At 59.2% G+C, this 68,905-nt stretch overlaps 1 protein-coding gene across 11 annotated transcripts; it reads left to right on the forward strand.

The window, feature by feature from the left end:
* The first annotated feature begins 4,885 nt into the window (after positions 1-4,885).
* Positions 4,886-31,138, forward strand: KIF26A (kinesin family member 26A). 11 transcript variants are annotated; one of them, XM_060181089.1, is made up of 19 exons: positions 4,886-5,071; positions 6,833-7,069; positions 12,161-12,496; positions 12,917-13,023; positions 14,005-14,080; positions 15,052-15,239; positions 17,372-17,561; positions 19,307-19,492; positions 19,796-19,889; positions 20,302-20,564; positions 20,777-20,933; positions 21,022-21,163; positions 21,281-21,443; positions 21,644-23,741; positions 24,098-24,303; positions 24,386-24,406; positions 24,554-24,683; positions 24,769-24,954; positions 31,128-31,138. In XM_060181089.1, exons 1-18 carry the CDS (start codon positions 4,901-4,903, stop codon positions 24,933-24,935), a joined length of 4,932 nt encoding a protein of 1,643 aa, XP_060037072.1. In that variant the 5' UTR covers positions 4,886-4,900; the 3' UTR covers positions 24,936-24,954; positions 31,128-31,138. The 11 variants fall into 11 exon arrangements, 10 of the variants coding, with proteins under 10 accessions (XP_060037072.1, XP_060037071.1, XP_060037075.1 ...); XM_060181090.1 differs by lacking the exons at positions 4,886-5,071; positions 31,128-31,138 and adding exons at positions 5,096-5,183; positions 5,214-5,400 and having other exon boundaries at positions 24,769-25,525; XM_060181093.1 differs by lacking the exons at positions 4,886-5,071; positions 31,128-31,138 and adding exons at positions 5,565-6,036; positions 11,744-11,807 and having other exon boundaries at positions 24,769-25,525.
* Positions 31,139-68,905: the final 37,767 nt, after the last annotated feature.

Consider the following 68,905-nt stretch of genomic DNA (forward strand, 5'->3'; position numbering starts at 1 on the left):
CCATGTCCCCATCCCAGTCTTGTCCCAGCCATGTCCCCTAGCCCAGCCCTGTCCCCATGTCCCCAGCCCAGTCTTGTCCTAGCCGTGTCCCCTAGCCCAGCCCTGTCCTCAGCCCACCATGTCCCCAGCCCAGACCAGCCCTGTCCCCAGCCTCGCTCCATCCCCAGCCCCATAGGGTGTCTAGAGTGGCCTGGCCAGTCTGGCCCAGGTGTGTGGACAGGGGTGGGGGCACCGGGCGGGGCAGCATGAGTCAGGACACCCCCGCGCAGGCAGGGTGCCCCGGGCAGACCTGCAGCCCCAGCCGTGGGCCCTGAGCCGCCCGGCCCGCCCGACCGGTCCAGCCAGCGACGGCATTCTGTGGCGGGGGCGGCGGCCTCTGGCTTAAAAGGCTCCGCTGCAGCACAGGGAGCATGGGCCGCAGGATGTGCTGTGCTGTCAGGCTGGCCCAGAAGGACAACACAGTGGGAGGACTCCCCAAATGGCTGCACTGGCGAGCGGTGGATGGCGCGTTGGGGCCAGTGGTTCTTAACAGTTCAACAGTTCTGTAGCGCAATTGTGAAATGTTTAGGACCACTAGCTCCGGCCCGCCCGGCGGCAGCGACGGTAACACACAGGGTCAGGCTGGGGACCTTGGGAGGCACCCCCCGGACATCTCCCTGCACCCCGAGGCCTGGGTGGGATCTGGGAACCCAGTGAGCACGGTGGGAGAGGTTTGGGGAGCTGAGAAGAAGCTGATGGCCGAAAGGCTGGGAGGCCAGGGATGTCTTCTGGGGACATTCAGCTGTCCTGGGCTGGCCCCAAGGGTGCCCACTCTCCTTCAATCTACCGGAGGGTCAGCAGGGAGGGGTGGGGCTGTGAGCACTGTCACTCTGGGGGCTTGAGTCTTGGTGGGGGGCTGCTGGGAACTGACAGTGTGCCCTTGTTTCAGAGACCCGGGGGCTCCAGTGGGTAATAGCTTGGCAGGGGGCAGGCCACCTTGTAGGTCACCTGGGACATGCCGCACTGGGACCTGGGGAGCACTGGCGGACAGGTCCTGCAGGGCAGGGGCAGCTGCATGGGAAACCCGAGGGGCTCAGCAAAGGGTGCACCCCCCAGGGCCTTTCTGCTGGGGCACATTGCCAGGTAAGCCACCTGCCCCCAGCCTGCTGGCCCATGGCCAGGCCTCACCCCGAGAATGAAGCCTTGCCCCTTTGGCCATGGTTAGGCCATGTTCAAGTACTGCCTGGTGGGGGCTCAACCCTGCTCCAGGGGGTAGACCGCGCTGTGTGAGGACAACAGGGCTGATGGCGACCCTGCCCAGAGACGGTCAGCCAAACCCATGCCCCTGGCTTCCCACATCCAGGGGAAGCCTGCACTGTGGGTTCAGGGTTCGGGATTCAGGCCAGAGTCCTGTCTGCCATGACTGCTTGGTGGTTTCATTCTGCACAGTTCTCCTGTGCCCTCTGCTGGCCTGGGGGCCTTGTGGTCCATGGGTGGGGCTCAGGCAGGGCCGGGCGGGCTCACAGCCTGTCCCTGTGTGGCTTTGCACCACAGGGACCACCTTGGCCTGAAAGTGAATAAAGGAACGTTTGCACACCCAGCTGTCCTTCATGGCCTATCTTGCACACAGCCTCTCTGTCCTCCAGGGCTACCTCTTGGCCCGCTGCCCCCCATGGCTATGCCCAGCAGGACTGTCCCTCCTCCCTGAGTCAGGGCCCCCATCCCTCAGCCCCCTTTCCACCCCAGACCCCAGTCTGGCACACTGCACCTCTTTCCTGTGACCTGGCCAGCCCACTGCCCACCAAGTTCTGACCCCATGGGGCTTATACTGGGGAGACTGTGCACCTCTGTGGAGGGTGCCCCCACCCCAGCAGCTGAGCAGGCCCGAGCTCTTGGGTGGCAGTGCTTCAAAGACTGGGACCTCTCCCCACCCACAGATAGGGGGACCAGCTGGTGTTCTTCTGCCCGGGGCTGCCATGCACACTAGCCCAAGAGATCCAGCATGGGCCTGGGAGGCTCCTCAGGTGCCTGCCGGCTGCTCCCTTCTCCGTCTCCCTTCCCTCCAGCTGTGTGCCCAAGTGGCCTCCTCCCCTTCCCCAGGTGTATTCCCATGTTGCCTCCCCCCTCCAGCTGTGTGCCCACATGGCTTCCTCCCACTCAGCTGTGTGTCCATGTGGCCTCCCCCCCAGCTGTGTGCTCATGTGGCCTCCTCCCTCCAGCTGTGTGCCCATGTGGCCTCCCCCACCCCCCTAGCTGTGTGCCCATGGGACTTCCCTCAGCTGTGTGCCCATGTGGGCTCCTCTTCCGGCAGCTATGGCTTCAGGCCACCAAGGGGAGTGGCACTGGGGACACTCATTTTCTTTGTAATCACTACTGAATTTTTCTCCAGGGCTTATTGGGAAGCAAATCTTGACTTTCATCTCCACTTCGGAACTTGTCAAGTAATTAAAAATTAAAAAAAAAAAATTAAAAATTTAAAAAAGGAAACAAATGGATGCAGTTAAAAAAGCAAATGGGCCCAGTGGTGGACCAAGTGGTCACATGGTCACATGGTCACATGGGCACACAGCTGGGGAGGGAGGAGGCCACAAGGGCACACAGCTGGGGAGGGAGAAGGCCACAAGGGCACACAGCTGGTGGGGGGGAGGAGGCCACATGGGCACATAGCTGGGGAGGGAGAAGGCCACAAGGGCACACAGCTGGCAGGAGGGAGGAGGTCACATGGACACACAGCTGGGGAGGAGGAGGAGGCCACATGGGCACACAGCTGGCAGGAGGGAGGAGGTCACATGGGCACACAACTGGGGAGGAAGCCACATGGGCACACAGCTGGTGGGGGGGAGGAAGCTACATGGGCACCCAGGTGGGGAGGGAGTGGAGGCCACATGGATGCACAGCTGGGGAGAGGGGAAGAGACCACATGGGTGCCCAGTTGGTGGGGGGGAGGAGGCCACATGGGCACACAGCTGGTGGGGGAGGAGGCCACATGGGCACACAGCTGGTGGGGGAGGAGGCCACATGGGCACACAGCTGGTGGGGGGGGTAGGAGGCCACATGGGCACACAGCTGGTGGGGGGGGTAGGAGGCCACATGGGCACACAGCTGGTGGGGGGGTAGGAGGCCACATAGACACACAGCTGGGGCCGGGGAGGCGGGAGCCAAGTGAGTAGCCAGCAGGTGGATGAGGAGCCGCCTAGGCCCTGGTTGAGTATACATATATACCAGTGCAGGGACCCAGGTTCGAGTCCCTGCTCCCCACCTGCAGGGAGGAAGATTTATGAGAAAAGAAACAAGTACTGCAGGTGTCTGTCAGTCTGTCTCTCTCCCTCTGTCTCCCCTTCCTTGTCAAATTCTCTGTCTTTTCAAATAATGGGAAAACAGCTGCCCGGATCAGTGAATTTCTTGTATAGGCATGGGAGCACTAGCAACAACCTTGGTGACAATAAAATAAAATAAAATAAAATAAGGCCAAGGCAACAGTGTCAGGTGCACATGTTGCCATGCTTGAGGACCCGGGTTCAAGCTCTGAGAGCACCTGCTGGGAGTTGATTCACAAGCAGGTGGGTGGATGCTGTGGTGTCTCTCCTCTCTCCATCTCTCTGTCTCGTTATCGCTCATCTTCTATCTAGAGGAAAGAAAGCTGTGAGGGTGGGACCCTCGCGTTGAGGACGATGCAGCCACCCAGGTCCCAATGGCCAGCCCAGACTCCACATGCCCCCCAAACTGGTCATTTCCTACCCTCAAGGCAGAGAAAGCCCCAGCTTGGGGGGAGGGAAAGGGAAGAAGGCTGGGGAGCTCTTGAAAGCGGACGGGTGGTGGTGGTGGTACTGGGGAAGACACGCAGCTGGCGGGGTTCTAGGCCAGCATAGCCACTCGCAGCCTCAGTTTCTCTATCTGCACATGCAGACCCACCGAGCCAGCTTTGCTTTTCCTGAGCAGACTGGCCAGGGGTGCCCTCTGCTGGTGGTGATTGGCAGTGCCTCCTTTCCACTGGTGCCAGCTTTGCCCACAACCCCAAGACTGTGGGGGACTTGGGGTGATAGGCCTACTTCTTGCCTGGCTACCTGTCCATCAGGGGTACCTGGCCTATTGTGGGCTCTGAAATCCAGGAGTGCCCAAGGCTGGCATTTGGAAAGCAGGGTCCTCAGGAGGGGACAGTGAGGAGGACACACAAGGGAGGGACAGCAGGAGGCCGACTGGGGAGCCAGGGGACCAAGGGTGGGCGATGGCTCCCTGCTGAGATGCAGCAGGTCCAGCATGGGTGGGGACAAGGGATGTCGTGTACGGGCTGTGCGACCCGCCCTCCCTCCTCGCCTCCAGCCCCGTAATTAATCCTGGATCGGAGCTCCATGGACCAGCTAGATTTCCCAGGGGAAGCGTCCGCAGCGCCTGGAAGATTAAATGTTAAAAACTCCCGTGATGACTTTAATCATCCCGCAGTGGCCTGGCTATGTGGCCCTGGTGTCCCGGGAGCCCGCTAGCCTGGCTGTGAGTGCTCCAACTTTTGGTGGGGGGCATCCTCCAGAGCATCTGCCTGGCCCAGGCTGGCCAGTGCCAGCCCTCTCCTTACTATGGCTCAGGCTAGTCCACAGAGAGAGCCCAGCCCCCTGTCATCCAGTCCCCCACCCCCCCACCCCTAGCAAGCTCCCCACGTTGAACAGCACAACCCCACCAGCACTCCCCAGTCCTGGCAGGTAGGTGGCCTGCCTATTGAGGTGGGCCTCGCTGAGTGTCCCCCCATGGGCCCCGGGGTTCCTGTTAGTGCAGGGAGGGACATTTACCCCACAGCACCCCCCCCCCCAGGACCCTCGGTGCTCCTGCAGTGAGGCTCCCTAGACCTTGGGGCCGGGTCAATGCGGAGGTTGTGGTATTAGTGGGGGCAGTGTCTGGGCTGCTCGGGACCTGGGGCAGAGTGGCGCTCATGCTCACTGTGCTGGCTATAAAGAGGCCGGGACCCCAGATCGCAGAGCCCCCGAAGGGACCGGGAACCAGGCTGCTCAAGCTCCTCCCCACCCCCCACGCCTCGCCTACCCTCGGGGATCCCAGGCACGTGGAGCGGCACGGGGGCGCGCATGGAGGGGCTCTGCTGCGGGTGAGCGCGAGGGGGACTCGGTGTCGGGGGCGCGCAGGGGAACGGCATGGGGTGCGCGCGGGGGAGGTTGTGTTGAGGGCGGACGGGAGGGAGGCGGCGGGGACGCGCGGGAGCGCGCGGGGAGAGCCGTGAGGCGACGGGCGCGCGCGGGGGCTGTGCGGCGGGTGCGCGCAGGGCGGGCGTGCGGCGGTGCCTGGCGGGCTGCCGGCTCCATGGCGCTGCCCCCCGAGCCCCGCAGGGCGTCCAGCCTGCTGGAGGTGGGAGCGCTCTGCCTGGACCCCGAGGCCGTCTTGGGCTTCACCAGCCATCTCCTGCGGCGCCGGGCTAAGGTGAGCGGCGCGTCCCGCCCTGCGCTCGGCGCGCCGGGGGCTGCGGGCCCCGCAACTGCGGGGTGGGGGCGGGGGCCGGGGCCGGGGTGCTGCCCACTTTCCCCGCCACCCAACGCTGCAGCTCCTAATAACTCGGCGGGCCGGCAGGACCCTCCACTTTCGGGGAGTGGGGAGTGAGCGGGGGCGCCCAAGCCGGGGGGTCAGCCTGAAGGAGGCTGCAGGGGCGCCCCGAGTCTCGCGGCGTGGACGGGGTGTGGTGGCGGGTCGGGCCGGCTGACTCCGGGTCCGGGGCGCCGGGTCCCCCTCTCTGTGCGCCGGCGCGCGGTGGCCGGCAGGGGGCGCCCGCGGCACGGGACACGCGACTCGGGAAGCGGGGTGCAGAGTGCGAGCTGTGGGGTACGGCTGCGGGCGGGACCGGGTTCTGGCGGGCCGGGCAGGGTCCCCCGCGGACCACTGCGGACCGCGGCCACTTCAGGCCCGGGAGGCTGCGAGAGCAACTGGTGCCCGTAGGGGGGGCGACCTCCGGCCGGCGACAAGCAGGCAATTAATTCCGGAGCCGCTCCATCTGGCGCCGCCAACAGGTCCGCGCCCTCCGGGCCTCACGCTCAGGGGACAGCCGCGGCTACACCCGCCACGGTGACGCGGACACGCGGGGACAGGCGGGGACAGCGGGCTTGGGCCGGGACTGGGGCTCGGGGGGACCCTGCGCCGCCGCACTCTGTGCAAGCATTTGGGGTGTTTCGGAGTCCCGGGGTGCACCCCGGAATCGGGCAGAGGACCCTGCACCTCCCCGCGGGCGGGATGGGGACCCTGGTGGGGCGGTGCGCGGGGGCTCCTCCCCTCCCCGCCCGGAGCCCCGCCCCGCCCCGGAGCCCCGCCCCGCCCCGCCCCCGGGCGCGCAGCCGCCGCGCGCTCCCCGCCACTCGCCTGCGCCCCAACTTGCGAGCCGCGACCGTGCCAGGGGGGCGCCCCGGCCGCACAGAGTAGCAGCCGCCCCAGAGCCGCGGGCCCCTCCTTATCCGCATGGGCGGCCGCAGGGGCCCCCGAAGCTGTCCGCTGCCCGCGGTGCGGGGGGCGGGGGAGCAGGGGTTGTGGGGGGCTGGCATCCCCGGACCGTGATGGGGCTGGGGCGGGGGGCTGCACTCCTGCTGGGGCACCCCTGAGTTGTGAGGGTTGCGGGGGGCTGCAGTCCTGCTGGGGCATCGCCGGACTGAGTGTGGGTGGAGGGCTAGGCTCCTGCTGGGAGCAAACCCGGGCCGTAGAGGTGCAGGGGGGCGGGGGGGGGGACAGGGCACCTGCTGGGGGGCACTCTCGGGCCGTGAGTGGGGGCGTCCCGGCACCAGCGGCCCTGCGCATAACTTTGTGCAGCGGCTCGAGGCGCGTAGGGGACACCTCGGTTCCAGGCTCACTGTCCCCTGGCGCCTGCCTGCAGGTGGCCGAGGGCGGCCCGGGCCGCCAGGTGCTGGAGGTGGCTCCCCGCAAGAGGCTGCCTGCCCGGTCCGAGCAGGACCCCCGTGGCCGCCGACCGGCCCCCGAGGGCGCGGGAGCGGGCGCTGAGCTGGGCCACTCGCCTGGAGGGGCCGGCTGGTGCGGACACTGCCACGCGAAGCTCACAGAGCTCAAGCGACAGGCCTGGAAGCTGGTCAGCGACCCAGGGACTCCGCTGAGGGTGAGTCACACTTTCTGTGCTGGGGGAGGGGGCAGAGGGGGGAGGGCCCCAACCTGGAAGACCCTGGGGCATGGGAGGTCTGGCTGCAGGGAGAGCTCTGGCCAGCATCCCCCTGCCAGGGCCTCAGTTTCCCAGCAGTGTGACTTGGAGACGTGCAGGGGGCTTGGGCGGCTGTCCTTGCATAGAGCCTGGCAGGGACCCCACCCCAGCACAGCTTTCCCTGCCCTGAGCGTGTCTGCCTTGTCCCTGCCCTGGGGCCTGTATCCCCTCCTGAACAGAGGAGCTCACAGGGAGGCAGCTGGAGCCAGGCCTCCTGAGGTTTGTCCCCAGCCAGGGCCACCTTGCTGGTCCCCAGGGTCCAGCCTCACAGTCTGCTGAGGTGTTGGCCAGGGGAGGGGCCCAGACTGGGCCTGGCGGCCTTGGGAGGAGGCCCATTGTCTCAGGAACAATGCACCCTGGAAGTTCTCTGGGTGGGGGGTCTCTAAGGAAGAAGTCTGACCTTCAGCCTTCTGAAAGCTGCCTGGGAAGTAGCTTCATTCCCAGCCAGTCTAAATATACTTTCCAGTCTGGGCCTGGAGGTGGGGGCAGAGTGGTCCTGTCCCCAGGGGAGGGGACTGGTGTGCAGTGTGCAGAGGCCAAGCCCTGTATGTGACTGTGGGAGGCTGCAGTGAGGGATGGGCCAGGGCCAGGGCACAGATGCAGGCCCCTTTAGGGGAAACTAAGGCCAGAGGAGAGGCTGCTGCGGAGAGGGGCCCCACCCAGTGCCACCCAGCTCTGCTGCTGAGGGTCATCCTCGAGCCAAGGGTGTCTTCCCGCAGCTGGCTTGGAGAGGTGCATCCCTTGCCCCTCTCGCCACCCTGGGCACCCAGAGGCCTGGACCCAGCAGTTGACCGCCCTGGACTTTGCTCTTGTGAGGGGCTCCTCCCCTATTTCCAACCTTCTTTGTCACCTGGGGAATCTTCAGGCTGGTCTGGGGTGCTGTTCGCCAGAGGGGACCACCAGACAGTGTAGGATGGAAATGGGGCCCCGGGGCTCTGAGCCTTGGGGCTGGGGTCTGTATGGATGGCACCTGTGGGTATGAGGGTCGTGGGTGGGGGAATCTGGGGCTCCCATAGGGGAGGGGGACCACTGGACAGTCCAAGGGCAAGATCTTCCTGGCATCTGCCTCAGTTTCCCCATCACAGCTGGCAGTCTGGGCCTCCTCTGCGTGGAGTAGATGTGATGCTACCCCCCATCCAAGCAGGGCGCCCATGGGGGTATGTATGCCAGGGGAGTTCCACAGAGAGCCTGAGGACATTCTGTGTAGAGGCCTCCAGTCAGGTGCTGAGGAGACACTGCCCTTACTGCCCAACTTTGCCTTCTAATGTCCCTATTCTTGGGGACCCTCTGTGGCCTGGAGCCCTCAGACTCCCCCCTAAGACTGGGCTCCCTGCCTGTCCAGCTGCACCTCTTTGTGGCTGTGTCTTGTGGTGTCCCCAAGCCAGGCCACATCCCTCCAGTGGCCCAGGTCCCAGCTGACCCACCTGCCTCCAGTTGCAGGCTGGCCTGGCCCTGGGCACATCTTATTACCTCCAGGCTGCCTTCCTCTCCTGGCCAGGCCTTGTGTGTGGGCCTGTCTGGGGCTGTGGGCATCAACACTGTTGTGGGGGGCCAGAGGCCAAGGGCCAGGGGCCAGGTGTGTGGGCTGGGAGGCATAGGAGCTTTGGCCTGGGCCTCCCTGGGGCTGCCCTGGGAAGACACCCAGCTGGCAGCAGCTGGCATGACTCAGCAGGGAAGGGAAGCCAGCCTGGTTGGGGGGTGCTTCAGCGTGCATCCCTGCCCTGGTGGGCTCCCCCCCACAGATGGCCTTGTGTCCCTGGACATTGCTGGAAGCAGAGGGTGCTAGATTTTGGAGGGCCATGTCGGTGAAGGGCCTGGGAGTCCTCTGGATCCCTGAGCCCAGGGGATGGTTGCCCTTGGGGAATCTGGTGGTGCCCTGTGCCCCTCCCTGACAGAACTGTAGGACTAGAGGCTGGGGACGCGTCCCTGGGCCTCAATTTCCCTGCTGGGCAGCTCCGGCGGGGGGGGCTCAGGAGTATTGATGTGATTTGAAGGACTTTGGGCCTGGGCTGTCTGTGGGGCTTCCTGAGTGGTTGGGGACTGTATGTGTGTGTGTGGGGGGGGTGTTAGACCCCAAGCTGAGGATCTATCCTGTGAATCCATCCCAGGCCACTCCACACATGTCCTATCATGTGACCCCAGCCAGGGCTCCCTCAGCCTGGGGCAGACCACCCCTGTGTCTCAGTCTTTCTGAACCTCTGCCTGTGACAGGCCAGTCCCTGGTGGCACCTTGTGCTCTGTGGGTGTCCGTCCAGGTGAGGAAACTGACCGCATCAAGACCCGCTGCTTGTGTGGCCTCATCAGGACAGGGAGGCCACTGAGACGAGGTCTCAATGGGCCAGTGTGCCCGACAGCTGGTGGCTCCTGGCACAGGGCTGTGGGGCTGGCAGTGCCATGTGGGTCCCTGTCCCCCACTCCCCTACCTCACATGGAGGAGCCCAGTCAGCTAGGTTCTCAAAACCACAGATGCTCAGGGAGTGGACCCTGGGATCCCTGCTGGTGGGTGACAGAAGGTCTAGACGCCCGGGAGAGGCACTGAGGGGTGATGCCCATGGATGTGCTTTCCAGTCTGAAGTGGGCCCAGCCCCACCTGCCCACCAGGTGCCCAAGACGGGGCACTGTCCCCTCAGCAGGGGCCCAGGCTGCTCAGGACAGGAGACCATCCCCCCAGCAAAGGGCCCAGGCTGCTCAGGACAGAGGACCGTCCCCCAGCAGGATCACACTTAGGCAGCAACCAACCCTTCCTGGACCTGTTGTCAACTCCGGAAGTGGTGGTTGTTGGGGTCAGGCTGCCTTTGTTTGTGGAAGGAAGGGAGGCGGAGGCCAGGGGATCCCACACTCAGCGGCCAGGCCATTCCCCACAGTGTAGATCGGGCCTTGAGGTCCTATCTGCCTGCCCAGAAACCCTGCAATGGATGCCAGGGTGCCTTTTGTGAAGATAGGGTGACAGAGCCTTGGAGAGAATGGTCACACACAGCCCCAAGGCCTGGGGACTTCTCTGACTTGGGGAAATCCTCTCGCCATGAAGCTCTACCCCTCTGGCATGGGAGGAAGTGGGGCTTCCTACAGCAGCTCAGAGAGCCGTCACTCTATGCTGGGCTGGGGGTCTACAAGGCTAAATTGATTCAAATGAAGAAAAATATTTTCCAAGTGCAAATGAGACATCTGTTTAATTAGGTCATAAAGAGGAGATTAAGTCCTGCTCTGCGGCAGGGTGACACTCTCCCAAGGTGTTGGGCCCTAGAGAGCTGTGGGCTGGGTGGCACTTCTGGGGCTTCAGTTCTTGAAGTTGGAGGTCTGACCTGTGGACCTGATGCCAAGATCTGCCTCATGCTGAGATGGGGAGGGTGGGCTGCTCTCAGATCCCTGCTCCTGCCCTGGAGTCTCAGGATGGCCCTGGAGCCAGGAGCCAGTTGCCCATAGCCAGGAGCCTAGGAGCTTAATGCCAGGATCCCAGAGCCAGCAGCCCAGACTGCAAGTGGTAGTAACAGGGAGGAGGGTGGCCTGGTCCTGCAGCCCTGGGGCAGTGGGCACAGTGGGGACCCAGGGCTCATCCTTGGGGTGGCCAGTGTCAGTCCCTGGGACATGGGGGACAACAGGTAGGCTCCCAGGCCAGGTGGTGTCCCAGCTGTCATGGTTGGTGGGCGCCTGGCCAGAGGAGCTCAGGAGAGGGTTACAGGGAAGGGGCTCTGAGCCTCCCTGTGGCCCCTGCAGTCCATGGTTCCTCCCCTGGTGGGCAGGGTTGAGCTGAGCTGAGTGAGGTGGGACCTGGGACCCTGCAGCAGGGGTCAGGCTGCTGGGGCCACCTCCTGTGGGGGGCCTGGAGCTTGTGGACCCCCAGAGCTAGCCTGGGGTCCTGTCTGCTGTCTGTGGCATATGGAAGCCAGCACCCCTGGGAACCTGCTGACAGATTGGGGGTGGCTCCCCACAGCCACACCCCCAGGCTGGGGCAGGCTCCTTCCTGCTGCGCAGGGGCTGCTGGGTGGTCCCCAGAATCCTGAGGCCCCCACATAGGCAGAACGCTAGAACAATGGGCGGCTGGGTGGGTGGGTGGGGGAGCTGGCAGCCTTTCAAGCTGCTAATGGCTCAAGTGCTTTCCTTCCTCCCACAATGAGAGAAAAACCAGGCTCTGCTGGGTTCTCCACCCCTCATCCTCTTTAGATGGGACCCCCAGCACCCTCGTGTGACAAGAGAGGATGCTGGTGGATTGTGGGCTGAAGGGCCCGAGGTCCTGGGTTCTAGGCCCTTGAAGGTCAGTGCTAGCCCACCCTTGGAGGTGGGTCCTCCAAGGCCTGACCCAAGGGCCAGGACCACCCCCCTCCAGGTTCTGCCCTGGGACTCCTGGGAGGAAGGCCAGGAGGTGGGGGGAGGGTGGGGGAGGTGCAGGCTGGCAGCTGGGCCTTGCTCTGTCAGCCTGTGTGATTCTCCCAGGCTGGCTGGGGCTCTGGAGGGGCTGCCAGGCCAGACCCTGAGCCAGGCCAGGGGTGCCCAAACAGTGGGTCCTGCAGCAGTCATGGGGGCACCCTGAGAATACCTTCCCTCCGTGAGCTAGCTCTGCTGTCCCACCTCCTGCAGGAAGCCCTTCTTGGCCTCCCCTGGGATGTTCTGCTTTCTGGGCTCTGGTTTGGGGGCCCATGAGGTGGGTGAGAGTCCTCTTTGCTTCTGTGACTGGGTGCCAGGGCAGGGCTCTGTGTGGCTCCCAGCCCAGGGCAGGGCCAGGAGGGCCTCGCCTATTGCCCCAGACACACCTGGAGAGGCACTGCCTCAGCCTGGCCTGTGCTGGAGGTGGGACGGGTGTGGGGGTACCCTGGGCCAGGAGTACCCTGGGCTGGTGGTACCCTGGACTAGGAGGTGACCTGGCTTGAATTGAGGGTGCCTTGGCCTGGGGGTGTCTGGGATGGTGGTGGCCCGAGCCAGACCTGGAGCTGGGGGCCTGAGTGGGCTGAGGGCTGAGGGCTGAGTCACCCCTGACAGTGTCCCTCTCTTCCCCAGGACCCCTGCCTCTCAGCCCTGCTGCTGGACACGCTGCCCGTCCGCCGGCCCGAGGCCCCCAACCGCTGTGATGCCTGTGCCACACCCCCGCACCCACTCTCAGCCCCCCTTGTCCGCCAGGACCCACGGGATGGAGCCCTCCCCGCACCCCCTGCCTCTGCCGGGCCTGACAGCGAGAAGGGGCCTGCCTGGCCCCCTGGGCCCAGTGTTCAGGTGTCTGTGGCACCGGCCGGCCTGGGGGGGGCCCTGAGCACAGTCACCTTCCAGGCCCAGCAGTGTCTGGAGGGCATGTGGCGCGTGTCTGGGGTACACAGCCTACTACCACCCACCTGCCTGGTAAGTCGGGGGGTGGGGTATCATGGGAACAGAGTGGTGAGGTGGGGGGTGGCACCTGCCTGCCTAGTGAGGGGCTCTCCGAGCCTCTTCAGCCTGCTGAGGATGCCTCCTCAGCTGGGTCCCTGGCTGGTGCTGGGCAGGCTATGGGCTCCTCTGAGCCAGTGGGGGTGGGAAGCATAGCTCTACAGGGGCTGTGGAGTTTCCTGGCCTAGGAGGGGCAGTGTGGGGAAGGTCAGGGAGCGATGTGGGGGGGGATTTCCCTAACCCAGAGATTTGAGGTGACTTCCCTGGGGCTCCCAGTAGAGTGTGGTCTTACACAATGGGAATACCAGAGTCCAGGAGCAGGTGTCTGTCCCCCCAGGTCCCAGAAAGAAGTGTCTGTCCCCCCAGGTCCCAGGAAGAGGTGTCTGTCCCCCCCAGGTCCCAGGAGAAGGTGTCTGTCTGTCCTGGTTCCAGGAAGAGGTGTCTGTCTGTCCCTTCAGGTCCCAGGAGGAGGTGTCTGTCCTCCCCTCAGGTCCCAGGAAGATGTGCTTACACTCTCTTTTCATGGCCAGGTGCTGAGTGTGAGCTCTGGGTGGCTCTCTGTTACTGTTACTGTGTCTGCATGACTGAGAGCCTCCTGTGTCTCTGTCTCCTATGGGCATAGGGCACAGTAGTGTTGGGGGGGGGCATCCTCCCACAGGACTGACCTTAGGCCTCCCAGGGCAGCATGGTGGCGTGGGACCTTGGGCAGGACCCATGCTGGCCACAGCCTCCTGTATGTGGGCTCAGTACTGCCCACATCTTGGGCTTTCCTGTGTGCCCAGGGCTTCTGGCTGGTGGGAGACAGCTGCAACCCTGGGGCCTTCCTGCAGGTGGTGGCATCGTGCTGGGTGGGTCAGGGACTGTGGACCTGGCTTGGGCAGGGTCCTCTGAGTCCCAGGTTACCCTTCTTCCCCTCCACTCTCACTCTGCCCTGGGGTCCTCCCTCGTGTGCTTAGGTCTCCATGGCTGTCACCCTGATTGTTTGGGGTGAGTGGAATGGTGTGACACACAGCAGTTGTGGCATCAGAAAGGGAACTCAACTCAGAAGCTTCTCTGCCCCACAAACCCTGAGCATCAGAGGGGGCTCGAACTGGGTTGGCTGGGGCACACCATAGCTGGGAGGATGGAGGGCTTCCAGGAGGAGGTGTTGATGCACCTCCCCTCATAGAATGGAAAGTGGGGTGCAGTCTCTGCTGTCTCCTCACGTCTTGGCACAGGGATAGGATGGGCAGTGCCAAGTGTGTCCAGAACCTCAGTTTACCCTCATGGGGGGAGGTCAGGCTGGACACTCTCTGCCTGCAACTGCTTCTGTGATGTTGGGGCCCGGGCTGGGGTACAGGGTACATATAGGGAGCCACGCCTCACCTCTCCTCTCTCCACGCTTCTCCTCCCGTTGCCGCTCTGCGCTCCATGCCTGCTGTCTGTCCCCGTGTCCTGGTGTCCCCCCGCTCCCCCCCACCCCTTCTGGCTCTTTGCTTCGCCAGGCGGCTGCTTCTGCCATGCCCGGGCTCTGCTGCTGGCAGGTGTCGGCGCCGCGGCCCAAGGGACGGCGGAGCCCAGGTGCGTGCGGGCCCCCCCGACTCAGGTCAGTGCAGGCGCAGGGCCCTGGGAGCGGGCATCCCGCCCCTCTGCCCAGGATGCTGTGGTCGGCTGGCAAGAGCAGCTGGTGGGGATGGGAGACGCCCGCTGTCCTGGCCATGACCCGCCTGGCTCCTGCCAGACCTCTTCTGTGGTGTGTGTGTGTGTCCTCTGTGTGGGGCAGGTGCGGGGCCCTTTGGAACCTGTTTTCCTGGGTGGGACCGGGGAGATGCGCTGGGCTGACTTGGGGACCAAGGTGGAGTCAGGAGGGGGCTTCGGGCTGCCTAGGGTTTCCTCCCTGCACACGTGCCTGCTGGCCGAGAGCCTGCCTACTGCAGGGGGCCCCTGGCCCCCCTCTGGCCTAAAGGGGGGCTCTCTGGGGGCTTCCTCTGATGACTGTGGGTGGGGCCAGGCCCCCTGAGACCTTTCAGAAGCTTCCTCCTGGGCCTGTTGCCTCTTTCTGCCTGAGTCACAGGGAGCCAAGAATGCCGGCCTTGTCCCTGTGTCCTCAGGCCAGCCTCACAGCACCCTGGGGAGCACGGGACAGCCCCTGCTTTGTGGGCTGCTCCAGGAGTGTGGCGACAGGGCACCTGGAGGGAAGGTGCAGCCATGCCCAGCAGGCAGCCCCCTGCGAGCCAGGCCTGGCCTGGTGGCCACATCTGCACCCCTGAGGGGCTGTCCCTTTCTGGATTTTGTGAGCCACTAGCTAGATACTAGAGCATTTGTGGGTAGCCTCCCATCACCACACAGGGGGCAAGGGGTGCAGGGGTGCTGGGCATGTCCAGCTTATACTGCGGTTCCTCTCTGACTTGGGTTGTGGGCACTCCTTGGTGGACAGCCAGGCAGGCCTTGCCATCCCTCTGTCCTGCCTCAGGGTGTCCAGCACAAGCGAGGACACCAGGCAGGGGGCACAGGTCCGCCTCCCCCATCCTCACACGGCCGTCCCCCTGCAGGCTGAGGCGGCCGTGGCGGCCGTGGCAGTGGCGGACACTGTGCGGGACAGCGCCCCCTCGTCAGGCCCCGACGGTGTGTGGAAGATGTGGGGCCGGGCAGGTACCTGCACGGCCACCTTGCTCACGCCTGTCCCTGGTGCTCCAAGCCCCACTTCTGGGCCCTCGGCTGCCACCTCCTTCTTCATCAGGTATGTCCCCAGGGCTGGAACTGGGTGCCTGGGTGCCTGCTGGCTCTAGAGTAAGGGCCGGGGTGGCCAGCGCTCACCCTAGATGAGAGCACCCCAGGGAGCCGTGCGCGCGACTGTGTCCAGGCCAGCTCTGTGCCCGGCATTGGGAGGGGAGGCCAGCCCCTTAGACAGGGCTCCAGGGGACCCCTGGGGGTACCAGGAGCTTGGGGTGAGCTAAGGGCCTCCAGGGTGGCATCTGCACAGTGCCAACCCTGCTGACCAGAGCTGGAGCTGTCCCAAGCTCCACGTGGCCTGTTCCCTATGTGGCCCTTGTAGCTCAGTTCAGGAGGGGTCTGCCTGACTTTAGGGAGTGGTGGGTGTATGGGGGCACCCAGCTGGGTGGGCACCCTCCTCCTGGGTCACACCTGTTGGGGCCCCTGCACGGGGGAGCCAGGGTCAGCCTGCAGGGTGTGGGGTCCCACAGGGGAGGCAGTGGCCGAGCTGGCCAGGAGCCCTGCTGAGTGCCCATTGCCTTTGTCTGAGCCCAGGCCTGCTGGCCTTGGCAGTTACCATAGAAACAGGTGCTTGGGTGGGGGAGGGTAGCTGCTTCATGCAGAAGCCCTGGATGTGCAGGCCAGGGGCTGGGGCTGGGGGCTGGGAACTGGGTGTGGTGGGCTGGGGAGCTAGAGGGCTGTGGATTGGGGCTGGGGACTAGGGGCTGGGTGACTAGGGGACAGGGAGCTAGGAGGCTGTGGTCTGGGGCTGGGGGCCATGGACTAGGGCTGGGAGCCCGGCTGTGGGCTGTTGACTGTGGGGCTGGAAGCCTGGGCTGGACTCAACTGGGGACTGGTCGCTGGGTGGGGTGCCGGGCATATCTCTGAAATGCTTATAGGGTTCTGCCCCAATCAGCTTGAGTAGTAGTTTTTCCAGACCCTGAATTCATTGCTCCCTGTGGGGTGGCCCATCTTCCCCTGGTTACCCCTCCCTGGTGCTGCCCCACAACCCCCACCTCTGGCAGACACAGGCAGGGTTGTGGTCGCACTTCAGTGCCAGGCACCCCGCACTCTGTCCTAGTTCCAGGCTCCGCATGGTCCCTACAGCAGGTCCTGGCCTGTGCCTACAGGGGCAGCTCTCCTGGGAACTCATGGGGATACTCTTCGAGCAACTGGGAACAGGCCCCTGCCCCTGTCCGGGTCCTTAGGGCCTGACTGTGAAGTCACCTACTAGCTGGGGCCCCCTGTAGGGGTGGCTGGAGGCAGGCCTGGAGGGATGGGTGCAGGAGGAGGCAGAAGGGCCCCACTCCTCTCTCTCACCTGCTCACTCCCTCAGCTGTTCACCCCTTAAGGCATTCACTCTCTCACTCATCCTTTCACCCATTCACACTCTCACCCACCCATTCGCCTCAGTGCACCCTGAGTCTCCATGGTAGTGGCCCAGGGTGGTTCTTGTAGCAGCAGGAGACTATGGGAAGACAGCAACTGATTTGTGGCATTAAGGTGGGCTTCTCAGAGGAGGTGTCCTGGGGCAGAGGGTAGTGAAGGCAGGAGCAGGGTCAACTTTTCTCCCTCAGAGCCAGACCACTAGGCTGGCTCCCTACCCTCCTCACCCCTGGGCCTCCTACCACCTCTACCCCCCCCAGCAGCCCATGGCTGCTCCTGGCCCCATGGGTGTAGGCCTCCCTGCCTCTTTGCCCCTCTGCCCCTCTGCTCAGAAGGAGGTCTGTGCCCCCAAAGACTGGGCAGTGTGCCCTGCCTTGGCCTCACCCCTGCCCAGGCCACTCTGCCCTTCCCACCCACTCTACTCCTACTCCCTACCTTCACCCAGTGGACAGTGGGGTGTGCCTCCCCAGCCCTCAGGCAGTCCTGGGTCACACAGTGTGCCTCCAGTGGCCACTCTGCCATTGAGAGCTGGAGAAAATGAGGTACAGAGGGGCTGGATTGGCATCTAGGAGAAGCGCACCCCATCTTCAGGACACATGGGTGGGAGAAGTCTGGGGGGGGGGTGAGAGCATGCAGGGCCCTGGGGGAGGAGGGCAAGGCCCTGGGGGGCAGGGTGGGGTAGGAAGCTCTTCTGGCTGAAGCCCCACTTGGTCTTGGGAGGGTGTGGGGGTGCCTGGCAGCAGGCATGATGTAATGCCAGCCCCCTCACTTCAGGGCCGTGCAGAAGCTCAGCCTGGCCTCCAAGCGCAAGAAGCCGCCACCTCCCCCTGCAACCAGCGCCCGTGGGCCCTCTGCCTACCCCACAGACTTCAGGGGGGTCCTGCAGCTGTGGCCGCCCCCTGCACCCCCTTGCCTGCTCCGGGCTGCCTCCAAGGTCAAGGAGAGCCCCGGCAACTTCGGCAAGGTAGGCCAGGCATGGTGTGGGGGTGGCTGTGGTGGGTGCTGGCTCCGGGGGCTGCAGGGAGCTGGGCTCTGCTCTAGGGCCCTGGGAAGTGGGGGCACATGGGCACCTGGTGGCCTTGGTGTGAAGTGCACATTGTGCTTCCTGGTGCTTCCTGGGTGGGGCTAGGGACAGGGCTGGGACGTAGCTGGCCTGCTCCTGGCTCAGACTCTGGCTCACACCCTCCTGGCATGTTCCCTCTGAGCCTCTAAAAAACCAGATCCTACAAACTTGACCTTGGCCCAATCACTGGGCCATTCTGTCTCTGGCTTCTCCCTGGTCACTTAGGGCAGGGTGCGACCGCACCTGCCTCTAGTGAGTAAGGGAGTGCAGGCTGGGGTGGGGGTAGAGCTGAGACCCTCTGTCTAGCAACTTCTGTGGGCCTAGGTCCCCACCAGGTGTCAGCGTCCCCTTCTCTCCAGGACAGACCCCCACCAGCCCCCACCCTAGAAGCCCCCCTCAGCTCCCTGTGTGTGATTTGCCTCCTGAAAGCCATTTAATATCTTCACTGAAGTCAGATTCCACTCGGTGCCTGAGGTTAATGTGCTGCTCAGGATGCTTCATCAGCGCTGCTCTCACAGGAGTCTCCCCCGCCTCCTTGGGCCCTCCTAGCAATCGCCTGGGAACAGAAGCCCCTCTTTATGTAAACCGTGCCTCTCCCTCTCCCTCCTGGAGAAGGCAGGGGTCTTACGCAGGCGCCCATCATCCCTGAAGTAATCATGGGGCTGGCTCTGCAGACAATAGCTGGCAGGCGGTCCCCTGCCGCGGTGGCCCTGTCCCTCCCTGGCTGCAGAGTTCACTTCCCTCCCTAAGCAGTCAGGAGTCTGTGCTGGAGAAAATGCCCCAAATGCCCGGGAAGCGGCTGTTTTTTGTCCCTGAGGCGAGAAATGAGAGTTTTGTTCTTGTCGCTGGGAATCGATTTTCCCTAATGGAGGTGGGGGGGGGGGGTTGGGGAAGGGTCCTCTGACCCCCCACCCCAGGCCTGGACATGCTGCTGGCCCGTGCCTGTCACTCACAATTAAACCCGTGACAAACAGCTCTGAAAGGAGGCTGGTGCCTCAATTACATAGGAGATGAGCGAGGCAAGTGATTCCGGGCGGCGGGGAGCCCTTGCTCCTGGGGGGGCCGTGCCTGGCCCTGGCGTGCACCACCACCCAGACCATTCTCACACGCACAGAGGCAGCCTGGGTGGGGCCCCCTGCTCCTGCCCCATGGGGCTCAGTGTCCCCCAGGTGGCTTCAGAATTCACCTTCCTGCTTCCTGGTCCCCGCTGACACAGCCAGGACTCAGCCTGTGTCCACCCTCCCTGCAGCTGGGGTGGGGGGTCCTGTGCTGGATACACATGGGGAGTGAAAAACTCTGAGCCTGGGCCAGCGAGGGCAGCCCGTGACAGAATAGGTGGGGTGCAGCCTGTGGGTGGTCCCTGTTCTATGTCCTCTGTCCCCGGGTGGTGGAAAGAAGCTGCTTTCCACCCTGGCCTGCTGTTCCCCCAGGCCCCCAGCTCCCCTCCCTCCTGTGCTCCCCCCAGCACCCACTCTCCCCCATGTTGTGCTGACTGGCTGTTGGCCTCTCCCCACCCACTGACCTCATGGGCTGGCCCTCTGGGGCTGGGGCCTGGACATCTGAGAGGACTTGTAATTGGCTGGCGGCCTGAACAGTGCTCAGATGCCCTCCTCAGGCACCCTCTCAGATGCCCACCACTGCCCCAGGTGAAGGTCATGCTACGGATCTGGCCAGCACCGGGAGCCGAGACCTCGTCCTTCCTGAAGGTGGACGCACGCAGGAAGCAGGTTACGCTGTACGAGCCCCCGGGCAGTGCGGCCCTCCGCCAGCCTCCTGCTGCTGTGCCCCGCATGTTTGCCTTTGACGCCGTGTTTCCCCAGGACTCGGAGCAGGTGGGGGCGCCTGGGTGCCGGGTGGGGTCCCCATCCACGGCCACTCTGTCTGGGGCCCCTTGAGGGTGAGGCTCTCTGTCCTGGGCATGTGCTCCTATGTGTGTGCACGTGTGATCTGTCTGTACACATATGTGCAAATATGTGCACTGTCTAGGGGTGGCCTTGTGCCTAGCTTGTGTTCTGTAGGCTGGTGGCCTGAGGGTCTGGGGGCTGGTGACTTGGGGGGCCTGGGTGAGTGAAGGGCCTGGGCCTAACCTCTGGTAGCCCTGAGAACCCCTCTGCTCCCTGTCTGTCTCTCTCCAGGCCGAGATTTGCTCGGGGGCGATAGCTGACGTGCTGCAGTCTGTGGTCAGTGGGGCTGATGGCTGTGTCTTCTCCTTTGGCCCCAGCAGCCTTGGTAAACACCCCTCAACTACCCAGGGCAGCTGGGGGAGGGCATGGGGAGCTGGGGGAAGCTGGGAGGGACATGGGGGATCTGGGGGGGATACAGGGGAGCAAGGGGCTAGAGGCAGTTGGGGGACACATGGTGTAGGGAAGCTGGAGGCGGTTGGGGGACATAGGGGGCCGGGGGGCAATTGCAGGGACATGGGGACTGGCTGGGCCTGGGGCAGCTGGGGAGATACAAAGGGTTGACTGGGCTGGGGGAAGGGGACACAGTGGGGCTGGCAGGGGGGGCACAGGGGCAGAGAGGTTGGCTGGGCCAGGGGTGGCTGGCAAAGGGGAAGTTGGGGAGGGGGTGACTGGGACTGGGCCAGGGATTGGGCCAGGGATAGGGTAGCCATGCTGGTGCTGACCTCAGGCGCCCACAGGTACGGCCTACACCATGCTGGGGCAGGACCGCTGTGCACAGAGCTTGGGCGTGGTGCCCTGTGCCATCTCCTGGCTGTTCCGGCTCCTCGAGGAACGGCGCCAGAGCTCCGGCACCCGCTTCTCTGTGCGTGTCTCGGCCGTGGAGGCGAGTGGCCGGGACGCCGGCCCACGGGACCTGCTGGCTGAGGTGGCCTCTGGTGGCGCTCAGGACACCCTGTTCCCAGGTGTGGTCCTGCAGGAGGACCCAGGCTGCGGGGGGCAGGTATGCTGAGTTGGGGGGCAGGCTGGGGGCTAAGGAAGCTGGGGTGTGCACTGGCTGCCTGGACCCCTGGGACGGGGGTGTCCATGCTGAGTGCTCTGGGCCTCCCAGAAAGCAGGGTCACATACTGATCGCTCTAGGTCCCTTGGTCAGGGGGGTCCGCCCTTGGTCTTGGGGCTGTGCCCTGACTACCCGCCCTCACTGTCCACACCCAGAGCCCAAGGGAACTTCGGGCAGCCTCGGCCGGGCAGGCGGCTCTGTTCCTGGATGCAGCGCTCGCTGCCCGCAGTGAGGACACTGGCTGCAGCGCACCCATGCTGCTCACTGTACACGTGGACCAGCACCGAGGGGAGCGAGCCGGCAAGGGGGCCGGTGGGTACCGCCTGGGGGTGGGGCTAGTGAATGCCGCCCTGTGGGGGATGAAGGGGACAACTGGGCCCATATGACCCCCTCTTTGCAGCATCTGGGGGCCACAGCCGCCTGCACCTCATTGACCTGGGCAGCTGCTCCGAAGTGCCCGGGGGCCCACCTGGCCTGTCCCTGTCGGCTCTGGGCAGTGTCGTCCTGGCCCTGGTCAGTGGGGCCCGGCATGTGCCCTACCGGTGAGTGGGGGCTGGGGCCAGAGGGCTGCTGTCCGTGGAGCTCTCCCAGCCCGTGGGGGCCAGGGGCTAGGGGCTGCTATCCACGCCCCCCATCATGCCCCTCCTTTGCGGCCCCAGGGACCACTGGCTGACCATGATGCTGCGGGAGCCACTGGCCACCACCCACTGCCGGGCCACCATGATTGCGCACGTGTCGGCTGCACCCGCCCGCCTGACTGAGACCTTGAGCACCCTGCAGCTAGCCGCCCGGCTGCACCGCCTGCGCAGAAAGCGGCCCAAGGTGGGTCCCTTGTGGGTGAGGGTGCAAGGGAGGGGGGGGGTGGGGCTGGGGGTGCAGAGGGTGTAGGGGACAGGGTAGGAGTGCAGGGATGCTCAGGGAGTTACAGGATTTCTTGGGGTACATAGTGATGCACTGGGGGTTCTCAGGGTGCTCTGGGGGCACACAGAGTGGAGCCCCCCTCAGACACCCCTTCCCCCCAGCACGCGTCCAGCTCATCAGGCGGTGACAGCTCTTGTGAGGAGGGCCGAGCCTGCCGCCCCCCGCTCCTGCGGCCCCCACATTCCCGGCCCCCGGCCCTGGACCCAGAGTGTCCTGCGCCCACCATGCCCGGGGACCGAGAGTGCTCTTCCAGCAGTGAGCAGTCCTGCGACACTGTCATCTACGTGGGGCCCGGTGGCCTGGCTCTCTCGGACCGTGAGCTCACGGACGGCGAGGGGCCCCCAGACTCTGTGCCCATCATTCCAGCCCTGAGTCGCCGCCGGCCCCCCGTGGGCCCCCGCCAGGCCGACCCCCTGCGCTGCCGCACCTTCGCAGAGCTGCAGGAGCGGCTAGATGGTATGGCGGAGGGGCCCCCACGCTGTGCGGACCCCAGAGGGGATGCCGGCCCCCTGCCTGAGCCGCCGGATCTGGACAAGGACATGGGCCGTAGCAGGAGGCCACCGCCTAGCCCTGTGCCCTCACCACCCCAGCTGCCAGAGGCTCCCGAGGAGCCCAGGGGAGGGGCCCCCCTCTGCCTGGCACGGACGCCGCCCGTGGGTGGGAGTGGACATGGGCCCTGGCTGGCCTCGCCTGGCCGCCGTCTGGAGCTGCTGCCCTCAGTGACGCTGCGGCGGCCGGTGGAGCTCAATGGGGAGGATGAGCTGGTGCTCACAGGCGAGGAGCCGTTGCCCAGTGGCCGGCCGTCCAGCCTGGGCAGCATGGGCAGCACCTGCTCCCTGCAGGCACTGGCTTCCGGCTCTCGCCCGGTCAGCATCATCAGCAGCATTAATGACGAGTTAGAGGCCTACACCTTACAGCCCCCCAGGGAACCCGGGGCGGAGGGCGCTCCCCTCGGCCAGCTCAGCCTCCGACCCCCGCTACCCCCACAACCTCCCCAGCTGAGCATCAGCCCTGACCCCGGGTGCCCCCTTGGCCTGGACGGCAGCTCAGGGCTCTGTGACTGGGAATCGGGGGACACCCGGCCCAGCAAGGGCCCCCCCAGGCAAACCCTCCACTCTAGCCTGCCCCGGAGGGCACCCCCTACTACCGACCAAGTGGCCACCCCACTGGAGGACCCCTGGCAGCTGCGGGCTGAGGACTGTGCCCTCCGGGACCCTCCGACGGTGTGCGCACAGCGGGTGGTAGATGGCTGTGAGGGAGTGCTGAGGGTGGCCCAGAGGGTAGACCCAGGGGCTCCCGTGCCTCCATTGCGCCGGGGTGCCACCACACTGGGGGTGACCACATGCCCCTTGGAGCCCAGCTACCGGGGCGTCTCCAGTGGCAGGAAGGGCACAACTCCCAGGGGGGGCAGCACCCCCAGGCCTGCTGGGGCAACCCCCCCAGCCCCACCTGTGCGCAAGTCCAGCCTGGAGCATAGGCCCGGGTTGGCGCCCGGTGGGGATGAGGAGGAGGCCCGGGCTGGTGGCTATGGGGACACTTTGGGGTCCAGGTCTGCGTCCATCCTGAAGGCCCGGACAGGCCGAGTGGAATCTGTGAACCGCCCTGGCCCCCAGGGGGCCCTGGAGCGCACCGAGGGGAAGGCTGTAGGGCGGGCAGCCCGGCCAGGGCCCCGGTTGGGGACTCCACCCACCAGCCCCATACCACCCACGGCCCCAGTCAGCAGGGGCCCCTCCAAGGGCATGGCAGCCTGTAGACTCCCAGCCGGTGGAGCCAAGGGTACCCGGGCAGCAGCCAGGCCGGGCCGGGGCACCATCATGGGGACCAAGTTGCGGGCTGCCCACTGCCGCGTGCACGAGCTGGCGGCTGCCGGGACCCCAGGCAGCAGGCAGGAGGTTGGCCAGCGGGAGGGCCCGGCGCTGCCCTCGCCCTACAGCACGGTGACGGCCCCGAGGCGGCCCCCACGGCACAGCAGTGGCCATGGCAGTGACAACAGCAGCGTGCTGAGTGGGGAGCTGCCCCCTGCCATGGGCCGCACTGCCCTTTTTTACCACAGCGGCGGCAGCAGTGGCTACGGCAGCATGAGGCTAGACAGCGAGGCCACGGGCAGCGCCTCCTCCGCCCCTGACTCCATGAGCGACAGTGCTGCCTCGCCTGGCGCCCGTGCCCGTAGCCTCCGGTCACCCAAGAGGAGGGCTGCAGGTGGGTGGGGCAGGCTGTGCAGGACCCCAGAACTGGCATCACAGGTGGGTGGGCGTAGGGGGCATGGGACCCCAGAGCTGGGGCTGCATGTGGGTATGCATGGGGAGCATGGGACCCCAGAGCTGGGGTCAGGGGTCTCTCAGAGCCCCTCACCTGGCTAGGTGAGCTAATGTACTAATGGGGCAGCACCCACCCCATGTGGTCACGGGCAGGCCAGGCTGTACAGCAGGAGGCTGTGTCTGCTGGTTGGAGGGCACTCATCGCCCATCTGAGCCTGGGCCGGCACTGACAAGGGGTTTCTGTATGGAGCACCCAACCTAGACCAGGGCCCTCACCCTGCCCACTCTGCACCCCAGGCCTGCAGAGGCGACGCCTGGCCCCTGCCCCGCTGCCTGACGCCCCTGCCTTGGGTCGAAAGCCCAGCCTGCCTGGGCAGTGGGTGGACCTGCCCCCACCGCTAGCCAGCGTGCGGAAGGAGCCCTTTGAGATCAAAGTGTACGAGATTGACGATGTGGAGCGTCTGCAGAGACGCCGCGCACCCCCCAGGGAGGACCCGGTGGAGGTTAGGTTGTGGTGGGTGGCAGACGGGGGCCCTGGGGCGCTGGCCAGGCGGCCACTGACCAACCTTCCTCTCCTGCCCACAGGCCCCCCAGGAACTGGACAAGGTAGGTCCCCTTGTCCCAAGTGGTGGGCAGCCACTACTGTGCCCTGGAGGGACTCCCATAGCTGCTTGGGGGGGGCAGGCTCCCCTTGAGAACCCACCATGGATCTGGGGCACAGGGCCCTGCGCTCATGCTCAGGGTCCCCCGCAGGGGCAGCGGCAGGCCGAGCGGCGGAGGCAGCGGCTGCGGGAGGTGCTGACGTGGCGAGAGAGGCTGCGGCGGGAGCTGGCCGAGACGCAAGGCCGGCTGATGGTGGAGCCGGGCCGCTGGCTGGAGCAGTGTGAGTGTCCCACCCCACCCCCCACCCCTGGGTGTGGGCGCCAGGCCCACAACTCCTGACCCTACCCTGTCCGTCCTGTCCCCAGTCGAGGTGGGCCCAGAGCTGGAGCCTGAGTCTGCCGAGTACCTGGCGGCCCTGGAGCGTGCCACGGCTGGCCTGGAACGACACCTGAACCTCTGCAAAGCCCGAGTCATGATGGTCACCTGCTTTGACATCCGTCCAGGCCCGCAGCAGGTGGACGTGGATGTCTGAGGCTGGATGCCAGGCCGGCCTGAAGACGGGGAGGAGGCCTCCTGCAGGGCGGTGGGAGTGGGGATGGGCTGGGGGCTGGGAGGGAAGGAGTGGTCGCCACAGAGGGCCATGCAAGTGCCTTTAACCTGAGCGGGACTGTCCCTCGCTGGGCCCTGAGAATGACACCTTCCCTGGCTCAGGGCTGCATCCCCCCTCGGGCCTGTGTGGACCCCTGTATCCTGGGCCCCAGGTGAGTCCAGCTGCGGATGCCCACCCAGACCACGGCAGGAATTCTTACCAAAACAGAGAGCAAAAGCTACAGTAACTGTGCCAAACCACCAGCGTTTTGTAGGGTGTGGGGTTCCTATTTTTCTACTGTTTTGCCAGGAGGCACATACAGGTTTGCAGACAAATGGTCTATGTTTTTACAGTTTTCTATGGAAGGTGTCCTCAGCCAGGAAGGGTAGGGCCCCCGTGAGGGTTTGGGGTGGCGCCTGCCGTGGCCCCCAGCCTTCCACCCCGCTCTGTGCTCTGGGGGCCTACTGTACAGTGTACATAGCTAACTGCCCGTGGCCTTTCTTTGAATAAAAGACACGTGGATTGTTTCAGAACCTCCTGTGTTCAGTGGGCACAGGGAAGAGTGCTGGCATGATGCCCTGGGGAGTCCCCATAAGGCACGATGGAGCTACCTTCATCAGGGTTGGGGTCAAGCCCCCTCCCTAACCCCTATGCTTTACCACATGCCTCCTGCCCCCCGGACCCTCAAGCTTTTCTACGTGGTTTATGGGGGGTGTGGAGGTTGGGGTGATGGGACTGTTGGCTGCTGGGCAGGGCCCCTGGTAGCCCTGGGCAGGTGTCCCCCACCTCCCGCCCTTGTGAGCTGAGTCCCTACCACCTGGCGGCTGTGTCGTTCCCCCACCACCCCCCAGCTGTGCCTGGTGTTCACACCCAGGGCTTGGGTGCAATTGCTGCCCCACCCCTGGGCCCCACCCAGGCTTCAGGTGGCCCTCTCCCAGATGGCCCCCTCCCTGTGTGGTCTCTGCCTGGTCCTGCCTCCTTGGGGCCCAGGGGTAGGTGAGGTCTTAGACCTTGGAGCCCATCTTCCCCACGTGATCCCACCACCGGGCACAGGACTTGGTCTTCATGGGGTCTCAGTGCCAGGAGAATGAATGACTCATGAGTGAGTGAGCGAGCATGCAGATAAGTGAATGAATTAATGAATGAATGACAGAGGGCAGCAGGGAGGGGCCGCTGCTCAGAGGCCGCAGCCAGGTCTGGGCAGGAGCAGGACGGCAGAGTGTCCTTGAGTCCTAGGTCCTGAAGGCCCCTCATCGAGGGAGCCCAGTGCCACCCAGGCTAGTCCCTGCCACCAGGGTTTGAACAGTTCTCAAGGCCACATCCTTGGGCCTGGGCAGCTGGGCCCTCTGCCCTGTCCACTGGAGGCACTGCCCTCTGGCTCCCAGCATGCCTTGCACCTTTGGGTTGTGGGGGTGGCGTTCCTGCTGTTTAGTCCCAAGCCGGGCATCCTGTCTGGGACTACTGGGGGAGTGGAGTGTCTGTGCCAGGGAAGCTGGGGAACTAGGGCTATCTAGCTATCATCTATCTATCTGTCTCCCCCACCTCTCTCAGCAACAAAAGAAAAAAAAAAAGACAAAAGGAAAGGCCTCCAGGAGCAATGGATTTGTGAAGTAGGCACCAAGGCCCAGCAACTAAATAAATAAACATAACAGGACAATGAAGGGGGGGTGCAGTGGCTGGAGAGCTGGACTCTCAAGCGTGAGGTCCTGAGTTCGATCCCTGGCATTGCATGTGCTAGAGGGAGGCTCCAGTCCCCACGTAAGTGAATAAAGGACCTTTAAAGCTGCGGCCTAGGCCTGGCACACCTTGATCTTGCCTCGGCCCTGTGTCCCCATTCTGTCCTGTGGGAGGTGTCCCTCCAGCAGGACCCCCAGGGTACCAGATGGCTTGGGCAAGCGTGAGTTGCAGGAGGGTGGCTGCTACCTGCCAGCACAGAAAACAACACAGAGACAGGGCCTCACATGGAGAAGGAGCTGCAGGAAGGAAGGGGCCTGGCAGATGTTGGGGGAGCTCTTGAAGTCTCAGGGATTCTTGGGCTGAGGACCCCAAAGAGCAGAGCCAAGCACCCCATATTGGGGAGGCATGGCGTGGGCTGGTGTCTCACCCCACCCCCACACATCCCTGCGGGGTGTGTGTGTGTGTGTGTATGTGTGTGACTAGGGGGCCCATCTGCAAGTCTAATTGCTGTGTTCACACCCCATAATTGTCACCTTCACTCAGCTCAGCTAAGCTCAGGGGTGGGGCCTTCGCACCGCTCTCAGCAGAGGCCCCCCCAGCTCCTCCAGGCCTTGAGGGACAGGACCCCAAGGGTCAGGCAGGTGGGAGAAAGGGGCACTACCAGATGGGGGAGGGGGCAGGGGCACCCCTGGAATAAGGGGGCTGGGAATGGTCAGGGACAGGGCCTCTCCCGACTTTCCTACTCCACAGCCTCAGGGTCCCCTGCCCCCAGGACTCCAGGGGAGGGAGAAAGCCCCCCTGAACTTCTGTGTGCCAGAGCCTATCCTGACAGTCATTGTGAGACCTTGGCCGCAAGGGCACGGATGCCACACATGACCCCCAGGGTGGCAGCACCCCACCAGGCTCCTCGGAATTCATCAAGAAATTGAGTGCAAACTGTGCCCCTACTTCCTTCTTCCATCAGGCCTGTCCTGCTGCTGGGTCCCCTGCCCGCTCAGGCCAGAAGGCAGTCCTGGTCCCTACACCTGCTGTGGCACCCCCTCAGGAGGCCCCAGAGCAGGCATCTATACTCCTTCCAGGGGCACTCATGAAATTGGGGGGGGGGGTTAACTTGGGACCTCACACTTGGGAGCCCATAGAATTTCCACTGTGCCACCTCCCGAGTGCCTGCCTCTATCTTTTTTTTTTTTTTTCCCTAATATAGCTTGTTTGTTTTATTTCATGAGTAAGAGATAGAGACCAGAGCCCCACTCAGCTCTGGCTGACAGTGGTGCTGGGGATTGAACCTGGGACTTTGGAGACATAGACATAGAAAGCTTTTTAGCAGAATGACTGTGCTATCCCAGGGATGGGTGGTAGCACACCTGTTTGAGCACACACATTACAGTGTGCAAGGACCCAGGTTCAAGCCCTGGCCCCCACATGCAGGGGGAAGCTTCACAAACAGAGAGGCAGTTCTGTAGGTGTCTGTCTGTTTCCCTCTCTATCTCCTCTCCTATCTTTCTCTGTCTTTGTCTAATAAAATAAATACATATAAAAGTAAATCAAACAAACAAAAAAACCCACTGTGCTGTCTCCCCTGCCCTGTCACTTTACTTTTAAAGATTTATTTTGTGGGAGGGACAAAGATAGAGATAAAGATAGAAAGATGGGGAGGAACGTGGTCTTGGGTGAGGAGTGTGGAACCTTGTGCCTGCAGGAACCTGACTCTGCAGCTGCCCCCTCACGTCCCCATGTGACCTTTAGTCCCTTCATCAGCCCCTCCCCTCCCCTCGGCCATGTCCTGGGACCTGGGTGTCCCTGGAGCGGCAGGGGACTGAGGGGCCTCTAGAAGCTGGGAGGAGCCAGGGTCCCCCAGAGGTGGCGGGTGGGGTCTGAGCCTGCTGTCCCCAGCTGCCTACATGGAGACCCCCATGCCGGCAGGCATCAGGCTCCGGGGGTGAGTTGGGGGCCTCCATGTGCTATTGCTGTGACCTGTGGGAGCCAAGTCCAGAACCAGGTCACAGGCCCCTAAATCAGCCTTTAGGACTCGTCCCCGCAGGCGGTGGCTCATCCCCATGCGGCCTTCGAGATGACAGACACGCAGTGAGTTATCGACACCTGCCCGCCCGCCACCTCCAGTTAAAATTCATGGTCCAGCCGCTCTGCAAATATTGATTCTGACCTGGGTGGATGTTCTCCCCTTAACATTATTATAATGAGGGATAAAAACCAGATTGCCGGGTGTGCTCCGCCATCCCGACACCCCTCATCGATCTCCCGTCCCTGGCCTGGCCATAAATTATTCGATTCAATTAAGTAAACTCACACATAATGGCATTTTGCAAACTGAATAATTTATTGACTGTGTTTGCCAACAGACTGGCTGGGGTGCGGGGGAGGGGCTCAGTCCCAGGTCCCGAAGCTGGTGGCCAAGTTGAGGGGGGGCACATACAAAGACCCCCAGGGGCAAGTTCTGGGGGGTCCAGATGGAGAGCAGCTGAGCCCTTCACCCCGACCTTGTCCCCTTGGCCTGGATCTGCTTCTCAAGGGCAGGGGCTGGGGTGCAGGTGGGGTTCAGGGCACTAGACAGAGTCAGGCAGGGCTGCTTTCCCTGGCTACTGTCCCCAGCTCTAGGACTGTGCCCAAGGACCTCTTAGGTGGTGTCTCAACCCAGAGTCCACCCACGGTTGGTCTAAAGTGGAGGTGGGTAGGGTTCTGGGGCAGCCCCAAAGTTTCACTCTGGGTCTGGAGGGCAGGGGTGGGGTGCTGCACTGAATACCCACCAGGTGGGGCTGGGACTCAGGCGATGTGGAGGCTCCTTCTTGTGCCTTCTTGCTCAGACTAGGACCCACTGCTCGTTCACCTGTAAGCCAGGGTTCCCTCTGCACCCCACACCAGGCAGCAGGGAGCCTCCGGGAGGGGATACTTTCCACCTCATTTTCCTGAAGAGGAACTCCAAGTCCACAGAGAATCCTAGCCTTGTGCTCCCTGGGGAACCCCCGGGCCCCCCACACCTGTCAGGATGGTCTAATCTTGAGCCCCTGCCCACAGACCTGCTGCAGCTCCTGAGGGAGAGAAGAAGCTGCACCCAGAGAGATATGGGGTGCAGCTGGCCTGACCTGGTGGTGGTGGTGGGGGTTTAAGAGCTGTTCCTGGGGGAGTCGGGCTGTAGCACAGCAGGTTAAGCGCAGGTGGCGCAGAGCGCAAGGACCGGCGTAAGGATCCCGGTTCGAGCCCCTGGCTCCCCATCTGCAAGGGAGTCGCTTCACAGGTGGTGAAGCAGGTTTGCAGGTGTCTATCTTTCTCTCCCCCGCTCTGTCTTCCCCTCCTCTCTCCATTTCTCTCTGTCCTATCCAACAACAATGACATCAACAACAACAATAATAACTACAAGGACAACAAAATAAAAACAACAAGGACAACAAGGACAACAAAATAAAAACAACAAGGACAACAAAAGGGAATAAATAAAAAAAAAAATTCTAAAAAAAAAAAAAGAGCTGTTCCTGGCTCTAGGTGCCCAAAAGGGACATCAGAGACATGGGTGTCAGGGAGACTTGGGGCGGGGCTAGTAGGTACCCCTGGAGTAGCAGTCTGGGGGTTGAGGACCGGCATGGGAGGCCTGGCCAGGTGCAAAGCACAGGGAAGCTTCTGGAACTCTCTGTCTCCTGGGGCCTTTGCTCCTTGGGGTGTATGGGTACAGCCACCTCTAAGGTGACAAGAGACATGTGAGGGGAGCTGGTCAGTCACAGCTCCGTCTGTCCAGCCTGGCCACTCTGGACCTAGGGTTTGCTCTTGTCCCCCTCCACCACCAAGATGGACTCCCAGGCCATGGATTAGGCTGTCCAGGGCAATGGGGTGGCCAGCTGGTGAGTGACCCCCACAGGCAGGTCACTGGCATGATGGCCTCCCTGCCCCCCCCCCCCCGCCACACCCTGCATCCATATGCCCTCCCCCAGGTGTCTGAGGGTGGCCTGCAGCCTGGGAGGCGACTTGGAAGTCTCCCAGCCGGAAATATCATTAAAGAAAAATGGGTCTCACAGCATCTTTTGGTTTTTACATTAAATCCTGCTCGTTTCCATTTCACGATATGGCTTTGTAATCCTATCTGCGACATGCCTGTGAGCCACAGATAAAATGGGACATTTGCATTGGGAGGTTAATGAATCAGCCCTCAGAGCTTGGGTGCCTCAGGCCCTGGAGCTGGGGGATCCCAGGGGTTGGCACTCACCTGGGCTGGGTGCCATACCAGAGAGGGCATCTGTTGGACTGTGGCCTTGCTAAAGCAGAATGGGGCACCTTCATCTGCTTGTGGGGACCCTGGAGTCACGGGCACCCAGCCCCTGTGTGGGGACCCTAGGAGCTTGTACGGGCCACATGAACAGGGCTTATTTAGGGCCTGTGTGTGTGCGGGTGAGTGTGCCTGTGTGTATGTGTGTGAATGTGCATGTACAGATGTGCACAGTGTGAATATGTGTGAAGACGTGTGCATGAGTAGCACTGCATGTCTGTGTGGGCACTCACCTGTCTGGGTGTGTTCACACCTGGAGGTTACCCTCCATGGGCCTCGGAGATCTGTGGAGCCAGTGCCTCTTGGGAGACCTCGCCCGGCTGCCCAGTAATGCTGGGGTGAGAGGGAGGCCCCCCATCATAGGAGGGAAGCCACATCTGCATTTAGATTGGAACGTGCCACCAAACCAGCTCTGTCACTTAGGGCCATCACAGAGCAGGCACAGGGACCATAGCCAGGCCTTCTGCATACTAAGTTGGGATCACCCATCCCCCGGGGGTGTCCCCTGTACCCCATGACCTGCTTCCTCTGGGGTGGGGGCTAGTCATGACAGGGGGGCACAGCTGTTCCTGTCTGAGCCTTTAATGCTGAGATATTCTGGAGGGCCACTGGGGACTCTAATGCCCTGGCAGCCATCTGCCCCCTCTGGAGTGTACCTGAAGGCCCTCAGTGGCCTGCAGGGATGGGCCGGGGCCCACTAGGAACAGTGCTGCCAGCCCTCTCAGTGAGTGTGTGTGTGGTGAGTGCCCACCCTGGTGTGAGTGTGAGTGTGTGTGTGTGTGGTGAGTGCCTACCCTGGTGTGAGTGTGTGTGTGGTCAGTGCCCACCCTGGTGTGAGTGTGTGTGTGTGGTGAGTGCCCATCCTGGTGTAAGTGTGTGTCTGGTGAGTGCCCACCCTGGTGTGAGTGTGTGTGTGGTGAGTGCGCACCCTGGTGTGAGTGTGTGTGTGGTCAGTGCTCACCCTGGTGTGAGTGTGTGTGTGTGTGTGTGTGTGTGTGTGTGGTGAGTGCTCACCCTGGTGTGAGTGTGTGTGTGTGTGGTGAATGCCCACCCTGGTGTGAGTGTGTGTGTGTGTGGTGAGTGCCCACCCTGGTGTGAGTGTGTGTGTGTGTGTGTGTGTGTGTGTGTGGTGAGTGCCCACCCTGGTTTGAGTGTGTGTGTGTGTGGTGAGTGCCCACACACTAGGGATTCTGGGGGCACAGATGCCCCATGGCAGGCAGCCTTGCCCACTCTATGCGCCTTGCCAACCCAGCATCTGAAACACCCCCTCTCCCTGGTGCTCACAGCATTTCTGGGAGACACTGAGTCTCTGAGGGGCTGACAACCAGAGTGTGGGTTGATCTTGCCATTCCTTTTTTTATTTTTATTTTTATCTTTTAATTATCTTTATTTGCTGGATAGACACAGTCAGAAATCCAGAGGGAAGGGGGAGATAGAGAGGGAGAGAGACAGAGAAACATCTGCAGCGCTACTTCACTACTCAGAAAGCTTTCCTCCTGCAGGTGGGGACTGGGGGCTCGAACCTGGGTACTTGCACATTGTAACATGTGCACTCAACCAGGTGTGCCACCACCTGGCCCTACCAATCTTGCCATTCTTCATGTGAGAGACAGACACACAGATGAGGAGACCCATAGCACCTCTCCACTGTCCGCAGAGTCCTTGGTGCTGTGCATGGTGCTGTGCTGGGGCTTGAACCTGGAGCCTTGTATTGGTGAGATGTGCCCCCCCAGCCCCCTCTCGGATGCTCCCCCTCCTGCCTGTGACACTCCTCAGGAAGGGACATACTTTGGCCGAGGGAGGCGGGGACCTGCAGCCCCGGGCTGGGGGAGGGGGTGACCTGTGATGGATTCACTCAGGGGTGCGATGGGGAGAGACACCATCCTGGCAGACAAAGCAGCACGGGCCCCAAGTCCCCCACCTACCCACCTATGAGGAGGAGGCACGGACCCCATTAGCCCGCTGCTCATGTGGGAGGGGGCGGTGACAAGGTGTCAGAGGGACGGAGGCGAGAAGGGTGATCAATGAGGCCAATCGATGTGTCTTTTCCCGCGTTTGATGAGGAGCGGTATGGAGATGAGGGTGGGCAGGGTTCAGGGGATGCAGAGGCTGGGGGGGCTTTCATGTCTTGAAGGCGGGGACTTGGTGGGGGTGGCTCCAGTAGCCCGATCCTGGGGGGCATGGGGCGATCGATCGGAAAAGATAATGAGCCACTCCTGGGCAGGAGCCCGCCTTCCTTAGCTTGCTGGACTCCAGCCCTACTCTCTGGGGGTTAGCCCCCTCCTCCAGGCTGCCCTCCTGATGTGGGGTTCAGCCCCTCCTCCAGGCTGAGGCAGACAGCCCCCATGCTCACTCCCAGGCTTCCTCCTCTGGGGTTTTCACCCTGTGACTAACTCCTCAAAATCTGGTTTCTCTTTTACGCTTTAAAGAAGATTAAAGACACTTGATCCAGCTTTTCTGGTTGTTTTCAGGGGGGCTGGTCCTACCCACCTGCCGAGGTTCCAGAAGCTTCTGTGGGATAAAGTCTGCTTGCTGTCCCCTTATTCCTGGGCCCAGTGTCCGCCCACAGAGCAGGTGCTGGCTGTGGGCGGGGAGCCAGGAGGCTGGGATAGAACCTGCTACCTGGGGGTCAGTGGTAGCGCAGCAGGTTAAGCGCACGTGGAGCGAAGCGCAAGGACTGGTGTAAGGATCCCGGTTCGAGCCCCCGGCTCCCCACCTGCAGGGGAGTCGCTTCACAGGCGGTGAAGCAGGTCTGCCGGTGTCTGTCTTTCTCTCCCCCTCTCTGTCTTCCCCTCCTCTCTCCATTTCTCTCTGTCCTATCCAACAATTGACATCAACAACAACAATAATAACCATGACAGGGCTACAACAACAACAAAAGGGGGGGAAAAATGGCCTCCAGGAGCAGTGGATTCATGGTGCAGGTACTGAGCCCAGCAATAACCCTGGAGGCAAAATAAAAAAAAATTTAAAAAAGAACCTGCTACCTACCATTTTGTGTGTGTGTGTGTGTGTGTGTGTGTGTGTTTTCACCAGAGAGAGGAAGGAAGGAAGGAAGGAAGGAAGGAAGGAAGGAAGGAAGGAAGGAAGGAAGGAAAAAGAAAGGTCTGGGCGGTGGCACACCCAGCTGAGCACACACATATCACCATGAACAAGGATCCGGGTTTGAGGCTCTGCTCCCCACCTGCAGGGAATTTGCTTCAGGAGCGGTGAAACACATCTGCAGGTGTCTAGCTTTCTCTCCCTCTCTCTGTCTTCCCTCCTCTCTCAATTTCTCTGTCCTATCTAATAATTAGAAATTAAAAAGAAAAAGAAAGAAAGAAATGGCTGTCAGGAGCAGTGGATTTATAGTGCTGGCACTGAGCCCCAGCGATAACCTTGACAGCAAGAAAAAAAGAAAAGAAAGAAGCAAGGGAGGAAGGGAGGAAGGAAGGAAGGGAGGAAGAAAAGAAAGTTATCTTGAGCCTAACCCAGATGGAGCACAACGAATGTGGCAGCTGGACTAAGAAGCAGCTATAGAGGTCTGGGCAGCCCCAAGCGCCTGGGTTAAAGCTTTCAGGTCCACTGCCCGGGTACCTTCCATACCGCCAGCCCTGGGGCAGAAACGAGGGGAGAACGAGCAGGGTTCTAGGTCAGAGGAACAGGGGACAGACCCTGGCCGGAGAGTCAATGGAGCTGAAAACTGGTTCAGTAAGTCAGAGAGACTGATCAGAACAGGGAGGACAGCCACCTCTGTCAGTGGTGCAGCCTGTGGTGGGAGGCACTGTTCCAGTGGGAGGGACAGGCTGCACAACCCCTGCACCATGGAGGATGCATCTGAGGGCCCCATGCCCACAAGAGGGCCCAGCGTGCAGTGAGGTGCCAGCTGTTGCTGAGACATGCTCAGCAGAGGGCATAGGCCTTGCTGTCCTGAAGCTCCCGGTTCCCTCCCCGACACTTCGACTTCTCTGCCTCTCCCATAAAATAAGCAAACAAGTCTTAATAAAAATAATTCTTTTTTTTATATTTTTATTTATTTTGTTAGCTAGGACATAAATTGAGAGGGGAAGGGGAAGGAGAGAGGGAGACAGATAAGCTGGCAGACCTGTTCCATTGCTTGTGAAATTTCCCCCCTGCTGGTGGGGACTGGGGGCTTGAACCTGGGGCTTTGTGCATGGTAGTATGTGCTCTACCAGGTGCACCACTGCCTGGCCCCTAAACAAGTCTTTCTAACAGCAAAGCCTTCCCACAAGGAAACCCCAGACCTGGTGGCTGTGCTGATAAATGTCCCCAAACACTGACAGAGTCCCAGCAACAGCTCAGAAGGTGCCCTGAGGCACTGCTATGGGCAAGAACCTCCACACCCTCACAGCATCCCTCGGCTGCAAACAAACCTCACAGTAGGAGATGGGTGCGGGGGAGCCCCAGTGCCCACGCTGGTGGACGCCCCAGCTGTCTGTGGATGAGGTCCATCACATGACCTCTTGCAGACAAGTCATCACCTCACTGAGCATTTCTGGTGAGTTCTTCCGGGCTGGGCAGCCACAGTGGCCCAAGGGACAGTGTGAACAGGAGACTTGGGTGACCATCCCTTAGTGGGCCAAGCTCACAGAAGGGGCCAACCATGGGGCCTGAGGGGCAGTGGAGGAGAGGCAGCAGGTGGGAGATGTCGGTGGGGGAGGGGAGATAGACTCGGTACCTGGTGTGGGGTGGCTGTGCCAGGACAACGGCTCTGTGGGCTTGAGGGACCTTTGGGGGCTCTGCTTCCCTGGGGGCTGGACCTGGTCAGCACAGCAGGAAGGGATTTGACAGGGACACCTGCCCTATTGGGACACTCTGCCCCTGTTGCCCCCTGTGGGTGGAGTGTAGGGACACAGGGTGGGGTCTCTGAGTAGGAAGGCCAACCCCAGAAGTGTGATGTCCTGGAGACGGCTATGTGGGGGCCCTAAGTGTCTCCCTGAAGCTGGGCTGGGACAGGCTTCTCTGTGGGGATTGGCTGGGGTGTTGGGGGGGGGTCAGTTGCTGGGTGGCTTTAAGTGCCCTCCAGCCCCTTGTCTGGGGCCCTGAGTCTCAGAGGGCTCCTGGCTTCTCATCTGCTGAAGCTCTGTGGGGGAAGGACCACCACTCAGCTCAGCCTCTGTCCCAGAAGGGGTGCCCCATGGTGGGGGCACAGGGAGAGGACACCCCCTTGGCAGAGTCGGGGATGGACAGACCTCCTCTCCTGTCCCTGGGGCAGATGGACCAAAGAGCAGCCCAGCTGGGTGGTGACAGCTACAGCTCTGATGGCAGCCTCGCCGCCCACCTCGGTTAATGGACTCCCTGGCGGTCATTAGCCCGGGCGTTTATGAGGCGTCCACATCACCGTCAGGTCCGGGGACATGATCCCGGCCGCAGGTGGGGCTGGGGGCTCTTGGGAGCAGCTGCAGCAAGTCCTCCCGTGATTGGAAATAATCGTATTTGCAGTTTGCACCGAAGTCCTGCAACACATTGATTTTTCAATTATGCCAGCAAGAGGGAGAAGAGCTGAGCCAGGCTCAGCTCATGGCTGCCCCCGGGGGCTGGCTGCTGGCCCCCAGCCCGTCTCCAGCTACAAGTGCCTGCAGACACGTGTGCTGGGTCCTGCGGGAGGCAGAGCCCTGAGGGTTACGTGGGGCCTGGGGAAACTGGATGTTTGCGTGTCCTGCTCTCCAGGGAGGGCTCTACTAAGGTTGGGGGGCTGGATGTCAGGTGTCCCCCACATACTAAGGCTAGAGGGTTGGCTGGCAGTGCAGGGAGGGGCAGCACGTCCAGAGCAGGACAGACACCTGCCGGGTGGCCCAGCTGTCCCTTGTCCGCTGGCCTTGGTGAGCCCTGGCCTGGCCATCTCATTCCTGCCTTCCCACACATCCTAACTCGGGTTACCACTACTCTCTCTCAGGCAGCTAAGTGGTAGCTGGTGAGTTCGAGGAAGTGGCAGGGGATGGTTCTGTCTGATGGGGTGCAGTGAGCATGCATGTGTCCTGGTACGTGTATGCACGTGTCTCTGGTGCCTAGCAGGGAGGGGACACATACTGGACTCCCCCTCACCCTGTGTTCCCCCTGCAGGACGCAGTCCCAGCTCCAGAGCTGCAGGGGTAAGGGCAGCTGCCAGCTCACCTGGCTCCCTGATCTGACCCTGCACCCCTCAGGTCCCTTCCTCACAGTGGGGCATTGGGCCCTGCAGTCCAGGGAGGCAGGAGGCGCTGGGCGTGGTGACCAGGAGGACTGTAGCCATCTCTGGAGAGGGGATGGAATGGAATGGGACGAGGCCACACACCCTGTCACCTGTCTTGTCAGACCGTCCTCATTCAGACAGTGTGGTGGGGTACACACGGGACACACAGGGCGCAGGGCCACACGTGTGTACACAGCACACAGCCATTGTCACACACATGCACATGCCCACCTGTGCCCCCTCCCCCCAGCAAGGCCCCTGCCCACAGCCACCTGCCCCGCAGTACTGGCTTCGGCTAAGCTGGTTTTGCCGACCCTGTGCCACACGTCCTCCTAAAGCTGTAAACGTAATTGATATTCTCAGCATTTCCAGAGAAAATACGAGTATTACAGATATACAGTACACCTCGTAAAACCCCCTCATATTTCTTCTTTATAGTGGGTTCTCAAATTGGCAAACTAAATTCCCTAAGACCCGTTATACTTAGTGTGAGGTGTTGGGGGGAGGGGGCTCTGTTCCCACTACTTCCAGATAAACGGACGCAGAGGGTGGCTGAACTCAGAGGGCAGCACTAGGGGGACGACAGGGAACTGGGAGTGCCCCCCCATACCCCAGGTCCTGGTTCAGAGGCCAATGGCCTGAGCCCTGGTCTGGGTGCTCCCAGAGCTCCTACCTCAGTTTCCCTGCTGGCCCCAGTGGCCGAGGCTGCAGATCTGCCGTCCTGGCCCTTCCTGGTCAGTCTCAGCTGTCTGGATGGGTGTGAGGAGGCTGCTCTTGCTACAATGCCTCTGCTTTCTGTCCACCTGTGGGCTGGTGGGAGCTTCCCCATCAGCCTGTCTCCTGGCTGGGACCTGGGGCCCCCTGCCCAGAGCTACACGTGTCCCTGTGTTCCTGTGTCCCTGAGGGCCACTGTGTGGCTGTGTATAGCTGGCAGGACAGACTCCTGGCTCTGGTCTCTGTCACTCAGAGGACCAACAGTCTGGACTCAGCTGTCTTTGCTCCTGCTGGCCTGGTCTCCAGGACAAGGGACAACACAGGATACAGGACACAGGGCAGAGCAGGAAGCCCCTACCGACCAGAGGCCTGCTGGCATAGCACCTCAGCACCTCAGGGTGCAACCTATCTGTTCCCAAACCTAGCTCTGGATTTTTAAATTTTTTTTTTTTTTTTGCCTCCAGGTTTATCGATGGGACTTACTGCCTACACTACAAATCCACTGATCCTGGCAACCAGTTGTCAAACTGGAGGGCCCGGTGCCTCTTCTTGCCTGCATAGTATTCCCCGGAGCACCGCGGGTGAGGGAGGGGGTTGCCTATGCTGTGGGTTCCAGTGGCAGCTCCATGTAGCTTTGCTGCAGAAGCTGGTGTGATAGCGTCTAGCTTCTGGGGTCCCCCTGGTCCCTCCTCCCAGGTGTCATCCACAGAGAAGCCAAAGGTAGAGTTGAAAGGGGGCCTGAGCATGTGTATAGCACTTACATCCTGCAGCTCCTGTGAAGCAGGCTCCCTGGAGGAGGCCCAGGGTTCAAGGGCACTTTTGTCCCATCCCTTGTGTCCAGCACAGAAAGCAGCATGAGGTCAGGCTGCAGTGGGCAGAGGGGCCTTACTGGGTGGGTGGGCCCTGGGGTCTGGCCGGGTTGCAGACGGCCTGGGGAGCAGGCTGCCACTCCAGGACCCTCGAGTTCTTAGCTTTTCATTTTCTGCTGTGATGAATCCTCTCAAAGCTTCGCTGGAGGTTTGTGCAGTTTGAATATGCATCTTTTCAAATATCACAGATTTGAGGGCTTCTCACGTCTCCTTCAATGCTCGGCTGTTCCAGAAACCCAGGTCTCATATAGACTAAGGCAAGGGGGGTGGTGGTGGGGGGGAGATCAAACGCTTATCTGTACAAATGCGTTTGGCGCCATCCACAATTAAGCAGCATTTGACATTTAAAAAATATGTGATCGGTGTTTTGGCTTCCAGAGCTGCTGAAGGGAGCGACGTGCAAATTGCATTCCAATCAGGGTTAAATATAGCTCTCCGAGGAGGGGGACTCAAATTGCCTAATTATTTGGGGGAAAATCTGTTCTCCAATAATTAAGAGACTGGGGATGCTTGCCTTGTTAGCCAGGGAGGGGTAGGCCCACCTGGGCTGGGTGTGGGGGACCTGACACCCAGTGCTTAGGACCCCAAAACCCACAGCAAGGGGAGCAGACTTAGGGGGGCCCACGGTGAGCCAGGGAGGGGCTGTCCACCTGGCAGGCCCACTGGCATATGCCCCCCCTGTGGCCAGGTGCTCCCTGGGGGTGTAGCAGTGCCCAGAGCCAGCCCATTAACTATTGGATTCTGCTTCTAAGCCCCACAGCGAGGTTGGGGTGTCTATCTTTAGGCCATGAAATGGGGGTGAGGCAGACCTTGTTTCCTCTCTGGGTAGTGGGGAGAGGGATGGGGAGATAAGTGGGGTCCCCACCATCCAGGCTGAGGGCAGAAGGCAGAGGCAGGCCAGGGGTGAGTACTTTGTGACCCTGGACACTGGTTGAGCCTCTCTAAGTGCATGGGGGGTGCTGAAATGTAGGGGGCGTGGTGTAGATGCCATTCCAGTGGGAGACACTGCCCGCCTGGCACCCTAGGGCACCTCTCAGGAGCCCCACAGACACTCCTGCCACTGTTCCCACCCCCACCCACAGGGTCCAGGTGCCTGGGTGAGGGAGGGGCAGAGGGGTCACTGTGGGGGAGTTGTGGGGAGAGAAGGGGGTGGGCTGCAGTGAGCAGGAATTGAGGGACTGGAGGGTCCAAGTATTATTTGGGGGGGAGGGTTTGTCTGAGATACCCCCACCCTAGGCCACAGAGAGCATGGAGGAGGAGGTGGGGAGCAGATGCTGCACCCCAAGAGGCTTGGGGCCCCCAATCTCACAGTGAGGAAGGTGGGAGGAGCACCAGCCAGGGCCCTCAGTTCAGGGGACTCCAAAGTCACCCCGTGAGCAACACTGAGGGGCTGGGCAGTCCGACGGGGGGGGGGGGCAGTTGTCAGGCTGGCTGCAGGGATGGTGCTTCGGCTGGCAGAGATCCCGTAGGTATCCTGTCCCCCAGCGCCCACTGGCCCTCAGCAGCGCCCACCTGGAAGTGGGGGAGTAGGGGCACGGTTGGGTCTGTGGGGAGCAGCCGGAAACTCTCCGTATCCAGTTCAGTCAGGTCTGGCCCCTCTGGCCTGAGTGCCAGGGACTCTGGTTCTTGAGGGCACCAGACTAGCTGCCCAACTGGGGACAGGGCAAGGGCAGTGGCCAAGGTATTTGCGGAAGCTGTGTGGAAGCTCTCTCTGCCTGCCGGTAACAGCCTCATAAACCCCATCTCATTTGCTCTGCTCAGCCTCCTTGACTGCAGAACACCCGGTAAACGCGACTCCCGTTGTCTGTGGTGGGGAAGATGACAGGGTGATAGTGTGACGGGCTGGCAGGGATTGGATGAGAGAGGGGACAGTGACTCGCTTGGTGCCCAGTCCCCAGGGACAGGTGTGCCCAGAGCCAGCAGATGTGCCCCACAACCTCATGGGAGCATGACCCCCCAAGGGCTGCCCATTGTTCATGTCTGGCCCTGGAGCAGGACACTAGACGGGGGTCCCACACCCCTGGTAGGTCACCGCTGACCAAAGCAAACAGGCCTGGTGTGGCCTTGGGAGTCCCAGGTCACCTCTGTAGAACCCCTTGGGCCAAGTCAGGCAGGACAAGGACCCGAAGGGGGCCAGTCTGAGGTCAGTCTCCCCCCGCCCAGCAGTGACCCTAGACACCTTGGGCAATACCTCCTGGGTTGTATCAACTTCAGCACCCTGGTGCTGGCATCCAGGGCTATGACCGTCCCCACAGGAGGGTGTGGGAGGAGCAGGGAGCAGTGGCATGGCCCAAGCAGCCTGAGCAGGAGTGAGGGGAATGAATGAATGAGTGTGGGAGTGAGTGAGTGAATGAATGAGGTAGGAAATGAGTGATGGGGTAAGTGAATTAATGAATGAGTGAATGAATGAGGGGTGAGTGAATGAGTGAGTGAGGGAGTGGAAGAGTGGATGCAGGACGGAACAGGAGGCCCCTCTAAGTGTCCTACCCCTCCTCCTTCCCCTGCCCCTCCCATCTCAGTCCAGCCCAGACCATCCCCAGCATGAGGCTGCAGACCTTGCTTGGCAGGGGTGGGTCCAGGTTGTGGGCTGGGTGTTTGCTGGGAGCATGGCCGTGCAGGGGTTAAAGCCTGAGCGGCTGGCTGGCTGCCGGGAGAGAACGAGGTTCTGCTGTTTGATGTCATTTTAATTCCATTTCAAGGGCGTTTAATCTCGTTTGCTGATGACTGATGCTCACAGCCCCTCCTGGGGGAGACGGCCCTTTAGCAGACATGGCGTCACCACCTGGCCCACAGGGGTGGGGCTGTGGGGCTGTGGGCCTGACCCTGGCCTGCACTCACAGAGCATGGGAGCTTGCCAGAAGCATCCACCTGCCCTTCCTCCCAGCATCACCACAGCAGGCCAGGACAAAGGCAGGGCCAGGGTCCTAGTGTTTATTGGGCACCCTGGATGGCTCAAGAGGGGTGACAGACTTGCCCTCCCCCCAAGTCAGAGTGGATGGACCTGTGGCCGCCCTGCCTGCTTCTCATCTAGTGGCCACTGTGCTTTCTGGAAGCTCTGCTGGCTGCCCTGTCACTCTGACCTAGACTCACTGAGTCCCTGCTAGGGGCTGGGGGGCATGAGGACCCCTGGGCAACCTTGACACAGGTGAGCTCCCAGAGCTCTGTGGGGCCAGGGGTCATGGGTGGAGCCAGGCAGAGCCAGGGCTCAGCACCCAGTAGGGCCACCCATCCCCCACCCACCCTGAAGCCTGCCTCTGTTCCTGGCTGAGTGTGGGGGAAGAGCTGGGGCCACAGGCAGGTGGGGCCCATGGCCTGGGACATGGCAGGGGTCAGTCCTGAGCTGGGCAGGCTGGGGAGCACCCCACACACCCCACCGTGGATGACCTCCTTTGCAACCACACAAGTGAGGGGAACTCTGCTCCCCCACTCAGCAGCTCAGCTGTTTCCCCTACAGGAAACAAGACCCCTCATGATCTCACCCCCTTGGTACTCACCGGGCTTGGTGGGCAGGCAGGAAATGGAAGGCACGTGTGATTAGGTGCTGAGAGACGAGATGGAGATGCAAGACAGCTGATCTTTATGGCTGGGCTGGGTCAGACAGCTGGGATGGGGCTTCAGCAGCTGTGGCTAATCTGTGTGTGTCCCCTATCCTGCAAAGCTACCTCAGAGATGACTAGAACATGGAGCCAGGGATGGGGGCCCCCCTCCTGGGTGGGGCCTCAGGCTTCCAGAACCTTCTGTGTCTCCCCTCCCCTACTTCGCCCCTTGTCCTTGGCAGGTGGTGGCAATGTGACCATGGGATGGTCAGCACTGGAGTGGGGGCCAGGCTGGCAGGCTCTGCAGGACTCTGGCTTCTGGCTCTCGCTCTGTGAGCCCAGCCCAGCTCACCTGGCCCTGTTGGGTGGGAGGGGTTGTTAGTGGCCAGTGTAGGACCCTGGGATAGAGGAGTCCTTTCTTCTTGGGTTTCTGAGGAGGAGGAAGGAGCTGGGGGCGGCGGGGGGGCTTGAGGGATGTGTTGCTTCAGACAGAGCCTTGAAAGTCCCCAGCAGAGACCAGAGCCCCACCAGAGTTCCTTCCTGCATGGAACTGTTCAGCTCTGAGACAGCAGGTCCCCGGGTCCAGAGGAGTCCCGACCCCCAGCCCCTATTGACTTGGGACAGATCACAGACTACATCCCTGCCCCTGCCCAGGACCATGGCAGTGAGGGCTTGGGGACACTCTTCTGTAACGTGACCAGGACAGTCAGCCTCCAGGACTCAAGGCATGGGGCCAGAGAATAGGAGAGGTGGGTGGGGGGTGGGCTGGCCCCTCCCTTGGACACAGCCTGTGGGTGGCCCTGGGCATCCCTCCCTGGCTTCCTGGCTGCCATGCTCACCCTTCCTGGGCTGAGCAGGTGCCTGTCTACCACAGAGACTGGGAACAGCCCCAGGGGAGCTGCTGGGCTGCAGCTGTAGGCGTGGAAGCTGGGGGACAGCCAAGGTGAGGTGGGGGGCTGAACAGTGCACTGAACTTTCAGCCTGAGGCTCTGAGGTCCCAAGTTCAACCCCTGGCACCATCACACCAGCTAGAGCTGAGCAGGGCTCTGCTCTCACTCTCACAAAAAAAAAAAAAAAAAAAAAAAAAAAAACTTCATAATAATAGTAATAATGCAAAGAAATTAACAGTGACCTACTAACTCTACACTTCATGCCAGAGCAGATTCAAAATGGACTGCAGAACTTTTTCATTTTGTGAAAGAGGGTCCCACTGGTGCCCACTGTCCCCAGGCCCCCTGGGAAGGCCCGGCTATGCTGGGGACCACCCCCCCATTTCTACAGCAGTGCCCTCGCAGGGAGGTCAATTAAGAACCAAGCACTCAGAGCACAGAGCGTAGTAGATGACTCCAATTAAAACCTAATTGAATTTTCCCAGGGAAAATATCTTGTGGAAATTTAATTAAGGAAGTAAAGGGCCGGGTTTTTAAAAATAGATATATATGATTTTTAATTCAGAGTTATTTGCAAAGCAAATTAAAAAATAAAGAGCGCTCACTCGGATGAGGAGATTGGATCCAGACAAAGGATGCAGCCTGTTCCTGTCCCTGCCCTGTCCTGTGACATCCCCACTGTTGTCCCCAGTGTGGTTGGAGCTGGGTAGGGCCACAGGACAGAACTTTCCACTAAACTGTGTGGGTGTCTAGTACCCTGATAGTGACCCCCATGCTGCCCTGAGCCCAGAGATCACAGAGGAACGGTGTCCTGAGCCCAGGGGTCACTGAAGAACAGTGTCCTGGGGAGTTGGGTGGTAGTGCAGCGGGTTAAGCACACATGGTGCGAAGCGCAGGGATCTGCGTAAGGATCCTGGTTCCAGCCCCTGACTCCCCACCTGTAGGGGAGTCACTTCACAGGCGGTGAAGCAGGTCTGCAGGTGTCTGTCTTTCTCTCCACCTCTCTGTCTTCCCCTCCTCTCTCTATTTCTCTCTGTCCTATCTAACAATGACATCAATAACTATAATAAGTACAACAATAATAAAAAAACAAGAGCAACAAAAGGGGAAATAAATAAATATAAAAAATTAAAAAAAAAAAAACAGTGTCTTGATCCCAGAGGTCACAGAGGAAGTGTCCTGAACCCAGGGGTCACAGAGAAACAGTGTCCTGAACCCAGGGGTCACAGAGGAACAGTGTCCTGAGCCCAGGGGTCACAGAGAAACAGTGTTCTGAGCCCAGGGGTCACAGAGGAACAGTGTCCTTCTTCTTCTTCTAGCGTTTGCCCTTCTTCCGTAGCCAGTCAACAGCATCAGGTCGAAAGCTGTCAGGAGCTGCTTGTTGCTGGCTTTGAAAGTGACTGGGATCCATGTGGATTCAGTCAGCTAGGAAGGATCGTCAGTTTCCCCAATGAATGGGTACTCACGGGATGCACCACGAGAAGGTCGATCCAATGCATCCCGAACAGTGTCCTGAACCCAGGGGTCACAGAGAAACAGTGTCCTAAGCCCAGAGGTCACAGAGGAAGTGTCCTGAGCCCAGGGGTCACAGAAGAAGTGTCCAGAACCCAGAGGTCACAGAAGAACAGTGTCCTAAGCCCAGGGGGTCACAGAGGAAATGTCCTGAGCCCAGAGGTCACAGAGGAACAGTGTCCTGAGCCCAGGGGTCACAGAGGGATGGTGTCCTGAGCAGAGGTGAGTTGCTGCAGGGGTGTGCTGGGGGGTGCACCTGGGGGGCCTCAGCTGGGCTCTGGGGAGGCAGTGGCTGTGCCCACAGGGTTCCTGTAGCAGCAGTGGGGGCGGAGGAGGTTGTGGGAGTCCAAACAGTGAGCAGGGCTGTGGTGTGGAGGTTCTGTGGGGGCCCAACCCCTCTTCCCTGGCATCAGGCTATAATTAAAGAGCTTTCACACCTCTGTCAGACCGCGGGGAGCTGCCCAGTCCATTTCATGTTTATTTATCAAAGGTGCAAACCATTGAGAGCTCAGGCTCCCAGCCAGAAACGTGGGTAATGAGGCCAGGAGAAGGGTGCCATGTGGAGTCTGGGGGTGCCAGGTAGAGTCCGGGGGTGCCATGCAGGGTATGAAGGGAGGGAAGAGGGAGGAGGGGCAGGAGGGGAGAAGGAAGGCTTTAGTTGAGCACAGCCTTTACAGGGGATGCTAGTCAAGGGTAATCTTTAACTGAAAATAGAAATGGAGGAAGAAGCAGCCTCAGCCAGGAGGAAGGTGTGGACATGTCTCCACAACCCCACTTGCACAGCAGAAAGCCATGGTGGGGGTGATAGCCTCCCATCCCCATGAGCACTCTGCCACCCCCCTCCTGCCCTGGGCTGCCCCTTAAGAGCAAGGTGCCAGGACGGGGGGGCTGTGCCGGCTGAGGCAAGGATGCCCACAGCTCTGGGCAGGCGGGTGGTCTGGGGCAGGAGGTGGTGCCACAAGGCTACTCAGTGAAGGGGACACCGAGTCCCCTGGCTGTGGCTCCAGGGGCCTCACTGATGCCAGAGCACACCTGGCAGGACCCCCGCCCTCAAAATGGGTGGGGAGCACAACTGCACCCCAGCCCTGCTCACTGCACTTTGGGCCAGTTCAGAAGCAGAGAGTGACCACGGTCACATGACCCTTTTAGTCTTAAGAACACAGACCAGCAGATAGCACCCCATCCGGGTGAAACCCTGACACCACCTGGCAGCACTCAAACAGGGAGCTCCGTGGATGGTGGAGCAGCCCTGAAGTCAGTCTCTCTCTCTCTCTCTCTCCCCTCAGAACAAGGAAAGAAAACAAGCAAACCAAGATGAATGGAAACCGTTGCCCCAGGGTTGGGGGGGCACATCCAGCTTCTCTGTGGAGGTCTGGCTGTCAGAAACACATAAATATTTCACATGGCAACAAAACAAAATCAGATCACAGAGTTCAGCCCTGGGAAAGGGGTCTGGGAGACAGAGGATGCAGGAGAAAAAACTCAGCAGCTGGGGGAAGGGGCCCCCAGGACTCTGGGGACCCTGGACCCTGGCTGGGGCACAGGGTGGGGGGCGTCTCTGTCCTGTGCCGATGGGGACAGCAGGACAGCTCTCGGCTGATGGGGATGTCACATAGAAAGGCGCTTGGGAATGAGCTCTTCACTAGCTATTAATGGATATAACAAATGCAATTTTAGAGATTAGAACAGTTAAAGATGACATAAAAATCCTGTTTTTCTACACTCAGCAGAACTTGGACTGGAGTTGGTTTATTGCACCAAAGAAAAAGACTCTGGGGTGGGGAGGAGGGTTCGGGTCTTGGAACATGAAGACAGAAGAAGACCTGGTGTGGGTTGAATAGTTATGTGGAAAACTGGGAAATGTTACGCATGTACAAACTACTGTATCTTACTGTTGACTGGACTGTAAACCATTAATTCTCCAATAAAGAAATTTAAAAATAAAAAATAAAATAAAAAAAAAAAGAAAGGCGCTTGGTCCCCAGAAAGGATGGCACCCCCAAGTCTGCATCCACCCTGAATCTGGGTGCCCACTGGAAGTGGGGCCGTTCCCCACAACACAGCAAAGCTACTGTCTGAACCCATAGAGGTGACCTGGGTGTCTGGCTGGATGGCAGCTCACCCTCCCTCAACCCTCATCACACAGAAGGTCCTGGGTTCGAGCCCTGCCAGCACCGGAGCAGCTAGAGAGTACAGCGCATTCCTTGCAGGCTCAAGACCCTGGGTTCGACCCCAGCAGTGAGTGCTAGGTGGACTAGTGCTGTGGGCTCCCTGCCCCAAAGTCAAATTTAAAAATGCTGTGGGTTTGGACTCTGAGTTGAGGAGCAAGTCTGAGACCTCAGGGACTGGCTGGTGCTGCCCCGCCTGGGGTCCCCCCACACCCCTGCACCTTCCCGTGTGACTGCCCCTCTGTATCATCCTGTTACCTTTCTTCGCAGGTGAGCTCTGCATGAGGTCAGCCGTGCCTCTGAGTAGCAGCAGCCTTGGGCATATGCCGAATCACAGCTCCCAGGCTGAGTTTCAGACAGAGAGACAGAGGCAGACGCAGACACCCTCATGCAAGGGCTGACCTCATGACCAGGCTGTCCTCAAGCACCCTGATCCGGGAGTCTTCTGGGCTGAGGAGGATACTGGCCTGAGCTGGGGTGGGGCGGTGTAGACACCAGGCAGCTTCACTAGGGCAGGTCTCTCAGGTGACCCCCGGCCTGTCCACATGCTGGGACAGAGTGGCTGCAGGGGCTGCGTATGAGGCGAGAAGGTGGGTGGTGTCCAGCAGGGCACACTGACTGGGCTGTCACCCCCCACCTTTGGTGCCTTTGAGGGGACATTGGGGCCACTGGGCTGACCAGAGCAGAGGATGGGGAATACCAACCCTTACCTCACCTCACCCCCATCAGTGTTCCAGAAGTTTCCACAAAGAGGGGGCCCACTCAGCCTCAAGGCCTAGGAAAGGGGGAGGCAAGCTAAGTGACCAGTGGTCACAGATGAAGCTGCCTCCCAGCCCCACCCGCAGCTTACACTCATTTTTAATTGTCTTTCTTTGATAAATGAGGGACTGACATGTGAAGATCCCACTGCTCTGGGCCATTGCTCTCTTGGAGAGAGAGACAGAGAAAGAAGAAGAGATATTGTGGCGATGAGGGGGGAAGAGGGAGAGTCAGTGTGGGGGCCCACCTGGTAGTGATTTGGGGGTGCAGGCACAGTAATGGCCCTTCAAGCCCTCTCTCCCTTTCTCTCCTGTCTGTGTGGTTCTGGGAATGTGCAGACTCCTTCCATGTTCCTGTTCCTCCAGCCCCAGCCTCTGTCTCCCCTATGGCCCCAGCCCCTGTCCCCTGACCGTGTCCCTGTCCCCCAGCCTGTGACCGCCCCAGCTCCTGAGACCAGTGGCCAGTCCTTTTGCTGTAAAGTGTGGTGGAGGGGATGGGGATGTGTGGGCCCCCTCACTCCCTGCCCCCACACACAGCTCCTGGCTGGAGGGGGCAGCATCTCGGGAAGGCCCTCCCCATCAGAATATAGATTTATGCCTGAGGACAGGCAGCGGCAGAGTTCAGTCCTAATTAGTACAGGAGGGAGGCCTCCCTCCCCCCTGGGGCCAGGAGGGGGCTTCAAAGGAGAGCGGGCCCCCCTACTCCCCCTCCAAGGGCAGCCCCTCTCCACCCCTCTCTGACAGCCTTGGAGCCGGGTTTAATTAGGAGGGAGAGGCCCCACCCGGAAGTGATTTCATTTCAATCTTCCAGGCCCTCCCCCTGCTCACCCAGGCCTTTCATCCTGCCCTGTCCCCCACCCCCCTATCCAGAGCTCCTGGGGACCCCCTGGCCACCTGCCCAGCCTGGCTGCTGATCAGCTGTGGGAAAGCTGCCAACCTGACCCGCCCAGCCCAGCCCATTGTCCCGCCCCCAAGCCCCTGGCCAAGGAGGGCTCCACCCGGAACCTTCCAGCAGGCCTGGGCCTGTGAGGCCCAGAGCTTGGGCAGCGCAGCCCCCCCCATGCACCCCTCACTGGCTATGTCCGACTAGCGGTGTGCTCTGGGCAGCACACATGCGTGAGAGTGTTTGAGGGTGTGTGGGTGAGTGACACCAGACTGTGTGTGGGCACGTGCTTGTGTGTGGGTGGTGTGAGCCCCCAAGTTCTGAGCCTGGTCCCCCACTTCTCTCTAAACAGCCAGGAGCCAGGCTGAGTCCTGCTCTGGGCTGCAGGGCTGCTCCCGGCTCCCTCCTCCCTGTGCCCTCCTCCCTGTGCCCTCCTCCCTGTGCCCTCCTCCCTGTGCCCTCCTCCCTGTGCCCTCCTTCCTGTGCCCTCCTCCCTGTGCCCTCTGCCTTGTCCTCTCTCCTCATTCCTCACCTCCCTGTTCCCTCCCCCCATCCCTCTGTCCCCCTCCCTGTTGCTCTGTTCCCCCACCCCTTTAGCAGAGGCCTCCAGCATGGTCCGTGGGTGGGGGGGCAGCTAATGAGGGCCACTTGGGTGGCTTTCAGGGAACTCACTGCCCTGAGCTGCTTCTTAAAAGGCAGACCTGCCCTTAAAGAGCCCTTTGAAGGCAGGGAAGGGGGGGCTGGAGATCAGAGGAAAGAGACTGCCCCCCACACTGAGGCCCCAGGAGCTGGGCTACTCCCTGAGAATCACTGTCACAGCCTCCCTTCTTCTCTGCTGCCCCGCTGCCCAGATCCCCCCACCCCCAGCACTCCCCTCACTAGCAATGGCCTGGTCCTTGGCTGAATGGGCCTGAGTGAGTGAATTAATGAATGATCTTGCATGCAGCTTGAGCTGGAAGCAAGATGACGGGGGTCAAGGGGAGTTTGTCTGACTTTGTGCTGGACCTTGGGGTCCCCTTAGCACCCTATTTAGCCCTGGAGACCAGGCCCCCTGGCTGCCCAGAAGGCTGCATCCAGTTCAGCTTCTCAGTGGAGCGCTCTCTGGGAAGGCGGGGACAGTAGCAATTAGAGTCTGTCACTGCTCAGGCCCTTAAATCGTTCAATCTTGCATAAAATTGGTGCCTGAGCCTGACTGGGGGCAGGGGGAGGGCTGGGCGCCTGGAGGTAGATCTCAGCCAAGAGTCTGTGCCTCAGCTCCAGCAGGCAGTACCCAGGCAGCACCCCTTATGCAGGGCTGGGCCGGCCAGGACACACCCTCCCAGCTGGCTGGGGTCCGTCTGACATCTGACCCTTCAGAGGACCCTCCCTCCACACCCCCCACCCTCTCAGCCATCTGATCCTCCTGTCAGACCCCTGGCCCTCTCTCCAGACTTCTGATGCCCCTCCAGATAGGGTTCTGTTGGGATCTTGGCCATCTGTACAGGGGGACCCCGAGCCTGGTTTCAAGAAGACCCCCCCCCATGTCCAGGTGTGGGCTGCAGGGCCTGTCACCCAGGTTGTGACCAGGCAGCAGCTTGGGGACAGGTGGGCCTGTAGGTGTTCCAACACAGGGGCCCATGGTGGGTCAGCCTGTGGGGAAAAGATGATTGGGCCCACCCACCCCCTACTCCTGGCCATGGGGTTCAGACTCCATTATCATCACACATTGGAGTGGTTGGGGAGCCCCTGCAGGAGACTAGAGATGGGGTGTGGGGGTACAGTTAGCCAAGGGATGAGCAGGCAGTGTGGGGGTGCACCTTCTGGGGTCTCAGTGTCAGTGGGAGGTAAGCCTGTGCCCTGTCCTGTGCTGCTTCCCTCTGTCGGAATATAACAGCCCCCCACCATCTGAATGAGCCCCCAACTGCCCACCCAGCCAGCCTCTCAGTCACCTGCTGGACAAGAGGCCACCTGAGGGTCTGAGGTGGCAGGGCCTCACCCAGTGCCCAGGAGGCCACTGTCCTCAGTGTGGGGGTATGTCCACAGCAGCTGTCCATCTGCCCGCTGGGGTCATGGTCCAGTGGCTCTGGAGCAGCTATCTAAGGAGAGATATCTGTGGGGACTGTCCAGGGGACATGCCACACCTATGTGTCCTACCAACTGCCCTTTCCTCCCCCTGTGGGCAAGCAGCATGGATGCCCTCCTTCTGCAGGGAGGGGGTAGTGGACAGAAGCTCTCTGCTGAATTAAGCTGCAAATAAATGTAAAAATCCATGACCCTGAGCCAGGCAGCAGAGGGACACAGTGGTGATTGGAGATAGCCCCTATCAGCAGAAGGCAGGGCACAAAGCCACACATAGAGGACAATTTATAGCCTTGTATCATGTCAGGGGGTGGGGAATGGGGAGGCTAGAAATGTGGGCACTGGGATGTTAGGAGCAAAGTCAAACCCAGGGGACTCGGGGAGGAATAACCAAGATAAGACAAGAAGTCAGTGGAGCCGACACAGGTCATGAAGGTGGAATGAGTTCTTTGAAAAGATGAGCAGAACAACACCCCTGACCTGACCCTGTCACAATCACAGGGACAGGCAGCACGGAGAGAGCTCCCAGCTCCTGGGAAGACCTAGTAGGCTCCCTCCCAAGGACAGCTTATCAAAGTTAGCAGATGGCTGAGCCTGACACTTCATCTATAAATCGCTCCCGTTGTTGAAACATCTCCCACCAACAAGACCTGGGTTTCGAGCGGCCCCTACAGCGCCTTACCCACCAACCTGGTGCAGACCATCCCCGAGAGTGGGAGAGAGAGTCCTGACTGCCTAAAGCCCAGCTCCGTGCCTCAGAGCAGGGTGAAGAGGGGCGCCTCCACCCCCTTAAACATGTAAGGACTCAGGTCTGTTGGAAGCAGACAGGCCTGTTCTGGGAGTGCAGACTCCATGAGCATGAGAGTAATTTGGCTTTTATTTTCTTACTATTTGTTAATTTTTATTATTTTATTTATTGGATAGACCAGACAGACAGATAGACAGCCAGAAATTGAGAGGGAAGAGGGTGATAGAGAGGGAGACAGAGACACCTGCAGCACTACTTCACCATTCATGAAGCTTTTCCCCTGCAGGTGGGGACCAGGGGCTCAAACCTGGGTCCTTGCACACTGTAATATGTGTGCTCAATCAGGTGCACCACTACCCGGCCCCTATTTGTCTATTTTGTAAAATATTTTATTTATTTGTTAATGAGAAACATAGAAGGAGAGAGAAAGAATCAGGCATCACCCTGGTACACGTGCTGCCAGGGATTGAACTCAGGACCTCATGCTTGAGAGTCCAATGCTTTATCTACTGTGCCACCTCCTGGACCACTACTTGTCTATTTTTACCAGAGCCCTACTCACCTCAGGCTTAAGGTGGTGTAGAGATTGAATCTGGGACTTCAGAATCTCAGAGAGTCTTTTGTAGAACCACTATGCTATTTATTTAGGAGAATTTCAGCCCTAAAAATTCTCCTCTCTGTCTCTCTCTTTTATTTTTTTAATTTTTAAAATTTTTTCCCTTTTGTTGCCCTTGTTTATCATCATTGCTGTTATTATTGTTGTTATTGCTGTCATTGTTGTTGGATAGGACAGAGAGAAATAGAGAGAGGAGGGGAAGACAGAGGGGAGGAGAGACAGACACCTGCAGACCTGCGTCACCACTTGTGAAGCTACCCACCCTGCAAGTGGGGAGCTGGGGGGGGTTGAACAGGGATCTTGACGCTGGTCCTTGCGCTTTCCACCGTGTGTGCTTAACCCGCTGCGCCACCACCTCTCTCTTTTTAATTGCCAAGGTGGGGCTTGGTGCTGGCACTATGCATACATCTCTCCTGTGGCCATTTTTTTCTCTTCCCCCACCTTTATTTGATAAAACAGAAAGAAGTTGAGAAGGGAGGGGGAAATAGGGAGGGAGAAAGAGGGACACATAACAGCACTGCTCCACCATTTGTGAAGCCTCCCCCCTGGAGGCAGGGAGCAGGGTCCCTGCACACCGTGATGTGAACTCTGACAGGCAGCTCTGGGGGTGGAACTCAGGCTTCAAGTCTGGTGCTCTACCCACAGAGCCAGCTCCCTGGCCACCAAATGGAATGATCCTAACAGAAATGAATGAACTGGAAATGACTGACATAAGTCTACATAAAAAATCCTTATCAGGGAGTCGGGCGGTAGCGCAGCGGGTTAAGCCCACGAAGAGCAAGGGCCGGCTTAAGGATCCCGGTTCGAGCCCCCGGCTCCCCACCTGCAGGGGAGTCGCTTCATAGGTGGTGAAGCAGGTCTGCGGGTGTCTGTTTTTCTCTCCCCCTCTCTGTCTTTCCCTCCTTTCTCCATTTCTCTCTGTCCTATCCAACAACAACAGCAATAGCAACAATAATAATAACTACAACAACAACAAAAAAACAAGGGCAACAAAAAAAAAGGAAAAAAAATAAAAATAAATTAAAAAAAATCCTTATCAGCTGGTGATTAAAAATGGGGGGGGGGCCAGGTGGTGGCACACCTGGTTAAGCACACACATTACAGTACTCAGGGACCTAGGTTCAAGGCCCTGGTCCCTTCCTCCAGGGTGAAGCTTCACAAGTGGTGAAGCGGGTTTGCAGATATCTCTTTATCTCTTCCTCTCTATCTCCCTTTCCAAGTCCTCTTTGTCTCTATCCAATAATAAATAGATAAGTAATGTCTAAAATAAATGTGTGTGTGTGCGGTCATGGGGGAGGTGAAAACTATCCCTTAACTTCTAGAACTTCAGGAAACAGTGATGTGGCTGGCCAGAGAAGAGACTGTCTGGAGCACACTCTCTGAATAGCTCATTGTCAGACATGCAGGCAGCCCCACCAAGCTGGCAGGTGTGTTCAAAGCAGCTCCCAGGAAGATGAGAACGCTCAAGCTAATAGCCAAACTCGGAAGAGGAAAATGAGGACTGAGGAGTAGATGTAGACGCTAAACCAGAAGCAAATAAAGAGCAGAGTCTGAAAAATTCAATCATCTGCCCCAGGTGAGGTTGGAAACACAGAGGAGGAGGCAGAGCATCTCTGAACACACCCAGCACTGCAGGGACCCACGGCAGGGAGACGACAATGTGACAGAAGCTGCCTGCAGCGTGTCTGTGTCTGTGTCTGTGTCTGTGTCTGTGTCTGTGTCTGTGTCTGTGTCTGTGTCTGTGTGGAGCTGAGGGGTGGGGAGACTGGCACATTCTGGGGTGTGGGCAGTTATCCCTGAAAATGGAAGAGAACTTCCTCTGCTGTCTCAGGAACCAATGTCACCTCAACTAAAAAAATCATTTAGGGGGCCAGGTGGTAGCGCACCGGGTTAAGCATACATGTTTTGAAGTGCAAGGACTGACATAAGGATTCCAGCCTCCGACTCCCCACTTGCAGAGGGGTTGCTTCACTGGCCGTGAAGCAGGTCTGCAGGTGTCTGTCTTTCTTTCCCCCTCTCTGTCCTCCCCTCCTCTCTCTATTTCTCTCTGTCCTATCCAACAACGACAACAGTAACAATGGCAACAATAACAACAAGGGCAACAAAATGGGGAAAAAATGGCCTCCAGGAGCAGCGGATCCATAGTGCAGGCACTGGATGTGAGGGTGATCTGGCTGCAACATCTGTCACCTCATTGATCGCCAGAGTTGATTCGGCTGATCTGGCTGGCTAGGCAGGTAGCCCCTTCCTCCCTCACTGCTCCACTGTGTGTCCCTCCCGGCCTTCCCTGAATAGAGACGGACTGGTCTTTGGTTGAGGGTATATGAGTAGCTGCACTCCCCTGCTAGAACCTCCCAACAAGTTCTCATAGTGCAGGCACCGAACCCCAGCGATAACCTGGAGGCAAAAAAAAAATCATTTAGAGGGGGCTGGGCAGTACCACACATGGTATTAGGCACCAGGTCCCGGGTTCGAGCTCCTGATTTCCACCTGCAGAGGGGAAGCTTCATAAGTGGTAGAGCAAGCCTGCAGGTGTGTGTCTCTCCTTCTTTATCTCCCTCTCCCAATTTGTTTCTGTCCTATCTAATAAAATAGAGAGAGAGAGAGAGAGAGAGAATAAGGCAAAAATACCCAGAGCAGTGAATTCATAGTACCGGTACTGAGCCCCAGCAACAACCCTGCTGGTAATAAATAAATAAATTAATTAATTAATTTAAAAAAACACTTAGAAAATAAGAGTTTTGGATTCCTCCAGAAAGAATTTCATATTCAGGAGCTCTCATCTGGTGAGAGATTAAAGTCTTCTAAGGCATGCTTAATTCTGAAATTCTGTATTCAGTTTTAAATTTGGAAACTTGTAATTTTGACAAATATAACCCACCATATGCTCTTCAGACCTTATTAACTAGGCCGTATGTCAGAAGGAGACCCTGCCATCTCAGCAGACTGAGAAGAGAGAGTCTTCAGACTTCAGTCAGGGGTTCTCAGGGGGAGATGAGGGCAGACCCCCGTGCCCAGCTCGGCCCCTCAGCCCAGACTCATGCCTCACTCCAGGCAGCTCTCAGAGGTGGTATTCTGGGGGGAGGAGGGGCAGCCTGGAAAGGTTTGTTGTAGTATATAAAAATACAGGCAAGGGGGCAGGGCGGTGGAGCACCCAGTTAAGTGAACATAGTACTAAGTGCAAGAACCAACACAAGGATCTGGGTTCAAGCTCCCACTTCCCACCTGCGGGGGTCATCTCACAAGCAGTGAAGCAGGTCTGCAGGTGTCTATCTTTCTCTCTCCCTTTTTTTAAATATTTATTTTATTTATTTATTCCCTTTTCTTGCCCTTGTTGTTTTATTGTTGTAGTTATTATTGTTGTTGTCTTTGTTGGATAGGACAGAGAGAAATGGAGAGAGGAGGGGAAGACAGAGAGGAGGAGAGAAAGATAGACACCTGCAGACCTGCTTCACTGCCTGTGAAGCGACTCCCCTGCAGGTTCGAACCGGGATCCTTATGCCGGTCCTTGTGCTTTGCGTCACCTGCGCTTAACCCGCTGCGCTACAGCCCGACTCCCTCTCTCTCCCTTTCTTTTTTTTTTTTTTTTATATTGTGTTTTCTTTTTTTTTTTTTAATTTTTTATTTAAGAAAGGATTAGTGATCTCTCTCCCTTTCTATCTCCCTCTCCTTTCTCAATTTCTCTCTGTCCTAGCCAATAAAATGGGAAAAAATGGTCTCCAGGAGCAGTGGATTTGTAGTGCAGATACCAAGATAACCTGGAGGCAAATAAATAATAACCCTGGAGGCAAATAAATAAAATAAAAGTAAAAATTCAGGCAGGATAGGGAAGTTTCCACTGGTTAGAGCACAGGACTTGCATGCTGGAAGCCCCAAAGGCTCTGGGTTCAGTCTCCAAAATCATCTTATGCCAGAGCTGATCTGTACATTTACAAAAATAAATAATTTTATAAATAACTTTATAATTTATTTTCATTTTCCCCCTTTTGTTGCCCTTGTTGTTATATCATTGTTGTGATTATTATTGTTGTTACTGATGTCATTGTTGTTGGGTAGGACATAGAGAAATGGAGAGAGGAGGGGAAGACAGAGAGGGGGAGAGAAAGACAGACATCTGCAGACCTGCTTCACCACTTGTGAAGTGACTCCCCTGCAGGTGGGGAGCCAGGGGTTGAACCGGGATCCTTGCACTGGTCCTTGCACTTTGCGCCATGTGCGCTTAACTCGCTGCACTACCGCCCGACCCCCTAATTTATTTCATAAATAAATATATTTATTATTATAAAAATAAATAAAATTCGATGGAGAACAAGCTGTGACACACCTGGCTAAGCCACATATCAGTGTGCAAGCACCTGGCTTCCAGCCCCTGCTCCCCACCTGCAGGGGGGATCTTCATAGCAGTAAAGCAGTTACTGCAGGTGTCTCTCATTCTCTCTCCCTCTCTGTCTCTCCCTCTCCTCTTAATTTCTCTCTTTCTTTCTTCCTTTCTTCCTTTCTTTTAGCCTCCAGGGTTATTGCTGGGGTTCGGTGCCTGCACTACAAATCCATTTCTACCAGAGGCCATTTCCCCCCCATTTTATTGCCCTTGTTATTATTGTTGTTATTGTTGCCACTGATGTTGTTGCTGTTGAATAGGACAGAAAGAAATCAAGAGAGGAGAGGAAGCAGAGAGAGGGAGAGAAAGATAGACACCTGAAGACCTTCTTCGCTGCTTATGAAGCGACCTTCCTGCAGGTGGGGAGCTGGGGGTTTGAACCAGGATCCTTACGCTGGTCCTTGTGCTTTGTGCCATGTGTGCTTACTCTGCTACACTACTGCCCAACCCCCTCCTCTTAATTTCTTTCTGTTGTATCAAGTGAAATAAATAAATGAAAAATGGCCACCAGGAGCAGTGAATTCATTGTACAGGCATCAAGCCCCAGTGATGATAACCCTGGTGGCAATTAAAAAAAAAAAAAAAAAAACAACCTCAAATGTGAGCAAGGAAATCAGAATCTAGGTGTGTGGGGGGGTAGATATCATAATGGTTATGCAAAGAGACTCTCATGCCTGAGGTTCCAAAGTCTCCAAAATCTCAAGTTTGATCCTTCTCACTACCATAAGCCAGGGGTTGCATTGGATCGACCTTCTCGTGGTGCATCCCGTGAGTACCCATTCATTGGGGAAACTGATGATCCTTCCTAGCCGACTGAATCCACATGGATCCCAGTCACTTTCAAAGCCAGCAACAAACAGCTCCTGACAGCTTTCAACCTGATGCTGTTGACTGGCTATGGAAGAAGGGCAAACACTAGAAGAAGAAGAACCATAAGCCAGGGTTGAGCAGTACTCTAGTAAAAAGGGGGAAACCAAAGCATAAAAAGAAATTCAGAAGCTAATCTGTGTAGGTTCCTCATGGAAAAGGGAGGATGATGAGACATCAGGGCATGCCCACAGCACACTAGCACTGGGCACCGGCAGAGAGGCTGGCAGGGTGCTTGGGAAGGGCAGGCAGACTGGGATAAGCCGAGCGGAGTTGAGCAGGGCAGGGCCAGGGCAGTCTTCACTGTGCACAACCCACTTCCGTCCCAGACAGGAAGGAAGCGAAATCAACGAAAATGAATCTACAGGCACTGTCTCACAAATGCAGGTGAGAGTGAAGGGCAAAGGCCCCTGCAGAGGCTCTGAGCACGCACCGAGGCCAGGTCAGTGCCCAAGGACCTCCTGCCAGCATCATGGCTCTGCTGGCACTGGGCATCCTTCCTTCCCATCTGCAGGACTCCCATGGGCAGTGGTGTGAGGTGGGCTGGGACATGAGTAGCAGGCCTGGGCTTGGCTGCTTAGGGCCGCCTCTGCCTCAGGACCTGAAGGGATCCCCCCAGCGGTGACAGTCCCCCGATATGCACCCCATGGCCCTCCACTCCCCAGCAAAGCAGAGTTGCAGGGCAGGCAGCAGAGACAACAGAGGTGGCCAGCTCTGGGTGAGGGTTTGAGCTGCCTTCTTGTGCTCAGCGGTATCCCCGAGTTAGTTTCAGCAGCTGTGGGTGCTTCCCACCCAGATGGAAACGGTGGGGAATGAACCAGAAAGCAAACAGACCAAAAGGAATGGGGTCACAACCCAGCCCGATCCCAGGGCAGGGTTGGCAGCTGGGACCTGGGGTGCCATCCATGGGGGGACATGGGGGGCACTGTGTGACTTAGCTTCTCCCAGAGTGGCAGGAGGGGGAGGGGGGTGCTCAGGTCCAACTATATTCCCAGCACCCACCCCCACCCCCACCATACACCAGATTCCCAGCACTCCACTGCTCCTGACCTAGATCTGGGGAGAGCCAGGACCACCCCCACCCAGGCAGGCCAGGCTATGGGGCCAGAGGCAGCTGTCCCAGCTGAGTGACCTGCCTCATTCTCCATGGGGCTGAGGCTGCAGAGACATGGGTGGGGAGGGAGGGAGGAAGCAGGGGGCGGGGTAGAGGCAGAGACCCAGGAGGAGGGGTGGAGGGGGTCTGTGAATAGTCACCTTGAGTGTGGGGGTGCCCCCAGGGCCAGCCCAGTCAGGAGCCTCCTCAGAGGGTCCCAGCCAGTGCAGCCAGGGAAGCCCAGAGGAGCTGGTGGGGGCCCCAGTGCTCTGACCCCTGAGTCTTCAGGGCTCAGCCAGCACCCAGGGCCCCCACTCTGAACCCCAAGAATGGCAGATGCACTCCCCACGCCCAGCAGGGCCATGAGGGATGAGCCTCCAGTCTGCAGGGGGGAGCAGAGCACCCCCTGCACCTTGAAGTGGAAAGCAGGGAGGAGCCCCCTCCTCTAACTATATGCTGGAGGGCATCACCCCAGAAACAACAGCCACGGCTGACCCCAGGCCCCCCTCACTGCCTCACACCTGCCCCCTCTCAGCGGAGGCCGTGTCCTCCTCCTCCTATAATATTGATGGGTTTGTGAGCCTGGGGTCCGCACGCAAATGAGGCTCCACAGCCTTAACTCTTTCCCACCACTGTAGACCAGGGTCCCAGCAGCAGGCGAGCAGGCAGGGATTCTGAGGTAACCCTGCACCACATGGGTGTGGGCTCTGTGGGGGCAGCTGCTCCGGCTCCCTCCCAGCCAGGCCTGGCTACATGTCTCTGAGAGGACAGGAGCCTAGTCTGGAACACCAGCCTCTGGACTTTTAAATGACACAGTGCCCCATGCTGGTCACACTGGGGTCACGGGCACCTCCAGATCTGATGCCAGCACCAGGCCCTGGGCCCTGGGAGGGGACAGGGGCAGTAGGTACCTGGAGGTGGTGGGCTACTGGGCCCACCTGGCTTGGTCACCATGGGGGGAGCCGGTGTGGCTGGTATAAGCCAGCAGTGACCACCAACAGAGGACGAATGTCTATCCTTACTGTGAGGGGGCAGGAGGCAGGTGGGAGAAGGGATAGAGTGTGTGAGTGAACAAACGAATGAGTGAATGAATACATGAATGAGTGAGGGAGTGAATGAACAAATGAATGAGTGAATAAATGAGTATGTGAGTAAATAATTGTGTGAGTGAACAAATGAACAAGTGGGTGAATAAATGAATGAGGGAAGGGGAGTAAATAAATGAGTGAGTGTGTGAGCTAGTGAATGAGTGAGTAAATGAGAGAAGATCAGATGCCACTGACAGGGAGGAGAGGAGACTGCAGGCTGTGGCCGGGCCCTGTGGTGCTGAGTGTTCAGTCCTCCCCTGGCCAGCTTGCAGAATAATGGAATCGCCATGGACACTGCAGTCACTGTGAGGTTCTCCTGTGAAATCGCAAATGGACTGCAACCATCTGACAAGTGTGAGGGAAGGACAAAGCAGGTGAAATGAGCCCAGGTGGATACGAAGGGACAGTAACCGCGGCCACAATCACAGGGCATCTGGTCACAAGCCTTCACCTTCACACGGTCACTGATTCAAGGGAGAAAGGGAGGTTTCTGCAGATATAGGACAGAGACAGAGAGTGCACCGTGGAGTGCGAGAAGCAGTGCGAGAAGCAGCAAAGACCACAGACCACAAGCTTCGAGACGCACAGGAAGCCTTGGCTTGGCAGTGGCATTTTAAGTCCCTACCCTGCTTTGAAAAGAAGCACCGTGATTAAATCAATTGCACAATATTAAAGGGAAGGGTGGGCACTGATGCAGACTGAAAGGATCTGCCAGCAGTAAGGAGGCTTCAGAGAGCGAGCTTTGCATCCCCCAGCCCCACGGGCCAGCACCTTGGTACAGGGCACTGAGCCCTGGTCACCAGAGCTCGCAGTGGCCTCCCCTGCACTTCTGTGCCCAGACACACAGGGACTGGGATCCTCTTGGCAACCAGAAAGACGGGGCAGTTCCTTGTCCAAACAAAGGATTCTGCCTCCTGGACATAGCACCAGCTCAGAGCAGGCCATCATGGATCACTGTGCCGGGCACCCAGAGGCACCTGACATCAAGAAAAGAGACATTTCAGGGGCCGGGCGATAGTGTAGTGGGTTAAACACACATGGTGCGAAGCGCAAGGACCAGCATAAGGATTCTGTTTCGAGCCCCCAGCTCCCCACCCTAAGGGGTGTTGCTTCACAAGCAGTGAAGCAGGTCTGCAGGTATCTATCTTTCTCTCCCCCTCTCTGTCTCCCTGTTCTCTTTCTATTTCTCTCTGTCCTATCCAACAACAGGAGCATTGGCAACAATAATAATAACAACAACAATAACAAGGGCAACAAAGTGGACAAAATGGCCTCCAGGAGCAGTGCATCGAGCCCCAGCGATCACCCTGGAGGCAGAAAAAAAAAAAGACATTTCATGATGACTGGGGAGGAGGAAACTCCAGAGCCCCATTTGAAAAGTGTTTTGGAGAGGATTTCAAAGTGCTCTGTAGACAACTACTAGCATTGAGAGCTCGGTGAGTTGCAGATTATAAATGAATTCAGCAATAAAATCATTAGTGAAAATCAGAGGAAGAAGTGTAATGAGATGACACCATCAGTCTCCGGCCCCCATGCCTCTGGGACACTGGCTAGGAGGCCTGACAAGCCAAATAAAAGCAGGAGGTGGACCACGTTGATGGAGGGCCACACAGGCATGGGGAAGTGACCCCGAGTGAAAGTGTTTCCAGTTTCTACCCAAAATATAGTTCTCTAGCTGATTTACAGGAGCAAAAACCTGTCATCTTAATGAGCTGAGACATGCTTGAAGATAAAGGCTGGCGACTTGGTTAAGTGTCCCCTCCCCAGATCCTTTGCGCATTTGCTAAGGAGATAGCTCAGAGACAGACACCTGAGAGACAGCCAGCAGCGGACTCGCTGCGTCCCTCACCTAGGTCTGCAGTTGAGGGTGTGGGGCTGCAGCCAGAGGAAGCGGTCTCTTGTGAGGCAGAGCCCGGATCACAGGTGGGAGGCTTCCTGCTGATGTCACGGAAAGCAGGCAAGTCTGGTCAACCAGGCACATTAAAATGTAAAACCCTGTTCTGCCAAAGGCGACATCAATAAGGGAAGAAATACAGGGCTGGGCTGCATCTCCACCCTGTCTAACCCGGGCTGCAGGGCCCAGGGGCGTCAGTAGCCCCGGAATCAATAAGAAGAGGCGCGTAGTGAGCAGGAGCTGTAAATATGAAGGAACCAAGCACAGCGCAGTAAACTGGGAGCAGGATGCCAGCTTCGCCTCCGACAGGGAAGCACAAATCAGGGCAACGAGGTGCCACTTCTGGCCTGCTGCTGAGGAGGCTCCTGGTGGCGGTGGGGGGCTTGCTGGATGGCCCATGGTCACTATACACTGCACCACCACCCCGGAGTCCCACTCAAAGCTGGTCTGGGAGAGAGGACGGGCAAGTGGCCTGGGGGGTGAGGGGACAGAAGTGCCCAGACCCATGCAGGAGGCTACCCCTGCTGCAGATGCCACAGGACACGGAGAGGCTGTGCTCCCAGAAACTGAGGGAACTTGTGTTCAGGGACCAACAGCGGAAGTGTAGGGACTACGGGAGTCCTGACGTCTGAAGAGACATCAGAGCCTCCATGTCCCCCCTGGACGCAGCCCTGCTATGAGCTGTGCCCAGGGTGGGGGGTGTCCTGCCTGGGGTGGGGGAAGACTACCAGAGGGAAAATGGCTGCTGGGGAGTGGGGGCAAAGTATAGGGCAGGCCCCAGGAGGAAAAAAAACAGGAATTGAGGGAAGGAGGCTGGCCTGTGTGCAGGGAGTGTGAGGAGGGTAGGGGTGGGGGCTGGGAGGGGCATGTAGGTGGGCTTGGGGGTGGCCTTCAAGAAGAGCAGGGCCGGGGTCGGGCGGTGGCGCAGTGGGTTGAGAGCATGTGGTGCAAAGCGAAGGACTGGCATAAGGATCCCGGTTCAAATCCCCGGCTCCCCACCTGCAGGGGAGTTGCTTCACAGGCGGTGAGGCAGGTCTGCAGGTGTCTGTCTTTCTCTCCCCTCTCTCTGTCTTCCCCTCCTCTCTCCATTTCTCTCAGTCCTATCCAACAACAACAACATCAACAATGGCAATAATAATAACCACAACAAGGCTGCAACAACAAGGACAACAAAAGGGGGAAAAATGGCCTCCAGGAGCGGTGGATTCATGGTGCAGGCACCGAGCCCAGCAATAACCCTGGAGGAAAAAAAAGAAGAAGAAGAAGAAGAACAGGGCCCCAGGGAGCAGGGCCATCAGGGACGGCAGGGCAGGACAGGACTGGGGACATGGAGAGGGGGGTTGCTGACTGCAAGGAGACTGTGGGAGGGCTGGGAATTGGGCTTCCTCTGTCTCTTGGGTGTCCTGAGAGACTAGAGGACCCTAGAGGCAGAGAGGGGTGTCCTCACCCTCCAGTCTCTCCTTGATGGGGGCCAGGCTGGAAGGGGATGAGAAGACAGAGGCCACCCAGGGGCAGCAGGCAGAGGGGTGCAGCCCTAAGGCCTAGCAGGAGAGGAGCATCTGGCTGGGGGCCTGGGGTTGGAGCTGGGCGCAGAGGCACACTGGGAGAAAGGACCCTCCTTACCATGGGGGCTATGAGGAGTGCCCTCAGATCTGTGCACCCCAAAACCAAGCATGCCAGTGGCCTGGTCCACAGTGGGGGCCCCCAGCAGGAATCTGGGAGAAGCAAGTGTGCAGCTTGCCCCTACAGCCTGGGTGCCCCAGAACCACCAGGGCAGACCACCTCCCTGGGTTCATAGGAAACTCAGACCAGGACAGAAGTAGCCAGGGGTTCAAAATGACCCCCCACTAGCACAAGCTGCCCCACCGCTTGTGGTGGGGGATGCAGCTAGCCAGGGTGAAGCAGGCACCCCACAAACACACTTGGGCCAGAGGCGTGAGGGAAAGGAACTGGGTGTCCCTCACCTGAGTTTGGTGACATCCCTGGTCTGGAAAACAGAACCACAGATGCCTGAGGTGGTCATCCAGGAGGCTACATACCTCCCCACTGACCATGCCTAAAGCGCGGGGTTCAAGCCCAGCACCACATGGAGGGGGGAAGCTTTGTGTTGGTGGAGCAATGATGAGCTTTCTCTCTCTCTCTCTGTCACTTCTTATACTTACACACACACACACACACACACACACACACACACACACATACGGGCAAGCAGACAGAATGACGGCAGAAATGGTGCAGCCAGAGCCCCAGACTTGGGAGAATGAGGCCCTGGGTTCCACACCCAGTGCAGCCTGAGCCAGAGGGGGGCCCTGCTCTGCTCCTCTTTCTCCTCAAGTCTTTTTGCAACATGGACATCAGGACGGTGTGAAGCTGTTCTTTCTTGGTTTCTCTCTCCCTCTCTCTCTCTCTCGGTTTCTCTCTCTCTCTCTCTCTCTCTCGTGTGTGTGTGTGTGTGTGTGTGTGTGTGTGTGTGTGTGTGTGTGTGTGTTCAGTGTTATCAATAGGGTTTGGTGCTGGCACTATGAAACTATGAATCCACTGCCCAAAGGCCATTATGTCCTTTTGGATAGGACAGAGAGAAATTGAGAGAGGAGGGGGATAAAGAGGAAGAAAGATAGACACAGACACCTGTAAACCCGCTTTACCTCTTATGAAGCGAACCCCCCCCCCCGCAGGTGGGTAGCCGGGGGCTCGAACCGGGATCCTTGCACAGATCCTTGTGCTCTGTACTATGTGCACTTAACCTGGTGCACCACCACCTAGCCCCCCGAAACCACGCTTTCAGTCCTGGTTAAACCCCAGTCCTGGGGTTTACTGTGGACCTGGGTTTCTCAGGCATGGGGGCCACTCTGCAGGGACTCCCACCCCAAGGCCCAGCCCAAGTTCTACCAGGAAAACAGACCCTCCACGTGGTTCCAAAGCCATAGGCCCCCCAAGAGGACTGTGTCCCTGAGAACAGTGATTATAAAGCCCCCCGCCCACCTCCCGTGATGCATGGCGAGCCGGATATCAGTAAACTCACAGTACTAGACACACCAAGGAAATATTAGCCAAATTATCACACACTAATATGATCAGTTTCCTCCTGGATAAAATGTGATAAATGAGTTTTAATAAACCGAGGAGAATTATACTTGTCCTACCCATGCTTCCTGTCAACTTTATTTAGAGTAAAATGCCATTGTGATAATTAGTTGGGTTTTACTGTGTTCATTAAAAGCCTTTCTAATGATCGCTTGGAGGAATAAGTAAAATTAATTTCTTTCAGGAACATCGAAGGAATTCATCAAACAAACAAAAAGCCAACTCCAGGGCCCATTTCCAACATGTTGGGCTGGTGGGTCTGTGTGTGGAGAAGCCACCCAGAGGGATGGGGTTGGGTGTGTATGGCCCAGGTGGGCCAGAATGTTCCTTCCACTCAGCTGAGACTAAAGGCCTCCTCCTCCAGGAAGCACTCCACGATTCCTCCTACCTCATGTCCTCTGCCATGGCTGGGGGTATTCCTAGGCCAGGATCAGGGTCTAGTACAGGGCTGGGTGCTCAGGAGGCATCAGGAGCAGAACCAGAGTGCTGCCTGGAGGAGCATGGCATGGATGGAGGCTGCAGAAGTGTGGTGAGAACCAGGAAGTGGGGGGCCAGTGCAGGGGAGGAGAGGCTGAGGTGCTGGGCTGGGAGAGGCTGTCACTCGTCACCTGAATGAGGCCACTTGATAAAGAGAAAGACTGACCCCAAGCCAAGTATCAGTGTTGGAAACCTCTCCAGCCACATGGGCAGAGGGGTAGGGGACAGGGGGCAGGAGGGTAGGGGGCAGAGGCAGGGGGACAGGGGACAGGGGATAGGGGTGCACATGGGTCAGTGAGCATGAGGAAGCAGGGTTCCTGAGAGGGCTGTCTGGGGGGATTGTCTAAGGGGCTGACTTGGGGTGCTGTCTGGGGATGCTGTCTGAGGGTGCTGTCTAAGGAACTATCTGGGTGTCCTGTAGCCAACGCGGGAGGGGATGAGGGTGGACAGCCCACCTTTCAGTGCCAGACCAGCGGGGATTGAGGATGTCCAAGTGTGCAGGACACACTTGCTGATGGGTGTGTTTGGGGGGTGACTGGCTGGCAGCTCCCGGGGCAGTGGACTCATTAGCAGGGCTGGTAGCCGTGAAGAGAGGACACACTTCATTAGGCAGCTGAGCAGTGCCTCCTGGCCGGGGACTGAGCCACCAGCCCTGCAGCCTGGGCCGGTCAGTCCCGGGCCCCTAATTGGGACGCAACTTAAGAGCAACTGCATTTGAGGTGTAGTCCAGACACTGCACTGGGGCCAAGGCCACCGGGTGGGAGCCCATTTGTTCCATAATGGAGAGCTTGCTGCACAGTGTGATAAGAACAGTTTGTTACATCAGATTCTGGCTTGGGGGAGACGGAAGCTCACATGATGGTCTCTGACTTGGGATGCACCCCCCACCCACCTTCTCCTCAGAGGCTCCAGGAAGGCACCTGTGCCTCCCTGGCTGAGAGCTTCCTCGTGTGCTCACTGGTAGAGCCCATCACAACAGGGAAATATGTCTGGGACACACGAAGACAGCTTCCTCATCCCCTCATCCCTCTCAGGGCTGTTACTCTGCTCTTCTTTCTCCTGCTGTCTCCGGGGGGCACTGAGTCTAGGGTGCTGGTTGCATGGGAGGGGCCTCCCAGATACCCCAGGTAAGTCAGGAAGTTTCCTACTTGAGAAGGAAGGACCTGAACTCTGCTCTGAGGGAGCTGTGTTCTGGGCCTGGCCAGAAAGGCTGGCCCACCCCCAGGCTCTGCCTGGCCCCCAGGTAGAAGAAGCCTGCTCGAGGTATGAACTGTTCCCAGCCCTCGCAGCCCCCACCCTTCCCCAGCTGCCGGCATGGTCAGTGATGGCTTCCATGACATGCGAATGCCAAGCTGCTGGAGATCTACCTCCCAGCCCCCTGGAAACGCTGGGCAGCACTAGATAAACTGTCTTCCTTTATTATTTTCTTTTCTTTTTCTTTCTTTTTTTTTTTGCCTCCAGGGTTATTGCCGGGGCTCGGTGCCTACACCACAAATCCACTGCTCCTGGAGACCATTTTTTTCCCCTTTTGTGCCCTTGTTGTTTTATCATTGTGGTTATTGCTGTTGTTGTTATTGATGTTGTTGGATAGGACAGAGAGGAATCGAGAGAGGAGGGGAAGACAGAGAGGGGGGCAGAAAGACAGACACTTGCAGACCTGCTTCACCGCTTGTGAAGGTGGGGAGCCAGGGGCTCGAACTGGGATCCTTGCTCAGGTCCTTGTGCTTTGCACCATGTGCACTTAACCCGCTGCACTACCGCCCAACCCCCTTCTTCCTTTATGATCATCATCATCTTCCTTAGAGGACAGAGAGAAACTGAGAGGGGGGGGAGACAGGGCGGGAGAGAGACACCTGCAGCCCTGCTCCACTGCCTGTGCAACATCCCCTCTGCATGTAGGAAGTAGGGGCTTGGACCTGGGTCCCTGTGCGCGGGAACATTTGCATTCAGCTGGGTGCATCTCCGCCTGGCCTAGCAGTCTTCCTTTCTAGAGACATTAGCAGGCAGAGTGCAGGACTTGCCAGGGCTGAGGGGGCTCTGGTGTCTCCTTGTCTCATAAGACTTTTAAGGTGGTACATCTAGTTGAGAGCAGGCCTTAGGATGTGTAAGGAGCCGGGGTCAAGCTTCTCACCCCCACATGATGAGGAAAGTTCACAAGCAGTAAAGCAGTGCTGCAGTTCTCTCTCTCTCTCTCTCCCTCTCTCTCTCCCTGTTGATCTCCCAGTTTCCTCTTAATTTCTCTGTCTTGATCCAAAAATCTTACAGTTATATAATGTTGGTGGTGACTCAGGACCTTCACATCACTGCAATTCCACTGCTGGGGAAAAAAAAACAACACTTTTTTTTTTTTTGAGAGAGAGAGAGAGAAAGAAGGAAATGGGAGGGCTTTACTGCAGTTCTGCACCACCCTGGAGCTACGCCTGGCACTGTGGTCTATCCATGTGGTGCCAGGACTAGAATCCAAGTCTTCACTGAGGGTAAAGCAAGGGCTCTGCCTATAGTCTGTCTCCTGAGCCTGTTGTCATAAGGTCTGTTTTGATTCTGCCTTTTGAAGAGGAGCCCAGCCCTTCTGCACAGGTAGGTCCCCCTGCAGAACCCAGGACCCAGCCCCCTGCAGAACCCAAGGTCATAGCTGGCGGTGGGGAGCTCTGAGGCCACCGGCCGTGGTCACAGCTCCGGAACAAAAGGAAGTACTTGTTTACAAATTGTCCGATGAAATTTAAGTTGCGGGCTGGCAGGGTGGGCAGTAGGGCGGATTGGAGCGAGATTTATGAAGATTGCTTTACCTGGGGCCTCACACCAGAGGCCATAACTCATCCAGCACCCCAGGCAGCCCCCAGCCCCGTATTTCACCATGACAATGTAATCACAGAGCCACATTAAAAAGTCATTATTGTTTAGAATGCAGCTTGGTTTGAAAAACACTTACTATAAACTGGCGGCCTTGGTAAATTACCGGAGGTTTACCGCCAGGCCGTGCCGAGTGATTTAGACGAGAACTTACCGCCTTATTGATTGGGGGGGGGCTCTGCGGGCCGCACTTCCGGGGTGATTGGTGAGTGGCCAGGGACCTAGTTCTGGGCTGTGTGTGTAAGCGGTGATGGATGGAGCCCTGGGCTCAGATTCCCACGCCAGCCTCCAGCTCCCTGCAGAGTCCAGGTGGGATTTGGGGCACCCTGAAGCCTCAAGCAAGGGAAAGTGTGTCTGCTCCTTTCCTGTGACCTCAGGACACCTCCAGCCACTCCAGCATTTGCCGCCCACCCCTAACTCTCCACCCCCCCACACACACATACACACATGTCCTGGCTGCTGCCCTGGGTGGGTGGAACCCCGGGCCCAAGTTCAAGGCTAACTTCTTCATTCTTTTTATTTCAAATAAGTAGATGGGAAGGTGGATGCAGAAAGGGGAGGCTTCACAGAAGCTCTGCACCATCCCTGGATCTTTGCCTGGTGCTGTGGTCCTCCCATGTGGTGTCAGGACTTGAACCCAGGGCTTCACTCTTGGTAAAGCAAGGGTTCTGCTGGTGGTCTGCCTTTGGACACTCCCCGTGCAGGGAGGCCATGGCTGTCTGGACCGTCACCCGCCAGTGGGACAACTCAGCCACATCGGCCCTGGAGCCAGTCAGTGCTGCTTCTAGAGCTTCAGCAAGGCCACAGAGAGGGGCCCTCCTGCCTGCACCCCTGGCACAGTGGGGTGGTCTGGAGGTGCACCCAGACCACAGAGGCGGGGAGAGGACTCGGGCACCTACTCTCGGGTCTGGTATCCTGTGGGCACGGTGGCATGGTGTTGTGACAAGGACAGGCAGGTGTGGGACAGACACAGGCAGAGGTGGTTCCTGGGGACTGACTCCGCATAAATCCAGTGAGACTGTAATTAAGATGTACACACTGCTGGCTCTGAGCTGTAAAGGGGCCAAGGGCTCTGGGGAGTGGCAGAGCGCAGGAGGGGCAGAGCAGCCAGGAGGCAGCAATCCAGCTCCCAGGTGCTGGAGGCAGGCGGGCTTGTGACTGAGAGGGGGAGACACAGAAGAAGCATGGTCGTGCTGTCAGACCAATTCCACTTTCTGTAAAGTGTGAGCTCAGGTCCAGCCACACCCCCCTTCTGGAGCCCAGGCCGCCCTCCTGCCCTTCTCTCATCATTGTGACCTATGGGGAGGG

This window comes from Erinaceus europaeus, chromosome 22, assembly GCF_950295315.1.
Source record: "Erinaceus europaeus chromosome 22, mEriEur2.1, whole genome shotgun sequence".
Classification (NCBI taxonomy): Eukaryota; Metazoa; Chordata; class Mammalia; order Eulipotyphla; family Erinaceidae; genus Erinaceus; species Erinaceus europaeus.

Excerpts from the sequence above, each read along its gene's own strand:
- KIF26A (XM_060181089.1), top strand. The coding sequence starts at position 4,901 with ATGCTCACTGTGCTGGCTATAAAGAGGCCGGGACCCCAGATCGCAGAG. Across the intron at positions 12,497-12,916 it reads TACTACCACCCACCTGCCTG|GTCCCAGGAGAAGGTGTCTG; the intron begins GTAAGTCGGGGG and ends TGTCCCCCCCAG. Across the intron at positions 14,081-15,051 it reads CAAGGGACGGCGGAGCCCAG|GCTGAGGCGGCCGTGGCGGC; the intron begins GTGCGTGCGGGC and ends GTCCCCCTGCAG.